This window comes from Cenococcum geophilum (genome assembly GCF_001692895.1).
Source record: "Cenococcum geophilum 1.58 unplaced genomic scaffold K441scaffold_4, whole genome shotgun sequence".
NCBI lineage: Eukaryota > Fungi > Ascomycota > Dothideomycetes > Gloniales > Gloniaceae > Cenococcum > Cenococcum geophilum.
This window is the reverse complement of record NW_027137562.1, coordinates 2,202,574-2,272,873: the sequence shown is the minus strand read 5'-3', so window position 1 is coordinate 2,272,873 and position 70,300 is coordinate 2,202,574. Positions and strand designations below refer to the sequence as shown.

Below are 70,300 nucleotides of genomic sequence, written 5' to 3'. Positions count from 1 at the left end.
GAATATAGGCAAGTTACCGTCACGTGTTGCCGCGGCACTAGCGTGGCGAGGAGCCTTAAGCTCCTCGCCCTTCCTTAAGGAAGAGAGAGATAGAATAATAATCATCATACTACCTATAACTTGTAGATACGTGATATTACCTTATAAAACCAACAAAATTAAAACTAAATTGAAACTAAATTAGAACTAAATTAGAACTAAATTAAAATATATTTAGAACTAGATTAAAATATATTAGAAACTTAATTTACTTTTATAGCTATATTTAACTCTAATATACTATTTTATAGCTTAAAAATTTTTATTTTAATTATTACTAAAAAGAAGTATTTTAAATTAGAATATATATTAAATATATTCTAAATATATTCTAAATATATTATAACTAATTATTTATAATAGTTAATTTTAATTAAGAGGTAAGTTATGTGGTAGGATAAGCGATTTAGGCTCGGTTGACCACATGACTTTGTGTTTTAAGTTGAGACTGCCCCGTGCAGGGATTGTGCATTAGCGCTTATGGTAGGCCGACCTTTTAGCGTGGCCTAGCCGACCTGTAACCACACTTTCCCCCCTCCATCACAACTTATGTGGCTGCTCGTGGCTTGCGCATTCCGATATTTGCGGGCCGTTGCCCCGACCGGACCAACGGGTCGGGCTCTCGGCTGCAAATGCACGCATGCCCAAACGTGTGTATCGCCAGATCCCGTCCCTTGATCCCGTTATCTAGTTCAGGCGACTTTTCGAACCTGGGCTTCTTCGCACTCCTGGCCATCTAACTTGGCTTCGCGTTGTGTCCACGTCATACGGTTGAGCTGGAATATCGGCAACGAACACCCGTCGGCCGCTGACCATGTCGTTCGGAGTTGGCGAAGGCCTGGCCGTCTTGTCACTGATCACGTCCTTAAAAGGGGCTTGGGATACATATTTATGGATCGAGTATCTTGTGAAGGAGGACAAGGACGCGCAATGGCTTCTCCTGAAGTATGAATACGAGACATCCAAACTCGATCGTTGGAAGGCGAGGCTGGAAGAGGTGCAGAAGAAGGGAAGAGAACCCTTCGATGCGATGCCCCAAAAAGAACAAAAATTGGTATGGGGATACCTGGCTCAAGTGAACATGCTAAAGTTGGACATGGTGAAAAAATTCAACGAGCACGGGCTTTTGAGTCTTCCAGATTACTCGGTTCCAGCTGGGGAAGACCAGTTCGACAAAACTCCATTGCCGCGAGACTTTCAACCTGAGAAGAAAACGAAGTTCAAGGCCAAGACCAAGCAAGTCCTCGAGGAAAGTGTTGCCAAGTACAAAGAGGCCATCAATGACCTCAACGAGTTGTTGCAGAAATATATCCCAGTCGAGACAATGGCCGTCGCACTGCCCCAGGTTCTTCTCTCGCGCTCTAGGCCCAACTCCGATCTTAGTTTGCTTGCCAGACAGGCGATGACAATCGGACCGCTTCTTGCGAACTGCGCCGCCATTAAAGCGCTGGACACAGGAGTGTCGAGCCTGGCCGTTCCGGAAATACCCAGAAACGGCTTGGGCATGGATCAACATGGTCCACAAACTGTTCGAACAATGGGGTGGTACCAAAGCGAACGAATTTTTGTCGAATGGAAGTTCATTAGGCCCAACTTGACGGCCACGGACCGTGACAAGGTGTTATCGCGGGTTCAAAAGCTCGGCACCCTGCTCTACCAGCCCAAGCAGCCCGAATTCCACATTCCTTCTTGCCTCGGGATTACGACAGGTCCAAACTCTGCGCGTGGATATGTCTACAAGCTTCCGTCGGAGACCTCGAAACAGCTCGGTTGGTATACCCTGGAAGATTGGCTGACGCCAAAGTTCGATAACCAAGGGAATAAACTGCCCAAGACAACTCCGTTATTGGGCGATCGCTTCCGCCTGGCTCAGGCCCTGGTTGGCGTGTTCAGCCTTCTTCACGCCTGCAATTGGCTGCACAAGGACTTCCAAAGCAGCGACGTGCTGTTCTTCGACAGGGATAGCCTCGAAGCTGAGAGTGAGCGCATCTCGATCAAGGATATGTACGTGACTGGTTTCCAATACTCGCGCCCCGACGGAGACTTGTCCATCGAGTCCCCCGGAATCAGCCCCTACCGCCATCCCGATGCGTTCAAAGGCTTCCGTAAGCAGTTCGATTGGTACAGCCTGGGAGTAGTGCTCATCGAGATAGCTCTCTGGGAATCTCTTCCTGCACAAATACCCAAGGGCCTGAAACCTGAGGAGATAAGGGACGGCATGCTTCAAAGCTTGAAAAGCTTAGGTGGAAAAGTCGGAGAAGCGTACAGGGATGTGGTGAAAGTCTGCTTGGAGGGAAATACAGGCAACGCGATCAACAAAGTTGATGAAGAGCTTGCAATGGATTTCTTGGTCAAGGTGGTTGACCCTTTAGCAGCCTGCGCTGCTTAAAGTTAAGTTCTAGAACATAAGTCCTTCTAGTCGGAACAACGTGATCCGTATAGGGCCTAAGTTCTTAAATCCCTTAGGGGATTGATTTAGCCTTAGCGTAGAATTAATAACACTCGGTCCCTTGTTTTATTAGCAGGCATTTAGATTTCGGTTTGTGTTAGTGGCTTAAAGTTATTTAGACTAGGATTAAGTAAGTTACAACTTAGGGCATGTTCGGTTGCAGCTCCATATTCAATATAGAGGCTCCATATTGAAACGGAAATGGAGCTCAGATCAGAATATGAGGGTGTTGTTCGGTAAATCTGACGACTTTTAAATATGGAGCTCCTCCATATCGGTAAGCGCGTCAAATTTGCAAGCTATACTATATACAGTAGTTGTAATGAGGTTCTTGGTACCGTTTCAATATGTAGCTTCGAGCTCCTGTTCTATATTCCATATCAATCTGGAGCCCTCGCATACGCGCCAAAGTAACGATATGGCGACTCCACACACACCAATCGCGATGCTGCTGTCGCATTTGCAAGCCTTATATAATAATAATAATATCTTAACCTTCGTAATCGCAATAAGCTTATTTTCGGGGTGTCACGGGCGTTGTGGACGTCACCGTAGCTCTACTGCGGCTCCTACAGGAGGTGGGCAAAGGTATAGAAAGCGTCGATCGCAGAGAGGGCGTTAAGTGAGGGGGCTCTATTGCTACACCAAAGTAGGGAGTCGCGATAGAGGCCTGGTGACAGAGAGGGGCTTATTTGAATTGCTCACCGACGTTAATCACGAAGTTAAATATAGAGCCTTATTGTCGACCTGAATCAGGTTATCTTGTCACCGACTCAGCTACCTCTATTGACTCAGTCATTGACTCGGTCACCTACCCCTTGTTTCCATTGCCACCCCCCTCCCCCCTTCTCGTTCTCATTTCCTACACCTTCCTTATGTATATATAGAGGCTCTTAGAGCCATATTCAATAGACAGAGTCTTTATTCTTTTCTTATAATTGGTGCACGGATATTAGATTGACAGTTATGAGCCCGGGTTGCTTGCCGTATTGCCCCTATTTAACTAATTGATTTAATTGATTATACCCCTTATTAAATTACTACTTATTACTAAATCCTTTAACCTTTCTGCAAGCACCTTTTAAAATGACTACTTAACCACCTACCTAAGCTATTACCATAACGGTGATATTATTGAGCTAAGCTGATTGGGACGAATGGATTAACCTTATTAGGCTTTGAGCCTGAATAGGAGACGTATGGGAATATGTTGACCCCTTAACTAAATAGAATGAGTTGCCCTAACTGATTAGACCGGTTTTTCCTAGGCCTTAAGATGTAAAGCTAGGAATAACCTTATATGCGGCCCTTTTTAAGGACGAGAAGGACAAGCTTCGAGTTCTCCGTAAGAGGTATAAGACGATAGAGAAGGAATATAAGAAGTAGAAGGCAGCTTTAACCTCTCTACGAAGCTATATTATAGGTGTAGTGGCTAGAAATATTAATACCTATATACAGGTCCTAGAAAGGTCTTCTTAGCTAACGCAGTATATATACTAGCCTTTTATACAAATTTAGCCTATCTGAGAAAGTTTAATAAGAAGAATATATAGTGGGATAATAAAAGAAACCTACTGTATAAAAACGATTACGAGACGTTCGCCTATTGCGAGCGCTATTGTAAGTAATTAACACTTAAGTATAATAAGCCGCGACCGAGGTGTCACGGGACATCCCTGTGACACCTTATACACGTCCACCTGTTTCCACCGACTCAGCAACTAGAGACTGACCACGAGACGGCAATTTGCGGCAATCTGACGGCAATCTGCCATATTCTGCCATATTCCGCCAAGTTCCACCAAATCCTACTAAGTTCTGCCAGGACCACCACCTAAATCCTATTCTACTCCGTGCACATATTAACTAAGCAACTAAACTAACGATATATACCCTTTCTCCCTATTTTCCTACTTTCTCTCCTTATATAACGTCTTAACCTCTTTATACAGTTTATATATATAGCTTAATAATATCTACCTTACTATATATTATCGCCGCTTATACTTACTCCGTAATACTACGTTGTGTTAACTACCTATACTACTATTAACATGTAGAACGAACCTAAAACTCCTATAATAGCCACTAGCATTATATCCGCACTCTAAGAATAATTAGTAGAGATATAAAAGTCTTTTATAGACGCCCTTATATAAAACTAAGCTATTTTAAATTAATAGTAAGCTAAATAAGAAGTACGATACTAGTAATTAATTAAGGACCTTTAAGAAGAAATCCGTACCCTTAAGATGCCTACACTAAAACCTTAAGACTAAATACTATCTCTAGAGATAAATACGCGGAACGTAAGCCCTAAACCTATAGTAGTCTTTTACCCTAAGCTAACTACTATACCGTAATAATCTAAATAACTATTAGATTCCTTAGTATTTACTAGTAAATAATAAGAGCTTTAATTATTTTTAAGCTAGCTTAAAAATAAGCTAACTATTAATACTAATCGCTACTTAACTAAAGCTAACCGACTTTATTACGCCCTAAGTTAACTAGGAGAAGAGGCAGCTAACCTTATTAAATCCTTTTAGCTAAACTTAGTATAAAGCCTAGTTATACTTCTTAAAGCTATATACGGTAACCTAAACCGCTAAGCCACTACTTAAAGGAAAAAAAATTATATGGCCTAAGGAATAAAAAGTTTCCTAGTATACTTCTCTAAATTTAACTGTTACGTAAAAGAAACTAGCTAGAATAACTCTACACTAGTTAATAGCCTTATTAAATCCATAAGCCCTAAACTAAAAACTTCTCTAATAGACATAGACCTACTAGGAGCTCTTAATGCCTATATAAACGTTATTAATAAACGGTATAATAATATACTACGCCTAATACTAAAGCCAGCCCCCTAATATAATACGGCAACCCTATAAACGTCTACTAAGTTATTATCTTAGCCTAAGCACCCTAATACTATAGATATTAATATTAGAACCCTAGAGTACGCCCTACTAGGGTCCTCTAAATAAAAAAGATATATTAAGCTAGGCCTCTACTTTAAGTACGGAAGTAAGGACTATATCTTAAAATACTATCTTATCCCCTTACCTATATTCTAAAACAACTTACAAATAGCTAATACTAGCAGCCGTTTACTGTATTAATTTACTAGTTACCGTCTCCGATCTTTATTTAGTACTAGCCCTCTATTTAGTAAGCATTACTTATAAGGACAAAGCTATAACTAACGTCCTATAGGAACCCCTTTCTACTTACTACTAAAAAGTGCGTCCTAGAGTTAAGTTGCTCTCCAGAATAGCTTTACTATAGGATTTTATTAAATACTTTAGATGTCGTAAACCTTAACTCTTTAAATTATAGTATAATGGTTAACTATTATCTTTAGCAGAATAATTAATAGGCTAATACTTAAGTCCTAATTAATATAGGAGCTAGTAGTATAGGATTTATTAATAAGATCTTTATATAAGATAATAGTTTTACCCTAACCCCCCTTAACTGGCATATTAACGTATTTAGATTTAATAGTAAACGCACGGTCTTAGGCCGAATTACCTATATAGTATACTTAAGACTCTAATACCTAAACTATAAAGAACTGATTAGGCTTTTTATTACTACCCTAGGTTACCTAGTAATTCTTAGATAACCCTAGATAAAGCTATATAAGGTAACTATTAATTAGAACAACCTTAAGCTTCTATTTACCGCCCCCTATTGTAAGTAAAAGTGCCTTATAACTTACTACTCTAACCCTAAACTAAAATCTAGAAAATCTATTAAGATTTACTAGCCTAAGATTTTTACCAGATTCCATTAGCATAGGAGTTTTACTAAATTTTACTAATATAAGAATTCCACTAATATCTACTAAGGGTCTAAAAATTCTACTAAATTCTATAAGTTATTACTAAGCACCACACCGCCCTAAACTAAGTAGAAGCTTAAGCTTAGTATATAAAACTACTAGAAGAACTGGCACCCTATAATAAAAAGAATACTTAAAGAACCTAAACCTAAATCTAATACTAACTCTATACTTAATACTAAACCTAAACCTAAATAAGAAACTATAGACAATCTAAGCGAGCTTAGAACCTTAAATATCCATATAATTAGAGCTACTCTATTAGTATAACTTACTAAAAAACCTAAATATACAATCTTTGCTATTACTATAGCTAATATTAAGAAGGCCTTAGCACTAAAGAAGTACACTAACCCTGCTATAAAGGTACTAGTAGAGTACCATAACCGCCTAAAGGTATTTTTATAAAAGGAAGCTAATAAGCTACTAGAATACTAACCGTATAATTATAAGATTATACTTAAAGAAGGGAAGTAGCCCGGATTTGGGCCCCTATACGGGATATCCTAAAATAAACTCTAAGTATTATAGAAGTACCTAGATAAGAACCTAAGTAAAAGATTTATTAGAGCAAGCTCTTTACCTATAGCCGTATTAGTAATCTTCATTAAGAAACTAAGCGGTAGACTATGCTTCTATATAGACTACTAAGCCCTTAATACCGTTACTATTAAGAACTAATACCCAATCCCACTAATATAAGAGACGCTAAACCAACTAAATAAGGCTCGCTTCTACATAAAGCTTAATATTATCTCTATATTTAACCGCCTCCGTATTATAAAAGGAGACAAATAGCTTACTACATTTTATACCCAATATAGATTATTTAAGTACTTAGTAATACCCTTTGGCCTTATAAACGTCCAAGCTCGTTCTAATATTATATAAATAATACCCTACGTTCTTACCTAGATATCTTCTATACTGCTTATATTAATAACATCCTAATATATAGTAATAACCTAACTAAATACCGGAAGCACGTTAATCTTATTCTATAAGCCCTATAAGGAGCTAGTCTATAATTAAATATAGATAAATACAAATTCTATAAAATAAAAGTTCTATACCTTAGGCTTCTTATTTTTATAAATAGCATATAAATAGACCTAAAGAAAGTCGAAGCAATTACAAACTGGTAAAAACTTAAGAATGTTAAGGATATAAGAGCCTTTATAGGATTTGCTAATTTCTACTAACGGTTTATTAATAACTTCTTCGCCCTAGTTTTACCCCTTATAGCTCTAACCTAAAATAATAAAGCCTTTATCTTTAATAAGAAATATAAGAAGGCCTTTACTTATTTAAAGGTTATGTTTACTACTACGCTTATACTTTAATACTTTAACCTAAACCGAATAAGTATTATAGAAGCTAACTTACCCGACTATATTACTAGAGGCATTCTGTCTTAATATAACAAAAATAGAGTATTACACCCCATAGTATACTATTAAAAATAATTAAGCCTAGCTAAATATAACTATAAGATCTACGATAAGGAGTTACTAGCTATTATTAGATATTTTAAACAATAGTAACCTAAATTAGAAGGCGTTAGATTTCTAATTAAGGTCCTTAGCGACTATAAGAATCTATAGTGCTTTATAACTATAAAACAGCTAAGCCATTATTAGGCCCGCTGGTTAAAATATTTATCCTATTTCCAATTCTTAATTATATACTACCTAGGCGTTTAAGGTTAGAAGCCTAATACTTTAACCTAATATTTATAAGACGCGCTAATACTAGAAAAAGCGCGCTCTTACTAAAACCAGACCCTACTTTATTCTAAACTATTTAACCCTTCTACTAAAGGCCTTATAGTATACGTCCTTAAAATAACTAATTAATCGATTAAATAGATTATAATTAATAAATACCTAAATAACAAGTTTATCTAAGAGATGCTTAAGCTAATCTATAATAGCGTTAGACGCTCTAAGAAGATCTCTTTAAGTAAATATAAAGCTCGCGGAAACCGTCTAATTATCCCTAATTATAATAAACCTAAGCTTAAGCTCCTTAAATACATATATAACTTACTAGTAGCCAGCCACCTAGGCTAAAAAACTCTAGAGCTACTTTAATAGGAGTACTACTAGCTAAATATATAAAATATAATATAAAGGTACGTCTCTAGCTGCTATATCTGCTAACGAGCTAAAGCTTTATATAAGACGTATAATAGCCTTCTAAAGCCACTACCTATTCCAGACTAAAGATAAAAGGACATCTTAATTAACTTTATTGTTAATCTCCCCGTAAGTAAAGGCTGTATAAATATTATAGTAGTTATAGATTAACTATCTAAAATAAGATACTTAATCGCCTACCCTAATATATTAACGCCTACTATCGCTTAACTATTTCTAGACTATATATAAAAACTCTATATACTGCCTAAAACGATTATCTCTAATAAAGGTAGCTAGTTTATCTCTATATTTTAGAAAGAACTAACTACCTAACTCTATATTAAAGCACTATTATTTACCGCATACTACCTAGAAATAGACGGTTAAATAGAATAGTATATTCGGATATATACGTTATATTTATAAGATAACTAAATTAACTAGCTTATATTCGCTAAGTTTATTATAAATAATTCCGTCTTAGAAACTGTAAAGGTCTCCCTATTCCTAGCTAACTATAGCTAATATCCGCAAATAGGTTTTAAACCTTTTAGTAATATTCCTCGCCCCGCTTATTATGCCTTATAAATTATAAAAGTAAATAAATTTATAAAGAAGATAGAGGAACTATAATAGTTCCTTATTAATAAAATAATATAGGCCTAATCTATTTATAAAGCCGCAGTAAATAAGAAATAAACCCTAGCACTAGCCTATTAAATTAGTAACTTTATCTAGTTAGATATAAGAAACCTAAATATAAAATAACCTACTAAAAAACTTAATTAAAAGAACGCTGGCCCTTATAAGGTTAAGAAGGTCATTTCCTCTTACGCCTACTAGTTAAAATCCACCTCATATTTTATACGTTAGTCCTTTACCCTACTACCCCTATATTAGACGCCCTGGCTAGGCAGATATAAGACCCTCCCCTACTAGTTAAAGTAGATAGTAAGAACGAGTACTTTATTAAAAGAATTAATAATATTAAGTATAATAAATAGAAACGCTAGTATATATACCTTATAAAATAGAAAGGCTTTATTAAGCCCTTATAGAAACCCGTTAACTCTATAGAACTTATATAAGCCGTAAAAGACTTTTATAAACTCTACCTAGAACTACCATAGCCCCATCTTATAGAAGCTCGAGTTTAAAGGGGGGGGGTACTATTATAGGATATACCCGTAACACCTTATATACATCTACCTATTTCTACTAACTTAGCAACTAAAGACTAACTATAAAATAGCAATTTGCGGCAATCTAACGGCAATCTGCTATATTCTACTATATTCCGCTAAGTTTTACTAAATTCTGCCAAGTTCTGCTAGGACTACTATTTAAATTCTATTTTGCTCTATGTATATATTAACTAAGTAACTAAGCTAACAATATATACCCTTTTTCCCTATTTTCCTACTTTCTCTCCTTATATAACGTCTTAGCCTCCTTATATAGTTTATATATATAGCTTAATAATATCTACCTTGCTATATATTATCGCTGCTTATACTTACTCTGTAACATAAGGACCTTAAGCAAAGCCTTATTAGACTCTATTTCTAATTAAAAAGGACTTTAGAAGAGCTTAGATATGCTTAATAAGACTTTAGATAAAATTTAAGAGGATATTAGTAGAAGTTAATAGGTAGAATTTAATAAAAATTAAGATTAAGCGACTAATTAAGAAGAGCTCGGTTTTTAAAATGATAATATAATTAGCCTATAAACCTTAAAGAATAATTTCTTATTAGATTTACGTACCTAAGAACCTACCCTATATAAGCCTCCTATAGTTACTTTTACTTAAATAAGACCTTAGATAAGACCTTAAATAAGACCCTAGACAAGACTATAGAACCGGCCCTAGTAGGGCCTTTTAGACTTTTAATATAAAGAATAACGCGCTTAAAAGCTGTTCCTAAGGAATAGATGTGTAAGAACTACTCCGTCTATATTAATAATATTATAGCGATCTGCTATAGAGAGAACGTACTAAAGCTTTAACCCTTTAAGGAAGAACTAACAAAGAAGTATAAGACTACTAAATCTAATAGAGCTTCGAGTAAGCTTTTAGAATCCCTTTACGATTTATTATCCTTATATAAAGACCGCAGTTAGTTAAGCATTTACCTACCTATATTAGATAGGAATTTTAGCAATTAAATACTTCTATAGGAATATTAGGAGTTAAGTAATACCGTGCTTGGCGATGATCTTATTATTTAACACTATAGATATTTCCTATTTAGGTATATCTAGCTAATTACCAGACAGTTGATTAGCTAGGGGGGGGGTATATTAACCTAAATTAGGTTATCTTATTACCAACTTAGCTACCTCTATTAACTTAGTTACTTTAGCAATAAAATAAGTTTATACTCTTTTACTAAATTTTACTATATAAGATTAATTTTGGCGCCGCTATTATATAGTACTTAAAACTAATATACCTCGCTTATAGGGAGTACCATTTTTAGCTTAATAGTAATATAAAGGGTCTCTCCTTTTATATCTTACCCTAATTATAGCTAAAAGAGATCTATAACTAAGGCTTTTCTTATTTTAGATTATTAGTGCGGTTATTAACCTATTAATTTTTTTTAAAAATAGGATTTACCTCTAGAGAAGTTTTCTTTTAACTTTTTAAAGTATTTTTATAACGGTACTAAATAGGTATTAGATTAGCCCTAGGAGTCTTTCCTATTACTTAAAGCCCTTAACTTTAATCTTTTTAAAGGTTTTTTTTTTAAAAAAAAAACAGCTTCTTTAAAGGTTAGATCTACCCTATATTACTACTAAAGTGCCTATACTTTTAGTAGCCCCCTAGCTTTCTACTAAAAAAGGGTTAGTTCCCTACTATATTTCTAGCGTTTAGAACCACTCGTTTAAAATTAGTATATATAGTAATATATAGTAGGGCTCCTACGCACTTAATTTTATTATAAATTACTGGCTTAATTTTGGCCTAGATAAATCCAATTTTCTCCTTTTTATAGATATTACCGTCTTTATTTTTAAAGGGCTTTAGATTTATCTATTAAGCACTAGTTTCTATAAAGTTTATATACTAGCGGAAGTTTTAATAGTCTAGCTATATACTATTCTAGAATTATTCTATATTATTATATAATATACTAGCGTCTATATATTGCTTGGCAGTATCTATTTTAACGACGTATAATACTAAGACCTCCTACAATATTCGCGAATATTAAACGTAGTCACTACGTAGCTAATTCGCTTTTAATATCACTAAACTTATTAATATTCATTATTTATTCGTTTAAGAATTATTTTATAACGCTATTACCGCTTATAACTAACTAGAATATTTATACGCGTATATAATCCAAATAAGTAAACCCATCTAGATGATCTACCTTAACTATCCTATCGTCTACAACCGCTACACCGTCCTTTATTAGCCCTATAATGCCATCCGAAGCTAATATACGCGCCACTGCCGTAAAAGAGCGTAAAATTACTAGAGAGTAAAGGGAATAAGCCTAAGATAAAAGGGAGATTTAAAAGTATAAGGAAGAGCGTAAAACCCGCCTAGCGGAGAATGCTTACTAGCATAAATACTACCTAGCTTAAATGGCTTAATTATAGTTAGGTTTAGGCGCTTCGGCCTTATAAACTACCGCAATAGTTGCTATAGCTAATGTCCTTAATAAGCCTCTCCCTCCTAGCGTAAAGTCGCTTAAACTCCGCCTTCCTAGCGTTATAAAAAGGGATTACTTAGATATTTTTAAGGGCACCTTTAATCTAGTAAACCTCGCCCGCCTTTAAGTCTATACCGCTTAAATTAAGATTGCTAATAAGATATAGATTAAGAATAGTACTCTAGTTATAAGGAAGTTAAAGATAAATAGGAAGCTATTTATAGATAAAGGCGTCTGGTTTAAAGGTTTTACTAACTATATAGTTATTACGATTTATAGGTAGTTTATAATTAATAATTCATTGCTTAACGTCCGATTCGGATCTCTATTAGGCCCACGCGGATTACTCCTTATTTATATATAGGGAGAAAACTCAACTTAAAAAAGACTTAACTTAAGAAAACCCCGTAATCCATATCCCCGCCTTTTAGAACTCGCCTATAAAGCGCCTGCAAGGCGCCTATAAATCACCTATAGTGCTCCTACTACCTTACTTTTTAACCTTTTTAGGAACCACTACTGCCGTAATAAGCTTACGGACGCGCTAGTATTGTATACTTTACTCTACTACTATAGAGTTATTAGGGGGCGCCCGTTGCTCGCCCCCCCGCCCTCTATTATTATTTCCTTTATAACCCGGAACTGGTTTAATACATTTTAGCTAATAAGCTACTAGGTAACCGCCTTAAGGCCTTTTTATATTAAGAGCAGTGTTTTATAGTTCTCTATGCCAGCTACTAAAAGCATTACTTCTTAGTTAGTGCGTAAGGGGCATAACAGTATTACATATTTTGGTGTCTGTCTTAGCCAGCTATATTCGCATTTTAGGCTACCTATAAGGACACCCACCCAGTAAAGCCAGTCTTTTAGTCCTATTATTCCTATTCTTAAGAGTGTTACTATTATATTTTCTACCTTTATTAGGCCTTCTTAGAGCCCTAGGATATTTACCCCCTATAGTATTAACCATGCTACAGCTTAGGTTCCTTTTGCCTTAGTTAGCCTCTGTACCTTTAACTCCTATATACCTCTCTAGCGTTAATCTAGCCAGTATTATATTACGGTAGATGGTTTTCTAGCGTTCTTTTATACTCTACTTTAGCTCCTTTNTCTCTNTTACTNTTNTNCTTACTNGCCTTTTANNNGTCTNTCTTTCTCCTTTATATAGGCCTGGGCCCTAAAGCAGCACTATTTTTCTTTTGCTTTCTTTACCTGTTTCTCTAATATATCTTCCCTACTTTAGGGTTATTAGTTTATTCTCCTATAAGGCGCCCTAGGGTCCCTCTATAGTTTATTTAGGCGTGTCTTAATATACTTTATAACATTAGAGTTATATTCCTTTTACGCCCTTTATATTACAGCGGCTTTAATATATAGTTATAGGGGGGGAATATTAGCTTCCTTCTTAAGCAGAGCTGTGGCCGTTCGCTTATATCCACCTATTATACTTTAAAGGCAAGCTGTTTAAACCTTTTGGAGTGGTTTAAGGAGCGATTTAGGGGGGCCTCTCTTAGATTCTTTAATGGCCCAGATACTAGACCTATACGTTATAGTTAGCCGGACAACTACTATATATAGTAGGCGTGACCTCTAGAAGCATGGACCCTATATAAAATTAACGATCCTAGATAATATGGTGTACTATACTTAGCCCTTATAGGCCGCTTATACTGTATATGCGCTTTACCGGAGCTTACTATCTACCTATACTCCTAATACTCTTAGGCCCTAAACTGGTTAACCCCTAAAGCCTTAGATGCGAATTATATGCTAAAAATCTATAGACTAGTTGCGTTTTCTTATAAAATAGATTAGCTGGTATTTCTCTAGTAAAAATTGGACTCTATATCATCTTGCCTATTCTATATAGGTATTATATACTTTCTCTAGTGTTTTATAATTCTCTGCGGCTGTTGGCCTATATATAATTAGGTTTATATGATTAATAAAGCCTATTCCCTAGGTTGCCCCTTCCTTAAAGGAGTTAAGCAGGTTGCTTATAAAGAAAAGGAAAAGTATAGGCGAGAGGGGTAATCCTTATAGTATTCCTGTTGCAACTATAATAGGGGGGCTTTAGTATCCGCTGAAGACCAGTAATATTTCTTTTTAATCCGTAAACCCTTAAATAAATTATATAATCCATTCTAGGAAGCCTTTTACCCTAAGGATGTATAAAAGACGCTTATAGGGTATATTGTCGTAGGCGCCACTAATATCTAGGCTGAGCATTAATACTATAAAGTCCCTTCGCATCGCCTATGCAGATTTAATAGTGGCAGCGAGTAGCGTAAGTGCTAATAGTATTAAGCGGTTCTTTCTTGCCCCTATTTAGCTTTATAGTAGTAGGGTATATTCCTTAGCCGTATCTGCTATATAGTCCGCTATTACCCTTTTTAAGATCTTGCTAAGGGTATTCTCTAAGGCAATAGGGCAGTAGTTCCCTAGAAGTAAGTAGTCTGCTTTGCCTTCTTTATATAGGATAAACGTTATTATAGCTCTTCTAAGTCTTAGGTAGTAGCCTATTATAAAGTATACTCTAGCTATATCCGCAAGCTAAAGTGCTATTAGTAGTCCGCAGGTCTTTAGAGCTTTATTTAGAATCTTATCTAGTCCTGGTACTATATTATTTAAAAGGCGGCTAATAATTCTAGCTATTTCTTCGGTTGTTATATTGCTGTTAACCCTTAGGCGAGTTACTAGTACTTTGCCTATAATATTACTAAGGTCTACTAAAGCTGGTTAAGGGAAAAATCTTTTTATAAAGATCTTTGCCTTCTTATTATTATCGCTTATAGCTAGTAATTTACCTAGTCTTTATAGGGGCGGAAGGTATGGGTCTTCTACTAAATGTCCCACCTTTTTCTTTACCCATATCGCCATTCTCTAAAGACCTTTATTATAGGGGAGGCTTAAGTTAATAGTATACTTATTTATAAACCGTCTCCAGCTATTTCTTACTTCTTTTTTTAGGGTATTCTTTAGCTAGTTTCTTATGTCTTTGTATTATCTCTCGTCTTTAGGATTATAGCTGCTTATATATTTTCTTCTTGCTTATTATTAGCTAGTAACAAAAATTGCGTATTATACGGACCATATATATCGCGTGTAGGGGCCTAGTTTTAAGACCGGGCAGTACTCTTTTAGCCCGTTTTTAATTGCTACCTAAATCCTTTCTAGTTTTTAGTTAATTTCCTTAGGGATAGCTAATAAGCCTCGCTTATTTAGTATTAGGTGGATTTCTTCTAAGTCTTAAAGTTATTATTTAACTGTATTAAAAAAGCTATCTATTTTAAGCTTTCTTATTGCGTATCTTTTACTATTTAATTACGCCTTAATATTTAGATCTAGCTATATCTAAATAGGGATATGGTCTAAGGCGAGTGCCTATTCTTCTTTAGAGTTATACCTTTTAAGTCTCTAGTATAGGCCTTCGTCCATAAATATAAGGTTAATTATGCTTTTAGTGGTGCCTCATTACCATATAATTACTCCTAGGGGGGTAGCTAGCTTAAGGCCCTAGGTGTCTATAGCTCTTAATAGGCACTCTACCTATTATTTAGCAGCAATATGGATGCCCCCCTATTATAGGTAGTAGAGGTTTATATCTTCTAATAGGATAGACTCTATACCTTCGGTTTCCAGTAAGCTTATTACCGATATAATATTTACTGTTTATAGGACCCCTTTGACCCTAGGGTTATATATATTAATAATCTATACCGGTCCCTTATATATCTGGATTATTATTACTATAATATCTAAATTAACTGCCTGCTATAACTATAAGGATAGGCTAATAGCCTTACTAATTATAAAGTATACGCGTATAGCTGCTTTTAGTTTGTATAGGAGCTAAAATCCTTAGGGGCAGTATATTAATTATATATAGGCATTATAATACGGCTCTTGTATAGTAAGAATATAGTATTTCTCTAAGTCTAGGCTGTCTAGTAAGGGCCTTATAAGACGGTGGTTTATATTACCGTAGTTATACTATATAATAGATAGGTGGCGGACCCCCAGTAAGGATCCTTCGCCTCTCCTTTATTCCTTACTTCTTCTATTTTTACTTTCTCTAGAATATTTAGAACTTCTATCTCTTATATCTACACCCTAGTTACTACTTATTTTATATAGAGCTTTCTATTCCCGTATCTTATATTCCTACTATCACTTCTATATCTAAATCTGTTATTATCTCCGGTTCTTCCCCTATTCTTACTAGTTAGCTATATACCCTTTAAGAGTCGGCTATAAATATTATATTTACCGCGTTAAGTCTAATTCTTAATCATCCTAGTCTTAAGCTTGCTATAGCTATCTATAAGGGTCTTCCTATAGGGCGTCCTCTCCCTTATATCCCCTATAACCCTTATATCCCTATATAGTCTAGTAATATCGCGTAGCATTACTTCTGGCCCGTTAAGGCTTAGGATGGCTAGCCTAGCCCCCTAGTATTAAAGGTAGGAAACGCTAAAAAGGCACCTGCGCCCCCCTAGCTTATTACCTATTATTTCCATTTATATAACCTAACGTGCAGTTATTCCTGTAGCTGTTAAGCCCTTACCTTCCATCTCCTATATTTAATGCAGTCTTCTCTCTTCTACGCCTTATATATACTTCGGTGGCAGTTTACACATTTTATTTAGTCTTAATTTAAATAATATCTTATATCGTGGGGGCCTATATAGTGGCCGCAGCATACCTATACTGCGCATATAGATTAGGTGTGTCCCCATTATACGCAGCGATAGTATTATTTTAGGCGGAGTCTGTGGTTATAGAGCCTTATATTATATATAAGGCCATTTATAATAATACCTTTTTGGATAAGGAGTTTTTACATTCCTAGTATATATATGCTAATAATAAGGGAGCTATACGTTTAACCAGCGTCTCCCTAGCGAGTCTCTAGCAACCCTTATATTCTTTTATTATTCTCGTTATATACTTAGTTTGCATTTTCCTATTATAGCTATTAAATTTAGGTAATCTCGAGTCCTAGTATAAGGCGTTCCGTTTGTTTTACTATCTTATATATAGTTGCTATATTATCCGCCTAGCGTCCCTTTTCTACCCTAAGGCTTAGGGGAACCGCTAAGACTTTAACTAGGTAATCTTCGTGGAGCACTTTTATGCTAATACGTTCTCCTAGCCTATCCCCTACCCTTACGGCTTATTCCTTTGCCTATTAGTCCCTTAGAGTAACTTTAATATCTCCACTCCTAAGGTATTAGACTATAACAGCATTATAAACCTCTTTATAAATCTCTATAAGGACTTCTATTTCTAATTATCCCCTAAACCCCTCTACTTTTTCTATATTTAGTTATATTATAATTATATACCCAGATATTGTCTTTAGGGGGGTAGGTTCCCTATACTATAGAAGCACAGCTACAGCGGCCCAGGTGCAGTTCGCTGGTAAAAAAGGGTTTTATTTATTTTTAATTTTACTTAGCTATTAGAGGATTTAATTAAGGGTTTACTAAAGGGGCGCCTAAGGTTCGCTAGACTGGCGGAGCCATTCTACTAGCTGTATTAATTTGTTATAGCTAATAGTTACTCCCCTATAACTACGGATACTAGACACGTCTAATAGGCTTTATATTTTATTAGATACCTTCTTAATAGAGGTCTTTCCGCTTTATGGTGTAGTATTTACCCGTTCTTATTATAGAGGGCCATTACTAGGCGTGGTTCTGGTAGACGCGCGCGAGTATAAACCACCGTTGTTTGACGTATGCCTCCCCTGCGATGTATACATCTTAGGGGGATTCTCTAAGTGTTTTTTCAGGGTTCTTTTGGTTAGTTTTGGTCTTTTTAGGCCGGGTGCAGCAAGAGCTCCAGTTTGGTCTTTTTTTATAGGTAGTTTATAAAAGTTTATAAAGATATACTACTAGGGGCGTTCTAATATTAGGAGTGGCTTTAATAATCCTAGGGTCTTATCTTGTAGAATTATAGATCTATAGCAGTTATTATAGTTCCGTATATAGCGGTTAATATTTATAACTATTTTAGGCCAGTAGTAGCGGTTATTAATAATCTTATAGGTCTTATTTTTTTAGGGTAGGCCGTAAAGACCTAGGTATAAGCTTTAGTAATAAGCTAAGTCCGTAAGTTCTATTCCTTAGCTACTACTAGCTATTTCTAGTACTTAAGTAGTCTGTTTTTAAGGGACTATAGGCTAGTAACGTTCTTTACCTTTTTACAGTACTCCTATAAAGAGAGGGTTATTTGGTTAGCCTATAGTAGTTTATTAATAAGGTTAAGTTTAAAGGAGTTAATAGGGTATATTTTAGCGCTTAAGGAGTCCGTACTTAGTTCTGCCCGTATTTAGGGGTTAAGGTATTTTAGTTATAGTAGCTTTTAGGTCCGTAATAAGATCTTTATAGCTATCTAGTTATCTAAGTCTTATTTACGTCTTATAAGAGCGTCCGTACGGTTTATAGCGCCTAGTCTATATATAATTAAGAAGTTAAACTAAGATAGAATATCCGCCTAGCGTGCCTACTAAGCTATAAGGGCTTTAGTTATTATAAAGTATTCTAGGGCCTTATAATCTAAAACTACCTTAATAGGCTTAGGGGTCCCCTCTAGCTATATATACTAGTGCTAAAAGCTAGAGATAATAGCTAGTATTTCTTTATTATAGATATAGTAGTTTAGCTTAGTATCTATTATAGTCTTTAAATAGTATATAATAGGGTGCTATTTTCTATCTAGTTGCTTCTAGGAAAAAATACTAGCTATTACGCCGTTTAAGGTATTAGTTTTTAGTATTAAGGGCCATTTTAGGTTAAAATTAATAAGTAGGTGCTACGGAACCCCATTATAGGGGCCTCCATAGGAGAGCCCCGTGCCCTTACATACACCTTACGTATAGCTTATATTAGTTACGCGTAGGTATATTACCTCCTTACGCCCTTAACCCTTACGATTAATTACATAACGTCTTATAGACTCCTCGAATATATACGCTCTATAGCTACTACCTCTGTCCTATAATAGTAGGGAAGCTAATACTAGCCGTTTTTTAAGCTTATTAAAGACCTGCCTATATATAGCGTTAAAGTAGAAGGGCTGGTCTTTTTTAGTAAGATAGTTAAGAGGCTAGGTAATTCTGCTATAGTTCTTAATAAAGCGTTAGTAGAAGTTATAAAAACCTAAAATAAATATACCCCCTTTATGGTCCGTGGGGGTACCTACTAGTTAATTATAGCCATTTTCTTCAGGTTAGCTTTAATTCCGTTTATATTAATAATAAAACCTAGATACTTTATATACTTAATACTAAACTTTAACTTCTTAATATTAACCTAGAGGCTAGCCTTATAGAGCCGTTATAGGGCTTTATAGACGTGCTTCTTATATTCTAGCTTATTCTTAAAATAGATTATAATATTATTTAAATAGGCCGTATAAAAGTCGTTAAGGTAGTTAAAGAGTATATTATTTATATACCGCTAGTATGTAGCTAGTCTATTAGTTAGTCTAAAAGGGAGTACTTTATATTTATACGTTTTATAATAGGTCTAAAATATAGTAAAATCCTTAGACCTAGGGTTTATTTTAATTTAGTAAAAGGCCTAGTAGATATTAAGCTTTATAAAAACTTTAGCTCTACTTATTTAGGCTAGAGTTTTATTAAGTAGGGGCAGTAAATAGCAGTCCTTATAGGTTATATTATTTAGCTTATAGCAGTTAATATAGAAGTGGAGTCCTCTATTTAACTTTTTAATAAAGAGAATAGGTAAGATAAAAGGGGCTTAGCTAAGCTTAATAAAGCCCTTATTTAGGTTATTAATAAGATACTACTTTATAGCCTATAATTTAGCAATAAACTACTTATAGAGGGGGCTAAAGCTAAGGGTATTTTCTTTACCCTACTTAATCTCAATCTTATAATTATACGGTTAGTAAGGTAGAAGTATATTAAACGCTGCTTTAGAGAAGATATTTTTAAATTTCTAGTATTAATAGGGCAGCTTTTATTCTACTAGTTCCTTATCTATAAGCTTACTTTTTTATCCATTAAACTTACTTTTTTTTTCCTTAATTATTTAGTTAATTTTATATAAGCTAGTTATAAAGGTAATAGTATTAAGCTAGACTAAGTTCTAGTAGAATCTTATAGTACTATTATGGCACTGACCTAACGCGTTATTATGGCTCGTATACGCGTATATATAAGCACGGACCTAACCCCTAAGCGATACGTATATATACCGCCTTACCTCCTATATAGATCCTCACACGATATCGTTTGTTAATAATATACAGTTACCTCGTACCTCGTACCTTAACAGTCGGCACGTACTATGACAGGTACTAGTATAGTAGATATTAACTAGTAAAAGGTTTGCTGGTTTCTTTACGGATATCTATTAGGTCGTATTTTACAGTATAGGGTTTATAGTCTTTTTTAGCTTACGTTCTATTTTTTATAAGTTATCTTTTCTATTTATTAGTTTAGTATAGCGTCTAATATTTTTAGCTTTCCTTTATAGCTAGGTTACTACTAGCTTTCTAGGTCTTTAGTACGGGTGGCGTAATATAGTTAGTCTAGGGGCAGCGTAGTATACGGATCCGTTATGGGTTAAGCTATATATCTTTCTTAAAGGCCTTATCTCTATATATAGTATTTATCTAGTAAATAGTATTAATTTAGGGCCGTATAAGGTTTTCTATTATAATGCTAATTTCATTTATAAAAGAAGGGGTTAAGGGTAGGGTTTTAGGCTAGATAAGCCGCCTACTCTATACGTTAAGCTCTAAGCCTAAATAGGCTAGCTATTTTCTTTTTAAGATTATATTATAACTTCCTAGGTCTATAATAAGGAAGGAAATATAATACTACCTTTGTTTATTAACGCGGAGGTAAATTCGCAAGATAGTTATAATAGGTAGCCCTATTTATCTATTATACCTATAAATAGGATTTAGTTTAGGCAGTTTTTTAATAGGTATATTTAAAAGGTTAGCTAGCTTTACGGTATATTAGATATCTATTAAGGTAAAGGCATTTACTCTAGAGTTAGCTAAAGTAAAGGTTAAAACTTAATATCTATTATAAAATAAAGTATAAGGGATAGTGCAGCTTTTTTTACTAACTAGCTAACCTAAATTAATATATAATATATTAATCCCTTTTAACCCTAGAGAGGAGTCTTCCTCTATACTATTCTCCTAGATTAATAAGACCTTATTAGTTTTTGCGTTTATTAGGCAATTCTTTATATAGTGGCCTTTTTAACTATATAAGAAGTAAGCTCCTTAATTGCTAAGAGCCTATTTTTAGGGGTCGCTATATATAGGCTAAGTATACACTAGACCCGGAGCAGGACTAACTATACGGCTAGCTACTAAATTAATAGTAAGCTGTATAGCTAGTGCTATAGGAGTTGCTAATTATGCTAGGGCACTATAGGCCGTTCTTATAATGGCCTGGTTTAAAGAGTTTTAGGCTTTATACTATTTAGCTTATACCTTAATTTAATAGAGGCCTTAGTTAATAGCTAAGCACTAGTCTATAAGTTCCTTTAGCGTCTATATAGTAGTAAAAACTAGTAGTATAGCTCGCTATAGGTCTAGGGTAAGCTTATTAAATAGGTCTAGTATTAAATCTTTCTAGGGAATTTAGGCCTAGCTAGCTAGGTATAGAAAGCGGGTCTAAAAAGTTAAGAAGGTCTTTATCGTTTTTATATTTAGGCTTTTATAATTAAGTTAGGCGTTTTATACTTTAAAGGGGTCCTTATAAATAGAAGACAGGTAAATAATTATCTCTTCTTTAGAAAGGAAGGGATCTATTAAGTCCTATATATATCGCGGACGTAGGTACGTTTATATATCCCTATTAGTACGGCTAAAGATATAGGCCATTTTAGCCTAAGTAGTAGGAAAGTAGTCCGCATTAACTTTAAGCTTATTCTATAATTAAAGCTTCTAATTATTAAATATAGAGTTAGTTCTATCTATAAGCAATAGGGGGTTTATAACCTTCGCGGACTATAATAATGCTAATACTATATATTTGGCTAGGGTTTTAAAGACTATAGTAAGTCTCTAGGTGTTTAATAACTCTTTACTAGATATAGGGGGTTTTCTAGCTTTAAGCAGCTCTTAAAGTTATTTAATTTTAGTATTAGCTGCTATAAGCTCCTCCTAGGAGTTTAAGTTAGTTACTATTTTACTATTAGAGGTATTTAAGGGTCCTATAGCTGCTTTACCGGCTACTATATTTCTTAGCATAGTAGTACAGTTATTAGGGTAACTTTTAGTAGAATTATATAGGGGTTTTAGTCTATATATATTCTATAAATCTTATTATTATTTTCTATTTATATAATTACAGCACCTGGTATACTAAACGCGTATTTACGCGTTCGGTGCACTAACCACCTACTTATAACTAATTAGGGGGGAGGGCGCGTTAGTATATAGACTACGTAGTCCACTTTAATAAAATTAACAGTCACCACCATCCAAAAGAGCATACGATACTATACGTATTTCGTGCCCCTGGATATAACTTACTTATATTATTAAGTTGATATAAATACTAATTAGTAAGCGCGTATAGATTAGCAATTACTTAATACCTTCCCCTAAGCGATATACGACAGCGACTACCTGTTTATATTTTAGTACGACCTGCTAGAAGGTTAGAAGTTGGGAATTACGGACTATATCACTATCTCTATATACTTATTTAATTCTTAGTACGGTTTACCGGAAGTTTATAAACGCGAATACAGACCTTTACAGAACCCCCTATTCTTCTACGAACTATTATAGACCTATTAATCGCCTTTACGGACTATTATAAGACCTCTCAAACTATTACGGACCCGTTAATCGATTTTACGGACCGTTATAAGACCTCCTCCACCCGCTATAAGCTACTACTACCCGTTATAGCTTATATAGACATACTACGCTATATAGTATAGTAGATATAAGCAAGCAGATTAATAAAGGCTAAGAGAAATGGAGCTAAGGAGTCGACCTCACATCTATAACTAACGTTAACAACTATATTAAATTTAAAATCCTTAAATATGGATATTTTAAGCTTATAAATAACGACCTGTAAGAGTAATATAAGGAAGACTTTGCGGACTTTATAGAAGCTATTTTTAAGGCTTGCAACCCTATTGCTATCTATAACCTATAAACCCTTTTACGTTACTAAGGTGTATAGGTTAAAAAGGATAAACGAGTTACTATTGTACGGTCTTTATATAATATACTATATAAGGAGGACTAAATAGAATGGACTAAAGAGTAGATCTTAGATTATATTAAAACTAGCAAACTCTTTGCCTTCTTTAAACTTAATAAAATCTCTAGTCTTATACTTAACTTATTTAACTAAATTCGCCCTATAGACCTAAGTGGTTTTAAAATTAATCTTATGGGCTAGAGTATACCTAGTACCCAAATTATAGACTATAATACCCCTGTAAACCGAAATACGGACTAAAACCCCCCTACCGCTTAAGTTATAGATCCGCAAACCACTTAAGTTATAAATCCGCAAACTACTTAAGTAAAGACCTACGGCAAGGAGCTAGCTAACCTAACTAAGCTATATACCGACGAATCTAAGTATAGTAGTGAAAATAATAACTTTAACTTTAAACTGACTATTTTTACGGACCTCTATTAAAAGGCCGACATTCCTAAATAGGAGTTTAGCTAAGCCTATTCTACCATATTACGCGGCCTAGCCCTTAACTATTACTATACTAACCTCAAAAGCAACCCCCTTAGTATTCCCTTTAATAAGCTATATAAAGCTATACGTAACTACTTTAAAGGGCTAGAATATAAGCGTGACATCCTTATACAATGGAATGCGATTAAGTTACGGACTGTAATTAATAATAATACCGAAAAATCGACTATAAAGTGCCTGTAAATTCTTATTAAAGACTTTTAGCACCTATAGCACGGCCTTAATGTTAAGCTTTAAACAGACGACTTCCTATATAACAAACTTATTACGGCTTACTAGGAAGTAGAGCCCTGTAAATATACCTATTACAAGCCTATAGACACCTTAACTGGCCTTATTAACAATTTATGGTCCTCTATTATAACGTACGAAGTTTTAAACCCACTAGGTAGTACTTAAGCCTTTGTTATAAACCTATAAAACCCGCAAACTAATTTAGATACCTACTTTACGGACCGCCGCTACTGCTAGCAGTACCCGTACCGACTAAGTCCTACCTATAACCCCCGCAGTAACTCCTATATAAAAGCATACCCCTATAGACAAACTAGTTAGAAGTGCTTTATATATAGTAAGGAAGGATATTAGTTTATAAGGTATACCTAGGAAGAACGTAATAAGTTTAAGAAGAGATTTGATAATTGGATTAACTAGTTTATCTTAAACTACAAAGGAAAGGAAGTAGAGGAGTCTCTTAATAAGTTAATGGAAGCCCTTATAATTAACTTTAACTTAGACACTTAGGAACAGAAGACCTTAGAGACGTTCTTAACTACCTTTAGACCTTTTACGGACAGCTAAGCCTTTAATATTACGACCGTATTAGCCGACCGCTCCTTTATACACTTAATCGCACCTAAAAACTAGCCTATAAGCACACCCGTTAGACCCGTTATAGACGTTATAGACCGCGAATAGGACCTATTTGCATATATTACTATAGAACGCTATACCCCTAAAGAATTCTATGGCGTTATAATTGATATAGGTGCCTTTAAGAAGTCTACTATAGGTTATGGATAATACCTTATATATAAGACCACTATAAATAATAATACGAACATTAATACTATGTAAACTGGGGCTATAAACGTCCAATTCGGCATCAGCTTAACCGCATTAATTAGATTAGTTGTAGTTAAGACTCTAATTAGCCTAGTTAACTTCCATATAGTAAAAGCGGATACCCCTTTTCTACTTTACCTTACGGATATAAATAGGCTACAGGTTTACTATAACAATATTATAGATACCTTAATTGGCCCCGCAATTACCCTAGGAAGCAAGCATATTACCCTACTAATTATACGACGATTTAGACACCCGTTCCTTATATAGGGAGAGACTTTATAGACTTATATTTAGGAATCTTTTAACTATAACCTATATTACCTTACTAGTACTAAAATCTATTACCTATACCGCCGTTTTAGCCACCTGTTAGCCGAAAAGCTATATAGAGTCCTTAAACGCTCTGGACATAACAACGTTAATAGGAAGGTAATTAACCACCTAACTAAATACGGACGTTCCCTAGGCCGATTTAAGTTCACTCTTTATAAAGACCTTAATGTTAACCACTTAGTGTATATAGACATTATGTATATTAACGGCAGCCTAGTATTACACATAATTAACGAGGCAACCCACTATTAAGCCGCCCGTTGGTTATAAAATATATCTATAAAATACACTTAGGATATTTTATAGACCTGCTAAATTAATACATACGTTAGACCCCCTAAGTATATTACCTATAACGCCGGTAGAAACTTTATTAGTAAGGAATTCCAATAGTATATTACGGCTATAGCTATTTTAATAAAAGCCGTTCTAGTTAAGGCGCATTAGTCCGTTAGGCTTATTAAGTAAGCTTATTTAGCTCTATAGAGAGCTTACTAGATTATTATGGACGAGTATAAGGATATTTAAAAGGAACTAGCTTTATAGATGGCTGTAAAAGCCATTAATAATACCACTGGCCCTAATAGACTAGTACCTACCCTTTTAGTTTATGGAGCCTACCTAAGGATAGGCAAACTGGACCCTTCTGCCCCGTTTATTATAGATTAAGCAGCTATAATACGGAAGGTAATAGCCGAAATAGTTAAGTTACGGGCTAAATAAACTGTTAATAGCGCTTTGCACTACTGTAACGGACCTAATACAACCTTAGTATATAACCTCCCGCTTAACTCTAAAGTCCTTATATAGCGTAAGAGCGGCAATTAAACTGGACCTTATTGTTTACTAGCTATAGAAGACAAAACGTACTACGTATAACTCTCTAGCAGACTAACTAGCTTTAGAAGCACGTCCGTAAAACCCTATTTTCGGTCTAAAAATACTTATAATGTTAAACTAGACGAACTAAAAGCACCCTTACCTACTCTAGAAGTCCCCTATAAACTTACTAAACCCGCTAAACCTGCCGTAAAGCGTAGCTAAGGACGCCCCTAAAAGCACCCTATAACTAAGAACCCCATAATAAAGAATTACCTAACCTTTATAGGCATATCCGTAAGGTAACTCCTACCTATAGATATATTAGTCTGAGTATAGGAAACCCCTTTTACAGATTTATAACGTAAAGAGATTAACAAACTACTTAAAAAGGGCGTCTTTGCGGTTATAATGGAGAGAGACGTTCCATAAGGTGTCTATATATTTAACTTATACTTTATTAACAAGATTAAGCACCCTAGTACTAATAAAGCCTTTAAGAAATTAAGGCTTATTATATAAGCTTACAACGACCAAAGAAAGGACTTAGTCCTTACGCAATCGCCTACAATTTAACGAGTTAGTTAACGGATTATACTTATACTTACGCCTAGACTACAGTAAACTAAGGGCATGTTCGGTTGCAGCTCCATATTCAATATGGAGGCTCCATATTGTAACGGAAATGGAGCTCAAATATGAATATGAGGGTGTTGTTCGGTAAATCTGACGACTTTTGAATATGGAGCTCCTCCATATCGGTAAGCGCGTCAAATTTGCAAGCTATACTATATACAGTAGTTGTAATAAGGTTCTTGGCACCGTTTCAATATGGAGCTTCGAGCTCCAGTTCCATATTCCATATCAATCTAGAGCCCTCGCATACGCGCCAAAGTAACGACTTCTAATCGCGATGCTGCTGTCGCATTTATATACCTTATATAATATTATTATTCTAACCTTCGTGATTACGATAAGCTTATTTTTAAGGCGTCGCGGGTATTATTGTAGCTCTACAGCTCCTACGGGAGGCGGGCAAAGACGTAGGAAACGTCGATTGCAGAGAGGGCGTTGGCCGAGGAGGAGGCTCTATTGCTACACTAAAGTAGGGAGTCGCGATAGAGGCCTGGTGGCAGAGAGGGGCTCATTCGAATTTCTCACCGACGTTAATTACGAAGTTAAATATGGAGCCTCATTCCGGAGCTGCAACCGAACAATCGACTTAATTACAGATTCAAATGAGCCAAGGTGGTAGCCGCCACTAATTACAAAACGGGCGACACTAAAAGGCGCACGGATTGAACAGATTATGATATGGAGGCGATTTGCAACCGAACGTGCCCTAAACCCGTAGCCCTATACTTACGGGATATCTTATAAGCCTATATACAGTCTAATACCTACCTAAGTAGAGATATCTATATACGACTACCCCTTAAGCTTAATTTGCAACTAGAAACAATTTTATAGGTTATAAAACCCTTTTACAAAGTGCCGGAAGCTAGAAACCACTAGTATTATATCCATAACCTTAAAATGGAATAGTTAACCTACGACCCCTACCTCCTATATACCCTATTAAACGGCCTTAGTATTATTAGACTTTAAACGGATAATACCCTCTTCTTAACGGACCGGACTTTTGCGGACGCTAAAGAGACTAAACTATAAGAGGTAAAGTTCTTAGCAAAGCCGTAAGAGTAGTTAACTAAGTAGACTCCAATTAAGTTTAATAGAGGCTTAATTATATAAAAGGGCAACCTAATCTAGCTAACTTAGAAACGCCAAGCTTAAAACCTAAGGCTTATTATAGCAAAGCCTACGTCAGGAAAACGGGAAGTGGCGCAGGAAATTTGGTTTCGCTAAAAGTGTTTTTAGGGCCCGGGGCTAGCTTTCCGCNATATTAGCCAACCCCCCCTAGCCCGGGGCCAGCTTTTAGCCATATTAGCTGACCCCCCCTAGCCTAGGGCTAGCTTTTAGCCATATTAGCTAAGCCTTAGAGCTATACGCTAGCACTATGCTAGCTTATAGCTATAAAATAAATATTATTACTATTATTGTATTTATTGCTATTAGGGTATTAAAATCCTAAAGGCCTCCGGGNAGGCTCCTAGCAGGCTTCCTAGCAGGCTCCTAGCAGGCTTCCTAGCAGGCTCCTAGCAGGACTTTGATTTTCCTTATCATCTAAATCGTCCGAAGTACCATCGGGTCCCCGCTATATTCCCGANAGCCTCTACACGTGCCTTTGCATACCCCTTGTACACCTAAATGCCACCTTTACCCTTCCTTCCTTCCTTCCTTACATCCTCCCTACTTAGGGAGGCACCAGAACGGTAGCTAGAGGACTGTGACCAGAACCAGACGACCGTCGCCAGAACCAGACGACCGTCGCCAGAACCAGACGACCGTCGCCAGAACCAGACGACCGTCGCCAGAACCAGACGACCGTCGCCAGAGCCAGACGATAATCGTTTAAACGACCAGCCAGCAAACACCACGATCAATTCAATCGATCGATCGAATCGAACTAGAGCCTCNANATCATCCCATTACCAAATCAAATCGAATCAAGGCCTCTTAGGGAGGCACCCCAGACGACCACCGTTCAAACGTACAGCCAGCGAACGCCCAGAGAGAACGATTCGAATTAATATAATTAATCGCAATCAAATCAAGCAGAGCCTTTGATCTGGCCGATCTCTCCCCCGAATTANAGATACAGNCAGGTAGGCATAGANAAGTAGGCACGACCGGCAGGCACAGACAGGTAGGCACGAACAAGTAGGACGGTCAGACGGTAGGACAGGTAGGATAGGTAGGACAGGGAGGACAGGCAGGACAGGCAGGACAGGTAGGACAGGCACTAGGCCTAGTTAGGAAATCAGTACATGGCCGGCGGATCATCGGGAACGCCGCCAATTGACGATTTGGAGACTCTGCGAGAGATATCCCTTATAGCTACTATTAATTTTAAATTTTAAATTTTTGAATTTTAAATTTTGAATTTTAAATTTTGAATTTTGAATTTTGAATTTTATTATAATTATACATATTGCAGCTATAGGAAATATTATATAAAATATATAAAACGTATAAAATGTATAAAACGTATAAAACGTATAAAATGTGCTAATGTTACTAATATGGCCCCGGGCTAGCCCCGGGCTAGCGTAAATAAGTGTACATGAGCAGATCAGCGGATCCAGCTGAAATGACCCCGGGCCAGCCCCGGGCTAGCCCCTGGCTAGCCCCTACCACCCTCCCGTTTTCCTGACGTACGGACCTTACTAGTTCCTATAAAGAGACCCGTAAGACCGTAAATATAAAGGACTAATACGTTGCATAGCGTGCAAGAGGCGCCTATATTACTATAGTTTGTCAACCCAAATCTGCCTATAATTTATCCTTTGCGGCCTAGGTAATAGATCCGCAAAAGGAAAATATTAAGCAGCTTAATAAGCGTATTTAGTGGCAAATTAACAATGTAATAAGAGGACTTACTTTTGTACCACTAGACCTAAATTCCCTTAGCGTACTAGTACTTATAGATGCCTCCTTCGCTAATAATAAAGACCTATTATTACAAATTGGCTTTATAATTGTACTTACGGACTATAATTAGGACGTAAATATACTGTATTAGTCTTTAATTAAATGTAAATAAGTAACCCGCAGTATACTAGCTTCTAAGCTATACGTACTAGCTTATAGCTTTAATATAGGAGCCGCAATTAAGTTAACAATCCAGAAAATCCTATAATTAGAGTAATTACCCCTAGTTCTATGCACCGATTTAAAGTCCCTTTACGACTATATAGTTAAACTAGGTACGATATAAGAGAAGAGGCTTATAGTCGACCTAATATGCTTATATTAGGCCTATAAACGACGTGAGATTATAGAGATTAAATAGATTAGTAGCGGAGATAACCTAGCGGACACTATAACTAAGGTAAAGCCGTGCTAAGCTCTTAAAACCCTAATTAATACAAATAAGCTTAATCTAAAGGTTATAAAATAGGTGGAACAAAACTAACAGAGCACTTGCAGTTTATTTACGGCCTATCGGAAGGCCGTATAGTTTATTTATAGTCTGTCGAAAGGCCGTACGGTTTATTTTACGGGCTATAAGTAGGACTTACGGCCAGCTTAAAGCACCGTTTAGAAGGTAGCCTAGAAGGCACCTTAGGAGGGATTTCTTATATATTTCTTTTGCGTTTTATAGTTCTATTAAAGCAATTATAGAGGCTATATATAAGTGGCTCTATTTTTAAGTGCCGCTAGTATATAATTACAGCACCTAGTATATTAAACGCGTATTTACGCGTTCGGTGCACTAACTACCTACTTATAACTAATTAGGGAGGAGGGCGCGTCAGTATATAGACTACGTAGTCCACTTTAATAGAATTGACAGTTACCACTATCTAAAAGAGCATACAATACTATACGTATTTCGTGCCCCTAGATATAACTTACTTATATTATTAAGTTAATACAAACACTATTCTTTTAGTTTTATTTTATTCTTTAAGTTTTAGTAATAGTTTTTAGGTCTACTTCTGTGTTCCATTCTTATTTATAATTTATAAATATTTTTTAATTCCTTTTTAGGAAGAAGAATAGATAAGCTTTAGATAATATTAGTAACTTAGTTAATTAAGGTATAAGTACGGTAAAAGGGTCGCGCAAGCCTATATAATTGGATTATTTATAAATAAGGATCTAAAGCTAGAGAAAGGAAAGGAGATAGAGGGTAGCGCCGCTTAACGTTATATATAATCCTCTAGTTACGTAACAGCAATTATCTAAAACTATATAAAACTATCTGCGACTATCTGCGACTATCCGCTATAATCTACTAATATTTATTAGCCACAATCCACTAGTTTCTTATTATAGGACGGGGGTAGTGGCTATAAAGCGTATGTATTTAAGGAGTCTATAAGACGTTACGCAATCGATCGTAAGGGTTAAGGGCGTAAGGAGGTAATATACCTACGCGTAGCTAATATAAGCTATACGCGAGGTATACGTAAGAGCATAGGGCTCTCCTATAGAAGCCCCTGCAGTAGGGTTCCGTAACACTACCCCCCCTTTTATAAAGGCGGAGCTCCGGCAATGCTGTGGTTACTATATATATATAAAAGGGACACTTAAGGTATAGAAAAGAAGAAAAAAGGGGGGTATTGCTAAAGGCTTAAAACAACGTTATATAATAGGGCTTGGCATTTAAAAATCTAACTAATTAAATAACTTTAACCACTAGTTAAAGTTTCTAGACATCTTAACAATATTCCGGTTACGTAATCGCACTTTACCGCAATTTAACGGCAACTTGCCCTTATATAGTAATGTATAACGGTTTAACTCTATAAGGGCTCCTATAGAGGATTAGGTATAAAGTCTCTACTTAGGCCTAGTTTCTATAGGTTTGCGTAATAAAAGTCGCTAATTAGATCCTCTGCATTTTTAAAGTCTTCCTATAGTTACTATTCTGGCTAGTTTATATTAAATCCTATATATATAGCTCTATAGTAGAGCTGTTATTTTTTACCTTTGCCAAAGTATTTAGAGTTAATAATTTGTTTAACGGTTTACTTCTTATAGTTCTTATCTTCGTTCTTATCTCGGATTAGTACTAGTAGGGGTTTAGGCTATATTTGCCCTAATAAGGGGTTAGGCTAATAAAGGTGTAGTAGCTATAGGTAAAATATAGGCCATATCCCGCGGGTAGCTAGGGTAGGCGGAAGTTCTAGCTTATATACGGCTCCCCTATTAATAACTTATTTAATTAGATAGAGGCTAAGGTTCTTATAATTAAGTAACTTTATAGGCCTTTACGTAGAGATATTATGTATATCTAGCTATACCTAGTCGCCAATACGCATCTCTGGTAGTGGCGTTCTATAATAGTCAGCAAAGTAGGCCTACTTTGCTTAAGCCTAGGCTATTTCTCCCTTGCAGTAGTTAAGTAGATTTTTTATATAGTCTGTATACTAGTTAGCAAGTAGTATTTTAAGGCGTTTTTTATATAGCAGTTTCTTATTAATAGGTTTTAGTAGCTCTATGCTAGATTAGGGGTAATAACCCTTATTTGCGAAGAACGGGGTAAGTCCTATAGTAGTTAAGACGTAGTTATTCGCTGCGAATTTACCTAGTAGGAGGTAATCTACTTAGTTATCTTAACTATAGGCAACTACCTATTATAGGTATACTTTTATACTAGTATTATCGTTTTCTAGTTACCTAGCAGTTTTATAATAAAAGGATATAGATATCTTAACGGAGATGCTAAGGCGTTAGCAGATTCGTCTCTATATATCGGAGTTAAATTATATCCCTTAGTTAGACGTAATTAAGTTAGGTAACCTATATAGTCGGTAAACTTTGCAAAAAAAGGCATTAGTAACGTCGCCAATAGCTACGCCTTTAGTTAGGACGTAGTGGCGCTCTTTTATAAGTCGGTATATTATTATAAGAATATTCTTATAGGTACGGCCGTGTTATTTATAGGGTAGTAGGTTAATAATAAAATCTATAGCGATATCTGCCTATTATTGTATAGGTACTAGTAAAGGGTATAGTAGTCCTTAGTACTTTATATTAAAGGCCTTAGCGCGCTTATAACTATAGTAGGCGCCTATAAAGTGTTTAACTAAGTCTATTATTTTTGGCTAGAAGTAGTATCGGCTAAGAAGCTTATAGGTTCCTTTTCTGCCTAGGTAGCCGCTTAATCAGAGGTCGTAGGCCATTTAGATTAGTTGCCGTTNTAGATTTTCTAAGTTAGGGATAAATAGGCGGCCTCTATAATAGAGCCTATTTTTTTTTACTTTTAAGGCTGCTATATTAATCTAGCCTAAGCTTTAGAGGTTAATAGGCAGTATATAGGCGCTAGCGGTCTTTATAGCAATAAGTTAATATAGTAATAGGTTAACAGAGGCGTTATATACCATAGTAATAAGCTTATTAATTTTGGGAGGTAACTCTAGTTCTATAGTATAAAGCTAGGGTATAATTAGCTTTATTATAGGTAGTATACCTAAGGCCAAATTTCGTACTTTTAGGATTATTTATTATTAGAACTAATTATAGGGGTTATCTTTAAACTAAGAAAGGTCTTATAAGTGGCGTATTAGGCTATTAGGTTTAGTACCTTATACTCTTAGTTTATATATAATTTTAAAGCTAAAATTAGAGAGGAACTTATTTTAACGTACTTAGCGTTAGTTTAGCTACTTTATAGTTATAAAATACTTAAGGTTGTAATAGTCTATAAGGACTTTAGTTAGTTAGTTAGGCTTTACTAAGGAGAGTTTTAGTTAGAATTCTTTAAACGCTTATATAATTATAAGGAGTTCTTTATTATAAATCTTATAGTTATACTCTTATAGTATAAGCTTAGACGAGTAGAATATAACTAGGTAAAGGAGACCGTTATTACCTATCTAAAAGAGGACGCCTACGTTAACGTAGTCTAAGGAGTTAGTTTTAAGGTAGAGTTATTATCCTAGTATAAAGTAAGCTAGGATAGGTGCTTTATTAAAGGCATTTTTAAGGTCTTAGAACGCCTTCTCGCATTTAAGCGTCTAGGTAAAGCGTAGGTACGTTTTTCTTCCTTTTATAGAAAGGCCCTTTGTTTACATTATTGTTATAAATAGTGCTACTACGCCTAAGAAGTTGTATATAAATTTCTAATAGAAGTTAGCGAAACTAAGGAAGGCTTATACGTCCTTAATACAGTTAGGGGCTTACTATTTAGTAATTATATATACCTTCTTGGAGTTTATACGGACACCCTTAATAGTAATAATTAGTTTAAGGTATTTTACTTCTATAACTAAGAATTTGCATTTCTTTAAATTAATATAAAGTTCTATATCCCTAAGGTACTATAGGACCTTTTAAACGTGTTCGGTATATTTAAAGGGGTTATTACTATAAATAAGTATATTATCTAGGTACGCAGAGTAGAAGTTATTAAGGTAGTTTTATAAGGTGTTATTAATATAGCTTTAGAAGGTGCTTAGGCCGTTATATACGCTAAAGGGTATAATAGTATATTTAAATTGGCCGAAGCGTAATGTAAACGCGGTTTTCTATTTGTTACCTTCCCGTATTTAAAAATAGTTAAAGGCGGTAATAATATTAAGCTTAGTATAGATTTTAGCTTAACTAAGCCGCTTAAGGGTTTTACGTATAAGTGGTACTAGGTATTGGTTTTTAATTATAATAGTGTTAAGTCCTTTATAGTTAATATAGAATCGGATATCTCCTTTTAGCTTCTTAGTAAGAAGGATAAGGGCGGCTGCTAGTAATATGCTAGGACGAATAAATCCTTTATTAAGGTGCTTGTTAATATACTTTTTTATAACTAAAAGTTTGTCTTTTAATATTAGGTAGGGTCTCTTATAAGGTAGTATTTTTCCTTATTTAATATTAATAGTATAGTTATTAGGTTAATATAGGGGGAGTATATCTACGCTCTTTTATAAGCATATATTAGTAAAGTTATAATACCTCTTAGGGAGGAGCTTGCGGAGTTCTTTATTAGTAAGTCCTTTTTTAAGCTTTATAAACTTCTTAAAGTTTAAAGGTAAAAATCCGAAGAGTTCTATAGGGGCGTCGTCTTCTAAAAAGTTAATTATATCTATTCTATTACTATAGAGGACGTAGTTTTATTCTTTATTAAGCTTATATAGTTATAATTAGGAAGCTATAGTAACGGTTTAGCCTTTCTTATATACTATATAGTAGAAGGCNNNGGCACTTATATAGTAGTAGTTAGTTATAGGTAGGGTAATAAGGGGTTCCTTAGGTTAATATTCTAGGGAGTAAATAGAGGCGGCTAAGCCATGCCCTAGGTAAGTCTCTCTGCAGTATTTAAAGTTAAAGGTTGCTTCTCTTTTCTTCTAGTTAATAGCGGGGTTATATTATTTAAGCTAGTTTATTCTAAGGATAATAGGGTAGTTAGTAAGTAGTATAATATAGGCTTAGAGTTTTTCCTAGTACCTATTTATATTTAGGTGGAGTTATACTATATAGGTAATCTTCTATGCGGTATAATTACTATTAGCAAGGTATAGGGCGCGGGCTTTAGTAAGAGGTAAAATAGGTAGGTTGTAAGTATATATAAATTAGGTATTTATAAATTTATTAATAGCTCTGCAATTAATTATAGAACGGCTTTTATATTATTTTTTAGTAGTAGTTCCTATTATAGGTAAAACTATCTATTTTCGTTTATTTATTTTTATAGAGTTATCTATTAAATAAGCTAATATATAAATCCCTCTATTATTAGGGCGTCCTAACCTATAACTTAGGGCTAGGACTTGGCGTTTTCCGTTTCTATATCTAACTCTACCGCTATTACTACGTCTTCGTCTTATATAGTAGTGGCGCATAGTAACATATTTAGTGTTTAGGGTTTTAAGTTAGGTATTAGGCGGCAGCTACTAAACCTAGCTATTAGGTAGTTTAGGTTATTATAATAATAGCTTTTTTAATAGCATTTATAGTAGCGTCCTAGTTTTAAGAGTAGCTTACGCTTTCTATCTAGGAGTTTTTATAGGAAGGTTAGTATAGAGAAATCAATATTAGTTCCGGTAGTACTTAAGGTAGTAGGTGTTAGTGGCTTAGTATATATGGGTTTAGTAGGCCTAGAGGGCTTCTATAAAGAGGTCTTTAGGTAAAAGTTAGTAGTAGCAATCTAATTTAGTCGTTGTTTAATCTTCTATAGAGCTACTACCATATTATAAATATTGTTATAGTTATAGCTAGCGGCTGCGTAACTAAGGCGATAAGTAACTTTTTTAAGGAGGTCCTTTTAATCTTTAGTATTATCTTAGGTAAGGGCTCTAGTGTATTCCTAGAATTTAATATAGAATTTATTAAATAATTTAGTAGGGCTTATCTTTAAGGTATATAGTTTAGCTTAGTTAGTAGCTAGTAGGTTATAGTCGCGGTATATTAGGTTAAGATTATTAAGGACTTTTTAGTAGGACTACTACTTCTAGGGGCTACTAGTCTCCTATTGAGCAAAGAGTCTATTAAACGGTATACCCTTTATTTGCCTAATAATATAGCCAATCTTAGTATCTTCTATAGGAAAAAGGTAGGCGCTTTAAGTTAGTTTTTTTTACAGATTTATATCTTCTAGTAGCTATATTCCTTATCGTCTCCCTAAAAAACTAGGGGATTAAGGTAGCGTATATTAGACCCTATAGTAGTAGTTTAGGTCCAATTATTATAGCTTTTATTATTACTGCTTTAGTAGGGGTTCTTATTAGGTAAAGTTGCTTAGCGCTAGCCCTCTATTAAGCGTTAAATAGGTAAAGTTACTAGGGGCGTAAAGACTTAGGTGGCGTTATATATAATAAAGAGGTATTTAACGTTATTATAAATATACTCGTTAAGCTAAGATTATAGGTATTTAATTATGCCTTCTCTTTTAGTAACTGTAGCAATTAGTACAATCTTAGCCTTCTTTAACTATTAGACGTCGCATTTAGACATATAGAGGTCGTCTTCGGTTTCTTAATATATATTATTAGTAAGTGCCTTATAAGCTTATAGGTCTTAGATAATATCGCAATCTTAAGTAATACGCATCTCGGCTTATATAAGCTTTAGGTAGTAGTTCTATAGAAGGCGGTAATATTTATTAGGGTCTTATGCTACTATTTTTATAAACGTCTTAGCGTCTTATATTTCGATTTTAATAGGTAGTAGCCCTTCTATTTACTTATCTATAGTTATATAGTTAATAAAAGATAAGATATTATTAGTGTCTGTCTCTTTAGGGGTTAAGGCTAAAGCTAATAAATTAAATTCTCCTAGGATTAATTGGCGTCGTAGGTTAAGTATAGGTATTAGATTATTCTTTAGGTTTAATATAGTAGCTAGTAAGGGATATTATCTTACTATTATAGGTTCCTTAGAAGTATAAAGTGAGGTAATTTATAAATACGCTACTTTTAGCAGCGCCTACAGTATTATAAAGACGTAGAATTAGTTGTAAGCTAAGCGTTAGTAGTAAAAAAGGCGCAACGTAATGTTAGAGGACGGGGGCAGTGGCTATAAAGCGTATGTATTCGAGGAGTCTATAAAACGTTACGCGATCAATCGTAAAGGTTGAGGGCGTAAGGAGGTGATATGCCTACGCGTAGCTGATATAAGCTGTACGCGAGGTATACGCGAGAGCACGGGGCTCTCCTATAGAGGCCCCTGCGGTGGGGTTCCGTGACATTTCTACTAATATCTATTAGCTACAATCTACCAGTTTCTACTAGCGCCGTAATACTAATACGGTTAAAATCTACCCTCTATTTTATACGTTAGTCCTTTACCTTACTACCTCCGTATTAAACGCCCTACTTAGGTAAATATAGGACCCTCCCCTATTAGTTAAAGTGGATAGTAAAAATAAGTACTTTATTAAAAGAATTAATAATATTAAGTATAATAAGCGGAAACGCTAATATATATACCTTATAAAATAAAGGGGCTTTATTAAACCCTTATAGGAACTTATTAACTTTATAGGACTTATATAAACTATAAAAGACTTTTATAAACTTTATCTAGAACTACTATAACCCTATCTTATAGAAGCTTAAGTTTAAAGGGGGGGTACTATTATAGAATACTCCCGTAATACCTTATACACGTCTACTTATTCTACTAACTTAATAACTAGAGATGGCAATCAAATAGCAATCTATAATAACCCGACGGCAATCTGCTATATTTTGCTATATTCCGCTAAGTTTTACTAAATCCTGCTAAGTTCTACTAGGATTACTTCCCAAATCCTATTCTACTCCGTATATATATTAACTAAGTAACTAAGCTAATAATATATACCCTTTTTTCCCGTTTTCCTACCTTCTTTCCTTATATAATATCTTAACTTTATTATATAGTCTGTATATATAGCTTAGTAATATCTACTTTACTATATATTATCGCCGCTTATACTTATTCTGTAATACTTTTTAAGTTTTATAAATAAAGCTCCTAAATAATATAAGGGACGATATCCCTATATAGTAAGAGAAGATTAGTAGTATTTAAAAAGGAAAGGGGTAATATATTAGGAGACGTATATAGGAAGTATATGGTTCCTGTAATATACGTATATAAGAAGGAGGTTAAATAATATATAGGTAGAGGAAATGTTATTCTTATAGAGGATGGAGCGCCTTTCTATATTGCTAAAGCTATAAAAGCTCTATATAATCGCAACGACCTATAGAGGATAAAATGGCCTGCTAATTCGGCTAATTTAAATCTAATTAAGAACGTCTAGCGGCTGTTAGAGTGTTAGGTAGGTAAACGATTTCCTAAGACGGATAAGAAAGTACCGTAGTATATTAAAGAGGGATGGGAAAGGCTACAGGTAGACGACTTTAAAAGTATATAGATTAGATGTATAAGTGCTGTAAGGCTGTAATTCTTGCGAACGGAGGTCATATAAAGTGGTAATTGTACATAGAAATCTGTTGGTAGGGGGGGTTAGGGCATCCACATGAGCTTTCTGAGATCGCTTGTATATATTCTCATCCTTCGTGACTACTCCACCTTATGGAGTCCTCACACACCATACACTTGCGTCCCCGCGTGACAAAATCGTATAGAGCTGCATATACCCCTATTGCGCACGGTTTTTGGCAGGGGGGGCCGTCTGACCCGTTCATGTTACCTTGTATAAAGGGGTGCCAAGGACTAGCCGAAGGCTAGCGTTGGAAGCCCCTGAGAGCTCCCGGGCGTGCACCCGAGTAAGGGCCAAAAGATCCCTTACAATTAGGTGGTCTATGGTCACAACTAAAAAGAAGATTCATCACAACACGAGATCCTGTGATCAGTTATTCTTAACCACCAATCAATTCGAGGCAATTTTAACACGGTTTTCGAATCATTTGTATATGCTTTGTAAAAAGCGATGCCACCATGGAACGTAGGCACCAACATCGAGCGTCCCTGTAGTACCAAACCAAACACCATCACATGATATAAGCAAAGGAATCTCTAAATGAACGTGCAGCTCGCCAATATCAGTCCTAATAAACTCCGTTCCCTTTATCTCACCACTCTATATATTCTGTCACGCGCCCAGCTCCTTATTCGGCTCTAGCTTGAACTGGTTCATATGTAGGCCTTTCAGGACGTCCTCCCCATCCTTTGTTAGATCTGGCTTTCCAATTGGTGTTGTTGCGCCTGTGAAGAACCTAGGCTGCCATTCGACATTCCTAGCCTTGCGATCCGCCGCCTTCTCGCGCTGTCGCTCTTCCAGCTCCTGCTTGAGTTGCGTGGCGAGGCTGTATTGTTTACTTAGAATCGCCTCAGTAACGCCCGACCAGAATTTGCGCGACTCGTTGGGAAGTTGATCATCGACCGGTGGTACAAATTTGGTAGCGGGAAATAGTGGGCTGAGATCTATAAGGAGGATTTTCTCCTGGAAAGGAATTGGAAATTAGATTTATCGGGCAGAACAATACACGGGATAGGAGGTCTTACAGTGGATTTGGCGAATGGTTGGCTTCCAAGCGTGTAGTAAACTTTGTCTGTCCAGCAACCTTCGATTCTCCCTAGGACATCCTTCTCTGGCACGTCTTTTATCTTTGTCTTAATGTCGCTTTCCGGATCGTATGTGAATATGACGCCCTCCACCTTGTTTTGCGTTTTTCCAAGCCATCCTTCTTCGAGGTATTGTAGTATTACTTTTATTCTCGTCTTGGCGCATGTAATGAAGCAACTGTCTGCGACGGTGACACTGAGGGAGCCTGTTCAGTTTGAATTAGCTTGGGTGTTTTGAGCCTTGCAACCACTCGCGCACCTCTCAATAGCCCGCCGAGGTGTGCTGCTGGATGCGTAAGTTGATATTGCTCGCCTCCCCGGTTCTTCAATTCAATGAAAATGCCAAGGTTGTGAGCTCCAGGAATAACTCGTATGCTCGTGCCTGTGAACTTTGCGCTTAACTGATCGAAACCTCGTGCAATGATTCCCTTCTCAGGGCAGTCGACGAAGAAGGCGGAAACCGGTGGATGGTGCGACGTCTGTTCGGTCAGAAAAGATATTTTTACAGCCTTGTTTGATGCTGTGCTGGCGGTGCTGCTGCAAGGTTTACTATCAGGCCCATGTTTGATGAGCGGTGCCGTGTCTTCGACTTCCCAGATACACTGCACGGGAAATTAGGCCTAATCGAAGCAGCGGTGTGTCTCTTGAACCAACCCTGAAAAACTCTCCCAGTGTTGAGTTATACGGCTTGCACGGCTTGCCCTTGACGTATTTCTACCACGAAAGATTAATCTCTCCCTCTCGTGAACATGCACGGCTTCCATACCAGGTCCTTTGTAAACCAAAACCGTAATGTACCAAGCATACGCCCGAGAGGTTCATCAGAATCCCCAATGCTACATCCGTCAGCGTCGGCTGCATTTCCTTGCAGACAACCACTATATAGCAGACCTTATGAATGCCTCTGGCCTGTCCAAGTAGTTCCAGTATTCTATAAACAATCAGAAGGCGTTGTATTATTTCGGAAGCGTCGAAGAAAGGAAGGACTCGGAGGGGTCCGGCAGTTGCGTACCCAAATTCGGTGTTGGTTCAAGCAGCTGCGCGGGTAAGGAGAATCGAACTGCAGCAATATCCGCTACTCCCATAAATCTAATTGTAGTAGGGGCAAGAAATCAGTGAGCTATATCAACACGGAGCGAGCTGTTTCTGAAACTTGCCGCAGAGCTGCATTCGGGGTAGCACAGAAATTTACCTTCGGAGAATTCCCAGGAGTGTCCGCAACTTCGAGGTATCATCCGGAGCCTTTTCAACAGGCGCATTCGCTGGTGTCGGAGCCCGTGAAGGACCTGTGGAGCTCGAGACCGAAGGGGCTGGAGAAGGCTTGATGGCCGCCTCTGAGGGCATAGCGGTAGAGTCCGCCATCTGAGTTGAAGAGACGGGGGGAAGCTATACGTTGCAGAAAAAGATGTTGGAAGAAAAGAGATAATATTGAAAATGCGGATGAATAGGTGGTGCGGAATGTAGAGGCAACGAGGATTGGCTGAAGGTGGTCTAAGGATTTCCTAGGGAATAATCCACTGACGTCGATAGTTCGCGATAGAGGCCTTATCGGCTGCAGGACGGCGTCTTGGCGCCTTATTTTATGGAAGGGCACGGGCAGGCAGGAGAATGCCGGAGAGTGTATGGGTTAAGATGCAATTCAGCTTGAATAATATATAACCACCGTCGTAGGTCTGTGGAATGCCTAGGCGCGATTGACTTGCGCCGTCAAACTCCAGCCAATCAATCCAACACGAAGCCCTATTGCGGCAAACCATTGCATGCATGTCCCTTCCATCTACGAAAACGGTAAATTGAGGCGGGTATTCATGTGATTCAATCTGCTTGCTATCTATCCTGGAGCACACCCGGCACGAAAGGCGAAGCAGTACTCCAAGCAAGAAGCGTCGCCTGCATAGCGAATAGGACGTGATGGCCGCACGAAACCACATCATCACAAATTCAATCCTATGTCTTCTAGCGGCAAACACAGCCACATTCCGTCAATGTCAGCTGAAACAATCGAGCTCATCCACTTCTATCTATGGGCTCTGTGCTGGGGTTTTATTGCAGTGAAAATTCAAGAAGATCCTCCAGGGCCAGTTTCTCATTTAGCGTCTCCAATTAATTCCGGGCTATCATAATTAGCCGCTGTGAATTCTAGAGTTGAGCAGCATACCTCATGCTTACAGGAGCCAGTAAAGAACAAATTGATTTAGTCACGGCCCCAGTCATCTGAAGGCGTTGTCATCACACTCTTAGTCATCCCAGGCCCTCCAAACTCCCGCAGAGAAGGCGTTCGGAGCATCAGCGAATAGCTCCACCTCGTATAATTCTTCAACTGCATAACCGGGACCAGAAAGCCTGTCTAGTACGAGCCAAAGATTGCCCGAGTAAAGTATATTTGGTGACAAATCGACCTTCTCGGTCCTCACACTCGCCGTGTCGCTGTACTCGCCGTTGGAACTACACGCTAAGAAGATCCTTTCCGGGCCTCTTCCTAGCTCGATCGTTACACGCAAGGGACTTCGACTTCTAATTTCATTCTCAGGCGAATTTAAAAAACGAGGAGACCGGATCCGAAGAAACTTTGCGATAACCGTGACACCCGCAAGCCTACGGGGTACAAGAGGAGCGGCTATTTTATTAACCGTGGAATCGAAGCAGGCATTGGCTAATTTTGTTGAAACAGAACCTGCGCCATCTCTAGGAATGGACTTTAACTCGCAGGCCACAGTACTGTCCACTCTTAAAGAGAAATCCATAACCTTGCCGGCTTCAAACATGGAGCAGATAATCGTATATGTGCCCGGAGAGATATCTACGACTTCGGCGAAAGCACATCCGCTGCTGTGTTCTCCAGAATCAACAATAATATCCCTACTCTGGAGGCTCAACATTCTCTTTCCTTGCCCATGGGTTAGCTTAACATGGATCGGATATTTTAGCTCCCGCGTTTGGATCAAAATTACGAGAGGGGTACGCTTGGAAACTTTGAGACTAAATTGCGGATTAACGAAATATTTTGGGGAATGAGTATTTCCTCCGGCTGTTTCAGTGGTCCAGCTACTGAATACCTTGGTCTGAATTGGATACTTCTGTATGGCTCGTTCAAGATTGATCGCTGAATTGGAGAATGCAGATAGCGTGAAAGTATAAGAGGAAGCCGGAAGATCGTCCTGGTTGATTGCAAGAGTGTATGGAGATCTCGGTTTGCATTCCCACCGCAGGAGGCTTTGTGGAGTGTTCACCTCCGGCCCTCTCTCAAGATGATTGTCTTTAACATAGACCTGTTCTCCTTTACGATCATAGATATAGATGCTCATATAGCCCCTGGGAGGGTTTCTAGTAGCGTAGAGTTCCATATCAGGGCGGACAGTTCCATCATTGAACGCATCGGATTTTTCGTGCACTTCAGGAGGCGCATCACGGAAATGGCGACATAGAAGAAACCAGACAATCCCTCCATTCTCGCAACTGAAAGCAAACTGTGGATGGTCTATGATGCAGCCACCCTGGTCATGTCGAGCGCCGACGTCCCAGGAAAAATGTATGTCCTGGCGGTAGCCGAATAGTCCGGGGTTCCAGTTTAAGTATAGGCTCTCAAAATGTTGGACAACATTGTCCAAACCAATCCAGTAAGTCCCTGGGCTAAATTTTTCAGGCTGGCCGGAGTTACTCAGACTAACGCTGTCTCCGCCGGTTGACCTGGAGGCACTGCCGGTTGACGTAGCGTCCATAGTGGGTAAAGTTGCAGGCTGGCTGCCCCTCCAATCCTTTCCTTCAACCCAAGGATTCTTTACGAGGAATAGCTTCTCATCATCTGTCTCTTTCATGTCGAGAATAACATAGTTATGTTGTCCTTCGAGTCCGAGTTCTCGCTCAGCCCGGTGTGTCATCTTACCAGTACCAACGGTAACAAGAACGTCGCCGTAAAGAAATGCGTTATAGAGTCTTGTCCAGAGCTGGCTTGGAACGAGCTCTCCTCTGAATCCGTTAGCCTCTAGCGTTATGTAATGCGTGGTTACGCACTCTTGTAAGTATATCTGTTCTGGGATCCATCCAGTCAAAGCCCACAAATCGCTACACGAATTGCTTCCCGGGAAGTCATATCCGCCTCTTACTTTTAAGTAAGCCTTTTCAAGAAGAGCAGGCCAAAGGAGTGCGGGATTTTTTCGATCAACAACATGTAGCATACGGTTTGTCTTCGATCGTGGAAGACGATCATCGATGACAACTTTTCTCCAACAGCCATTGAAATTGAGTCGAACAATGTATTTTCCATTTAGGGAAATGAGTGGTCTGTCGTTCAACTTATCATACGGCCAAATCTTGTTCGAGAGCATCTAGAAAGTATTAGATGTTGACTATCAAATATTGAAGAAGGCGTACCTTTGCATGGCCTCGCTCAGCCCTAGCAATACCAGCACATAGACTAGCAACAACAGAGCAGTCTGTTGCTGCGTCCTGGACGAGATCGATGGATCGACTGGTGCGCATGGCAGGTCCGAGGTCTTCTCTGCTTCCAGGGAACCATTCTGGTGGTGGAAGTGCGTCCTTAGCACGAGCCCAGCCATCAAAAAACTGGAGTTGATGTGAAGAGAGACCCAATTCTGGAGTATCTCTGTATAAATTAGAAAAGCATCAACTGTTGCGCTGTAACTTGTCATACATGAAAGCCTCTGCTCCATCAACTAGAGCGAATTCCGCAGAATCCGGTGGAGCTCTCCATGGTGGGAAGGCAAAGCCATTGAGCTTTGAGGCTCTTAGCAAAAGTATTTCTTCCTTCTGGGATAAGACTCGAACAGAAACTGGTTCTGTGAGTTTCCTGATGCGTGCGGCGAGTTCATTGGAAGAAGTCGTAGGAGTGCTGGGACTGCCTTTAATTTCGCGTAGTTGCGCGAGGGCAGAAGGCTGTGGTTTTGGGAGGGTAGCATTAGTAGGCTCGAAATCCTCTTTAACATGACTGAGTTGAGCCGAATCTGACTTTGAATGAACTAAAACAGGCCACTGAGCTGCACTGGCAGCCTGCTTCGATTTGCTTTTGCTGGTGTGCACTTCGAGAAGCGAATCAAATGCGGACGTGTTCGACGTCGATGTCAAAGGATTCTGTAGCTTGAAAGAATTATTTGCTATGTCCTGAGAAGGTAGACGGGCGGGAGGGGTAATATTTGATATATTCTCTCCGTTGCGAGGTTGGAAGGAAAGAGCTTGGCTGTTGGTGATTGACAGGTCAAGAAGTGAGAACTCAGGGGTAGTTACATGATCTGCAGAGTTGGTGTTCCTGCTCACAGAGGGATTTGGGTCTAGCGTAGATGCAGTGACACCATTTGCCCACAGATCTATATTAGGAAAAGTGGACGGAGGTAGAGTGGCTTCTAGCTGATGGTTGGCTATATTCGAACTAGAAGACCATTGTTGGGATGCTTTTATTCTTTCAGCTTCATCTAGAAGATATTTGCAACTTGATCTTAATTCAGATTTCTCATTGTCGGTAGCGGTTTTGAGGGCTTTCATGCAAAGCTCTGCTGCAGTGATAGCAAGTTGGAGAGCTTCATCTTTGTTTGAGGCTTTAGCGATGCGTGATCGTAGTTCCTATGCAAAACAAAATCAGATCTCTAAACGAGAAATAGACAGTTAAATCCCGCGGATTGCGAGTCCCGATTCCATTAACACGTACGGTTGCCTCAGCTTTGAATGCTGCAAGCTGTCTTCCACCTGTAGCCATGTTGACCTTTACAATCCACCTCTTAAATTCAAAATGAAGCTTGAAGAAAAGACGTACGTCAAGAGCGCGAATGATTTAATCATCCATCAGATATCATGGTGGGCCGTGAGGCTGTGAAACAAGTGGTTTAGCGTTTGCGTGATGTGATAGTTGGTGTTGAGGCTGAGGCTAACTTCGGGCAAGTGGCGGTACAGATAATCTTATCAATCTCCTGGCAAGCGGTCTTCTGAACTAATGTCGTTTGTTTGCTAGCTTTCTATTTACGCTTTTATAAAGGCTTGTGGCTTTCTTAACAGATCTTATAGAGGTTGTATAGTAGAGGTTTAGGAAATGCTTTAATTTAGAGAGGCTTTTCTGCATATTCCTTGAAGCCGTTTCCCAGGAGCTTGTCGAAAATATGAATATCACGGCTGTTGGACCTCGGCTGGCGGATAGGACATGGCAATTCCACAATGATCCCCGGCCCTCTTCCTCTCCTTCATCCTGCTCTCCTTGAAGTTAAATGTTTAGGCTCGAGTTTACATTTCTCCTCCTAAATTCCTAGCCATGAGTATTCCGGCTGTGTAGCTCAATTCTTCCACAACGCCTTCGGTAGCCGCTTCCGTCATCCGCCACCCTAGCTACCTGTCCTCGCTTCCGCCTCTCACCTTCCATATTCTCTTTATAATATCTCCCAATGGCAGGGCAGTCTAAGATAGAGCGTCTACCGCCATGGGGTAATGCTGTCGCTGGCGCAACCGGTGCCGTTCTGGCAAATGCGCTTGTCTACCCGCTAGACATGTGAGTGGAACGAATTCCCCAAATTCCTGGGCTTGCTATACTCGGAAACAATAAACGCATGCTATATTCCATATAGTATCACGATAACTTCTAACCTGGACCACAGAGTCAAGACGCGCCTTCAAGTCCAAGTAAAACGCAACCCTTCCTTCAAAGACCCCAATCCCGCCGATGACCAACACTACACCTCTACCCTCGACGCAATAAATAAGATAGTGAAGGATGATGGCGTTGCAGGTCTATATGCCGGCATGGCTGGGTCGCTTATTGGCGTTGCGTCGACGAATTTTGCCTACTTCTACTGGTATACCATCGTCCGAACGCTCTATATCTCGTCGCAGAAAGTCTCCACCCCACCAAGCACTGCGATCGAACTATCCCTAGGCGCTGTAGCAGGTGCCATTGCTCAGCTCTTCACAATTCCAGTAGCCGTGGTAACAACACGACAACAGACAGTGTCGAAGGCGGAGCGGAAAGGGTTGATCGCTACTGGGCGGGAAGTGGTAAATAGCGAGGATGGGTGGACTGGGCTTTGGAGAGGCTTAAAGGCGAGTCTAGTGCTGGTGGTAAACCCAGCAATCACGTACGGTACTTATCAACGTCTGCGTGAAGTCATTTTCCCTGGCAAAACGAACTTGAGGCCTTGGGAAGCTTTCAGTAAGCGTTCTATCGTCATCAAATATGCTCTTACTAATATTTCCTTGAATAGTTCTCGGCTCGATGTCGAAGGCCCTTGCAACAATTGCAACTCAGCCCCTCATCGTCGCAAAAGTTGGCCTGCAATCGAAGCCCCCGCCAGCACGGAACGGAAAGCCTTTCAAGAGCTTTGGTGAGGTCATGGCTTACATTGTCGAGCACGAGGGCCTGCTAGGTCTCTTTAAGGGTATTGGACCACAAATTATGAAAGGCCTACTGGTGCAAGGGTCTTTGATGATGACGAAAGAGAGGTATGTAACATTTTCCCTGTCCCATTATCTGAGAATATTGCTAATTCATCATGCAGAATGGAGCTCCTCTTCATCCTACTTTTCCGATACGTGCGGAAGGTTCGTGCCGAGAAGTTACAGAAGCTTGCAGATATAGCGGCCGAAAAGGTCAAAAGTGCTGCACCTATACTCACAAAGTAAAATAATTCATTATATCTTTTTCTTTCATTGGGCCTTAGATCATCAACCATCATGTACTTTTGGCATCTTTGGGTGGCTTTTTGTCATCTGTTATGAGCAGACGGATGCATTTAAGGTTTGGAGAGGCATTGTTGGTGCCTCAATACTACTATGATCAGTTCTCTTTGACGGACTTCAATACGTACAAAGGATTATATCTGCCTAGGGTTTAAAGGTAGCTTTGCATGTCTTGGTGTCATCATTTCGCAGTAGGTACATGTACTAGGTAATTTTGCTAAGAGCATGAGCGCTTTCAGCCCGCCAGGACAACTTCGCCGTGAATTAGTTATAAAAGAAATCATGGTCTTACTAGCGCTCAAGTTATTATATACTATACCTATAAAACCATGGGGTTTCTGACGCGTATCATCTATCATCCTAAACTCCGCTAGGTCCGAGCACAACGCGTTTGCACCTTTCACCATGGGCATCCCCCTCGGCACCACAACTCTTCCCAACTTCATCACGAGAACCCACACGTCCCTCGCCCGCCATGCCTTTAGGTTTCGAGCGCCTAAATGAGCGTACTCAGCGCCCTAATGCTCTCATAAACTTTATCAAGCCGCTCCCAGGCTCAACCTCCAGCACCGCACACGCCTTCCTCTCCCGCGTCGCCGCAATCTGCTATCCATTCATGAAAGCTAATCACATCGCCGTCATGTCTCTTGAAGAATTTCCGCCCAACAACGAATTCGTGGGTCGGAATTTCAATGCTGGCGAGGTGATACAGCTGGTACTGAAAGCAAGGAACGGGAACTGGTTGCCGATGAGGCATGTGCAGATGGTCATGGTACATGAACTGGCGCATTGTAAAGAGATGAATCATTCAAAGGCTTTCTGGAAGGTGCGGGACGCATATGCGGAGAACTTGAGGGAGTTGTGGCAGCGGGGCTATATGGGGGATGGAGTGTGGGGGCGGGGGAGAAATTTGCTCGGAGAAGAGATCGAGCATGGGACCGCTGATGACGATTTGCTGCCAGAGAATCTCTGTGGCGGGACGTATGGGAGTCGGAAGGGTAAGAGAAGGAGGAGAAATGTGAAGCAGAAGGAGACAATTAGCTATGCGGAGAGGAAACAGAGGAGGATATTGAGGAAGTTTGGGGCGGGTGGAAAGGCGCTGGGAGATGATGAGGGGAAGAGAGTGGAGTTGGAGGGAGGCATGGTAAAAAAAGGAAAGCCTAGGGTGGCAGGAAGTGCGAGAGGGAGGGAGTTGAGAGCTGCGGCGGCTCTGGCAAGATTTGACCAAGTGAAGAAAGAGGAGATCAAAGTGGAAGAGCGAGATAGTGGCAGTGAGACGGAAGATGACTATGAAGAGGTGGGTGATGCTGATGCTGCCGTCGATGTGGATGGAACGAAGATGGTGGATAGCAAAGGGCATGATTTGGTCAAGATTTGCGAGGGAGAGGATGACCAGGATGGCAATGCGAGGAGAGAACTGGCAGAAATTTACGCAGCAGATGAAAATCCTCAGAAGAAGAATCTTTCTAAACCCGCTACACCCTCAATCGCTTCTGACCATGGTGAGAGGCTGAAGGCTAAAACGGATATCAACCGTGACCAGAATCCGGGAAATTCCTCCAAAAGTCGACACTCAAATCTAACCTCCCTGCAGCCGCGTGCTTCTAATGTCATTCGTCTTGACGAGATGTATAAACGTCGGCCGAGACAAGATGAAACTGTCTCATTCACACCACGAGAACCACAGACCACACCAAAGCCAACTCTGGAGTGTCCTATCTGCTCACTTGACAATCAATCCGGCGCACTGACCTGTGCAGCATGCTCCAACGTCCTAGATATTAACTCCGTTCCGAACCATTGGCGGTGCCAGAGCTCATCCTGCCGAGACAGCGCCTACGTTAATGCAGATGATGCAGGTATATGCGGAGTTTGTGGATCCACTAAGCCGGACTGATTTGGGCCAGGATTGTGCTACTTACACTCGGTCCTAGGATATGCGTCGAGTTTGTTATAGGAGATGGAGATTACAACGACGGCTTGTTCAATCGCTACCACGTAATACTCCCTTCGGACAAGTATCTAAGACTCGTCAAAAGGCACTCATCAGACCAGACACATAACTTTGAAATAAACATAATGGAGCTACAGGCTACGGCTGTAGTACATACGGAATCTTGCTAGACGGGCCTGTCCAATGTCTCTACTTACAGAGGGAGTGGCGCTCTTTGCCATGATTTTTTTTTTCAGACTTTACATGATACCCTGTGCTTTGAAGGAACCTAGTATAGCACAAAGTGTAATAGAATTAAATTATCGGCACGAGTTAACGACTATTCTATACTTTGAGGTCCTAGATTTCAAACTTTGCGAAGCCAACTTCTAAAATTAAAAAGAAATGCGCGCGGCGAAAGGTATAGCCAAATACACGTGACAAATATTAAATCCTAACGTAGCCTTACTTTACCTCATAAGTTAGACTCTTCGTAGATCGTTGGTATATACGGGCATACTACTTCTTATTAACTAATAAAATCTTCTATAAAGGGTTTAAGAGCTTAGAGTTTTAGCTTTTAGTTATAACTAAATATTCTAAAAGCCAACCTTTATATCCTTCTATATATTATAATTTAAATATACTAATTTTAACATATTTATGTGAGGTACATCGGGAAAATATTCGCAGGCTGGGGTTCAAACTACCCATTAAATGAAAATCAAATGCTGCCAATTAGGTCAATTGGGCGCCAAATGGCTGCAGTCGACGCCGCTGACGTCGTTGACACATTTGACGTTTTTGACGCGCAGCCTGCGTGTAGCTTGACAGATTTTTTGATTTTCCAATTTTCGCTTATTTTCGCTTAGGCTCTAGTAAGCCCCCTAGCAAAACTAAAAAAAAAATTACGTAATAATTTTTTATAAAAAGTTTACCTAGGGAGGTTGTATTATACGTATATATTATGCGTATTGTAATATGCTATAGTAGGACTTACAAGACTTTAATATTTTATAAATTAACGAAATCGTCAATTGCGCAGATTGCGCGCAGGCTGCGCGCAAGCTGCGTGTCAAAAAACACGACAGGCTAGTCGGTCGAGTTGCCAAATGCCCTCAACTGCGCGCCAATTGCGCCAACGACCGACCATTGAGGCCATTGATAGGGGACAATATTTTGCCGATGTAGTATTTATATTTTAAGCTACATATATTAAGAAAAAGAAATTTATATTGTTAAAATAGAGTTAAAATTATATATTAAAAAGAATATTTTTAAATATAATTATAATTATAATAATGTAACTTTTTATATAATATAGCTAGGAGAACTTTTGGAGCTCTTGCTGCACCCGGCCCAAAAAGACCAAAACCAACCAAAAGAACCCTAAAAAACACCTAGAGAATCCCCCTGAGATGCATGCATCGCAGGGGAGGCACACGTCGAGCGACGGTGGTTTGCATTCGCGCGCGTCCACCAGAACCACGCCCAGCAATAGACCCCCACAACAAGAACGGGCGAATACCACACCACAAAGCGGGAAGACCTCCATTAAGAAGGCATCTAACAAAATACAAAGCCTATTAGACGCGTCTAGTATCCGCAGCTATGGGGGAGCAACCGTCAGCTATAACGAACTAATACAGCTGCTCCGCCAGTCCAGCGAACCTTAGGCGCCCCTTTAGCAAACCCTTAATTAAATCCTCTAATGGCTAAGCAAAATTAAAAATAAATAAAACCCCTCCTTACCGGCGAACCGCACCTAGGCTGCCGTAGCTATACTTCTACAGTATAGGGTACCTACCCCCCTAAAGATAATAACAACCGGGCATATAATTATAATATAACTAAATACGGAAAAAGCAGAGGGGCTTAGGGGATAATTAGAAATAGAAGTCCTTACGGAGATTTATAAAGAGGTCTATAATGCTGTTATAGTCCAATACCTTAGGAGCGGAGATATTAGAGTTACCCTAAGGGACTAATAGGTAAAGGAATAAGCCGTAAAGGTAGGAGATAGGCTAGGAGAACGTATTAGCATAAAAGTACTCCGCGAAAATTACCCAGTTAAAGTCCCAGTAGTCCCCCTAAGCCTTAGGGTAAAAAAAGGACGCTAGGCGGATAATATAGCAACTATATATAAGATAGTAAAATAAACGGAACGCTTTATACTAGGACTTAAGATTACCTAAATCTAATAGCTTTAATAGGAAAATATAAACTAAGTATATAATAAGAATAATAAGAGGACATAAGGGTCGCTAGAGACTTGCTAGGGAGACGCTAGTCGAATATATAGCTCCCTTATTATTAGTATATATACACTAGAAATATAAAAACTCCTTATCTAAAAAGGTATTATTATAAATAGCCTTATATATGACGTAAGGCTCTATAACTATAAACTCCGCCTAGAATAATGCTATTACTATATATAATAAGGATACACCTAAACCACATACGCAGTATAGGTGTGCTGCGGCCACTATGCAGGCCCCTATAATATAAGATACTGCTTAAATTAAGACTAAATAAAATGCGTAAACTGCCACTAAAGTATATATAAGGCGTAGAAGAGAGGAGACTGCATTAAATATAGGAGACGGAAGGTAAGGGCTTAACAGCTGCGAGAATAACTGCACGCTAGGTTATATAAATAGAAATAATAGGCGATAAGCTAGGGGGGTGTAGGTGCCTTTCTAACGTTTCCTACCTTTAATACTAGGGGGCTAGGCTAGCCATCCCAAGCCTTAACGGGCCAGAAGCGACGCCGCGCGATATTACCAGACTATATAGGGATATAAGGGTTATAGGGGATATAAGGGAGAGGACGCCCTATAGGAAGACCCTTATAGATAGCTATAGTAAGCTTAAGACTAGGATAATTAAGAATTAGACTTAACGCGGTAAATATAATATTTATAGCCAACTCTTAAAGGGTATATAGCTAACTAGTAAGAATAGGGGAAGAACCGGAGATAATAACAGATTTAGATATAGAAGCGCTAGTAGGAATATAAAATATAGGAATAGAAAGCTCTATATAAAATAAGTAGTAACTAGGGTATAGATATAAGAGATAGAAGTTCTAAATATTCTAGAGAAAGTAGAAATAGAAAAAGCGAGGAATAAAGGAGAGGCGAAGAACCCTTACTAGGGGTCCGCTACCTATCCATTATATAGTATAACTACGGCAACACAAACCACTATCTCGTAAGGCCCTTACTAAATAGCCTAGACCTAGAGAAATACTATATTCTTACTATACAAGAGCCGTATTATAATGCCTACATATAATTAATATACTGCCCCTAAGGATTCTAGCTCCTATATAAACCAAAAGCAGCTATACGCGTATGCTTTATAATTAGTAAGGCTATTAGCCTATTCTTATAGTTATAGTAGGCAGTTAACCTAAATATTATAGTTATAATAATATAGACATATAGGGGACCGGTATAGATTATTAATATATATAACCTTAGGGTTAAAGGGGTCCTATAAATAGAGAATATTATATTAGTAATAAGCTTACTTAGAACCAAAGGTATAGAGTCTATTTTATTAGGAGATATAAACCTCTACCACCCGTAGTAGGGGGGTATCTATATTACTACTAAACGATAGGTAGAGTGCCTACTAAGAGCTATAGACACCTGGGGCCTTAAGCTAGCCACCCCCCTAGGAGCAATTATATAGCAATAAGGCACCGCTAGAAGTATAATTGACCTTATATTTATAGACGAAGGCCTATACTAAAGACTTAAAAGGTGCAACCCTAAAGAAGAATAGGTATTTACTCTAGACTATATCCCTATCTAGATATAGCTAGATCTGGATATTAAGGCGTAACTAAATAGTAAAAAATACGCAATAAGAAAGCTTAAGATAGATAGCTTCCTTAATATAGTTAAATAATAACTTTAAGACCTAGAAGAAATCCACCTGATATTAAACAAGCGAGGCTTATTAGCTACCTCTAAGGAAATTAACTAAAGACTAGAAAGGATCTAGGCAGCAATTAAAAACGGGCTAAAAGAGCACTGCCTAGTCTTAAAACTAGGCCCCTACGCGTAATATATATGGTCCGTATAATGCGCGGTTCTTATTACCAGCTAATAATAAGTAAGAAGAAAATACACAAGTAGCTATAATCCTAAAGATAAGAGACAATATAAAGATATAAGAAACCAGCTAAAGAATACCCTAAAAAAAGAAGTAAGAAATAGCTGGAGACGGTTTATAAATAAGCATACTACTAACCTAAGCCTCCCCTATAATAAAGGTCTTTAAAAGATAGTAAAATAGGTAAAGAGAAAGGCGGGATGTTTAGTAGAAGACCTACACCTTCCGCCCCTGCGAAAACTAGGTAAATTATTAGCTATAAACGACAATAATAAGAAGGCAAAGATCCTTATAGAAAGATTTTCCCCTTAACCAGCTTTAGTAGACCTTAGCGATATTATAGGCGAAGCACTGGTGACTTGCCTAAGGGTTAACAGCGATATAATAACCGAAGAAATGGCCAGAACTATTAGCCGCCTCTTAAATAATATAGCACTAGGACTAGATAGAATCCTAAATAAAGCCCTAAAGACCTACGGACTACTAATAGCACCTTAGCTTGCGGATGTAGCTAGAGTATACTTTATAATAGGCTACTACCTAAGACTTAGAAGAGCTATAATAACGTTTATCCTATGTAAAGAAGGTAAAGTAAACTACTTATTCCTAGGGAGCTACCGCCCTATTACCTTAGAGAATACCCTAAGCAAGATTTTAGAAAGGGTAATAGCGGACTATATAGCAGACATAGCTAAGGAATACGCCCTACTACCACAAAGCTAAATAGGGGCAAGAAAGAACCGCTTAATACTATTAGCACTTATGCTACTCGCTGCTACCATCAAATCTGCATAGGCGATGCGAAGGGACTTTGTAGTATTAATGCTTAGCCTAGATATTAGTGGCGCCTATAATAATATACCCTATAAGCGTCTTCTATATATCCTTAGGGTAAAAGGCTTCTTAGAATAGATTATATAATTTATTTAAGGGTTTATAGGTTAAAAAGAAATATTACTAGTCTTTAGCGGATACTAAAGCCCCCCTATTATAGTTGCAACAGGAATACTATAAGGATTACCCCTCTCGCCTATACTCTTCCTTTTCTTTATAAGCAACTTACTTAACTCCTTTAAGGAAGGGGCGACCTAGGAAATAGGCTTTGTTAATAATACAAACCTAATTATATACGGGCTAACAGCCGTAGAGAATTGCAGAACACTAAAGAAAGTATATAATACCTATATAGAATAAGCAAGATAATATAGAGTCCAATTCTTACTAGAGAAATACTAGCTAATCTATTTTATAAGAAAACGCAACTAATCTATAGATCTCTAGCATATAATTTATATCTAAGGCTTTGGGGGTTAACTAGTTTAGGGCCTAAAAGTACTAGAAGTATGGGTAGATAGTAAGCTTTAGTAAAGCGTATATGCGGCGTAAGCGGCCTATAAGGGCTAAGTATAGTATATTATATTATCTAGGATTGTTAATTCTATATAGGGACTATACTTTTAGAGGTTACGCCTACTATACACAGCAGTTGTCCGGCTAACTATAACGTATAGGTCTAGTATCTAGGCCATTAGAGAATCTAAGAAAGGCCCCCCTAAATCGCTCCTTAAACTACTCTAAAAGGTCTAAATAGCCTACCTTTAGAGTATAATAGGCGGATATAAGCAAACGGCCACAGTACTGCTTAAGAAGGAAGCTAATATTCCCCCCCTATAACTATATATTAAAGCTACTGCAATATAAAGGGCGCAAAAGGAACGCAACTCTAATATTATAAAGTATATTAAGACACGCCTAAATAAACTATGGAGGGACCCTAGGGCGCCTTATAGGAGAATAAACTAATAACCCTAAAGTAGGGAAGATATATTAGAGAAATAGGTAAAGAAAGTAGAAGAAAAATAGTGCTGCTTTAGGGCCCAGGCCTATATAGAGGAGGAAGGGAAACGCGTAAGAGGTCAGTAAGGATAATAGTAAGAGAAAAAAAGGAGTTAAAGTAGAGCATAAAAGAATGCTAGGAAACCATCTACTATAATATAATACTGGCTGGACTAACGCTAGAAAGGTGTATAGGAGTTAAAGGTATAGAGGCTAACTAAGGCAAGAGAAACCTAAGCCGTAGTATAGTTAACGCTATAGAGGGTAAATACTTTAGGGCTCTGAGAAGGCCTAATAAAGGCAGAAAATATAATAGTAATACTCTTAAGAATAGGAATAATAGGACTAAAAGACTGGCTCTACTGGGTGGGTATCCTAGTAGGTAGCCCNAGATGTAAATNTAGCTGGCTAAGACAGACACTAAAACACGTAATACTGTTATGCCCCTTACGCACTAACTAAGAAGTAATGCTCTTAGTAGCTAGTATAGAGAACTATAAGACACTGCTCTTAATATAAAAAGGCCTTAAGGCGGTGACCTAGTAGCTTATTAGCCAAAATGTACTAAACCAGTTCTAGGTTACAAAGGAAATGACAATAGGGGGGGGGGGGGGGGGGGGGCGAGCAACGGGCGCCCCCTAATAACTCTATAGTAGTAGAGTAAAGTGTGCGATACTAGCGCGTCCGTAGGCTTGTTACGGCAGTAGTGGTTCCTAAGGAGGTCAAAAAGTAAGGTAGTAGGAGCACCACAGGTGACTCGCAGGCGCCTCGCAGGCGCCTCGCAGGCGAGTCCCAAAAGGCGGGGAGATGGATCACGGGGTTTTCTTAAGTTGAGTCTTTCTTAATTTGAGTTTTCTCCCCACATGTAAATAAGGAGTAGTCCGCGTGGGCCCAATAGGGATCCGAATTGGACGTTAAGCAATGAATTATTATTATATAATATAGCTGTAATAATATTATTAAATAAAATAAATAAAGAAACTAAAGCATAAACACGTTAGTCTCTTTAACATGTCTAGATCTAAGCGTGGCCAAACTATCTTTAAATCAATCTTTGATGCTCTCGGAAAGGTTCTCACTAGACTGCAGTCGCGTGCCGGAACGCCGAAACACTAAAGCTCCAATCGCCAACCCAAGCATTAACGTCACATCCCCCCAAAGGTCCGCACCAGTTCGCGACACCACTCTCTCAAACCTCCCCAAGAACAAGCTTAAGTTCTCGATACACCTGATCTGTAATTACGTTCTAGGCCAATTGTCCGCAATGGCCTCGCGCATCCTCTTCCCTTCCGCCAACGTCTTCTCCCGCAATGCCGTAGTAACACCCTTCCTTCGCGCATCACAAAGGAACTTCCAGACGAGTAGGACACTGTTACAAGAAGCAGCAGCGCTGCCAGCTAAGAAGCCGGTTGGGGCTTTTAGAGGCGGGTAAGCTTGTTTCTACCCTTCCACATTAAAAGCTTTCATACACGAATTTGCCAGCAGCTCTTTGTGTTGTCGCTGCGGCTTTTAGAGCGCTTAGGAATACTATAGTAGGATTTTGTGTATATGGGGAGCAGTAGCTAATACTATTTGCCGCAGAATTTTTGGTTTTCTACTGGGCGCCACAACAGCTGGTGCTGGCATGTACTACTACGTTATCGAGGAGTATAAAGTCTCGAATGAACTATTGACGGAAGATATTTATGTATGACTCCCTTAACCTCTACAAATATTATTACCCAGCTCATGCAGAGCAGGCGCTACAAGCTGCAGTGCAGAGGATAGATGGCTATGTCCGGACACTGGAGGAGAAGGTGGAGACTGCGACGAAGAAGAAGTAAATGGTGGAATAAAACCGAGCTGGAACAATAAGATGGGACATAGGTTGGCGGACATCGACGCCCACAGAAGACTCTAGGAATAGTTACTTCTAGGGATGGATTTATTGGCCGGCTGGAGTGGTAATTCTTGAAGTGCAATTAGTTGGGCCGGGATGCTTCGGAAAGTGACACTTCTTGCGATGATTTGAGCAGCATACAAGCGGATATGTATTCGTATTTTCTCTCTCACCGTCCCACTCTGCATGCTTGTTTATCAGACATACTACCCACTACGAGCTTGAAATAAAAAGGTCTTGCCAAAATCACCAAGCAAGCTCAGAATAAATTTTCAAGACTCTCCTCGCATCAACTTGGCAAGTGTATTGAATGCAAACTTCCGCTTATCAATGATTTCATTGAAAGTCTCCGCCGGTCCAACGCTGCCAATGACGATTTGATCATTGCCAGCAGCCAACTCTTTGTATACTTCTTCAGTGAAGGCATTAAGTGGCATACCGAGCCTGCGACCAGCTTCTTCGCCCATTTCCACGTCGTGAAGTTCCGCTACGTTCGATTAGCCATCTTCTTTGACCGTTTGCTATGACACTTACTCTGCACTGGTGGAGGCAAGAGCTCGACCACCTGTACATTGGTAGCTCTTAGCTGATCGCGTAGGCAGAGGACAAAAGCGTTCAGCGCTGCTTTGGAAGCAGAGTAAGCAGGGAGGATAGCTGCGGGAATGATAGCAAGATTGGACCCAGTGCTGCTTTGATCAGAGATAATCCACATGTTCTGAGGTTAGTGTACTCACTAAATTATACTTGTTTCCGACTTCTTGCTTAACAAGAACGGTAGGAAAGCATGCGCGAGATCTACAAAGCTCGAGAAGTTGACGCTCATCTCCGAGTGAAACTCTGCCAGGTCAACTTTTTCTGGCTGCGAGAAGTCGTAGCGGCGTTGGACTCCCGCATTGAGGAAGACACAGTCTATATCGGGAGACGCGTTTATGACACTATCATTTGATATCAGTACGGAGTATCGAAGGAGATGAAACTGATTTTTGAAAGTGGTATCAACTTACTCAGCCGCGAACTGAGAGATTTGCTCCCTCTTACCGATGTCAAAAGGGATAGCTCTGGCCTTACTTTCGCCATGCCTACTCGTAAACTCCTCCAACCTCTCCTTCCTCCGTCCAACCGCTGTGACCTTGGCACCTGCCTCAATCAGGCGATCAGCCATCGCTTTTCCAATACCAGAAGTGGCTCCGATTAGAAGGACATGACGGTATGGGAAAGCCATGATTGCTGTGTGCAATGAAGAACGAACAGATGAAATGGGATGAAGCAGTGGTATTCAAAGGGAGAATATAATATCAAATGGGATATACTATTCAAGAGGTGCCTTGGAGAATATTGAGAGACTGAGTGAACTTTGAGATTAGGGCAGCTACAAGGACCATTTATATGCATAGCAACATGGGTGGAATATTTCTTGGCCGCCATCTAGATATTGCACTAAGCGGTTCGCGGCATGCATTTCGACGCTAATGAGGTATACAATGGACTCTTTTGCATGGCTTTTATAAACCCTATTTTTAACAAAGAGAGAGTTCTTGATTGGCTACGTATTTGACTGTAGGTAGGTTGACGAAACACGGAATTAAGGAAAAGTCCATGGAACCGATTTAGCGTCGAAATGCATGCCACGAGCGGCTTAGCGCCGGATCTCCAGAACCTATAGTTGCTTGCATTAGTCAGTATCCCATGCAACAGTAGCGTCCTACCATGAAGTGATCCGTGCACTGGCAAAATAACAATTGGGCATCTCAACCTAATCCAATTGGTTCTATTGGGCTAGATCTTATCGATAACCATAGGACGAATTGTACTGTTACAAGGGATATGTCTTGTAGCACGCCCGCGTCCTTCTCGACTTTCTCCTTGAGCTTATCGCCCTGTCAGCCTACAGTCCGAAGCGTTGCACGTCGCTACAGATGAAATGTGCATGAGTACGAGTATGAGTGCTGCAAGAGTGGCCTAGTTAAAGAAAGGCATTTACGCCGACTCCATCCATTCCCTTCAACGATACCTCATTGAGTTACTATGGTGTTCTGTGGAAAGCCCTCAAAGGCTTGCCAAAGATGCAGAGATCGGAGGTTAAAAGTAAGCCTCGGGTACGCCTACGAGCGACATCAATAACCCTCTGTAGTGTGATCTTCGCAGCGGTTCTTGTGGCCAATGCATCAGAGCCAGCGTGGTTTGCACAGGATACCGGGATACGCAGCAACTCCGCGTCAGGAATGAAAGCCAGGACGTTCGGGAAAAAGTACTCCTGAGAAAAGCAACTTATTCCGGGCCAAGTTCCCTTGCACTTTCGCTCGAGTTACAAGCACGACATGTATTCTTTACTTATTATGTCACTGGCTTTTCGAAGACCTGGGATTTCCTGAAGCCATTCTACAACCCAACACACTCACCAGAGCATCTGAAGTTGAGCATTGATGCTGTCAGCCTAGCATATCTCTCACATCAGGCATACTCAAATGCTGCACTTTCAACTGCTAAAGAGAAGTATGTCTCAGCCTTGCATATGACATACAAGGCCTTACAGTCTCCCGAAATCGCCGTAAAGGACAGCACATTACTCGCCTCACTTCTTCTGGATCTCTTCGAAAAGTTCACTAATGGCAAATCGCGACATAGCGAGCCATGGAAGAGCCACGTGAAAGGTGCGCTTGCTCTCGTTAGACTACGTGACCTGGAGCAATTTCAGGATCCTTCTGCACTTCGACTCCTAGTGCGTCTCAGCACCAACTTCCTCATTAGCAGTGTTGCCACTGATACAAGAGTACCTGACGGAGTGAGCACGCTTCGAGCTTATGCTGGGGAGCGTCTGAACGCAGGAGATCCTAAGTGGCGACTAACGAATCTGATGGTACATTACGCCAACCTACGTAGTGATATCCGGAACGGCCACTTACCTTCTGATGACTGTATTAGGATGTCAATAGATCCCCACGCAAAACTCCAAGCGCTCGCTCTCAACGCCCCAGCATCATGGCAGCACAAGACGACAACCGTAAACCACGATTCGGAAATGATTTATGATCATCGTTTTGAGTCCTACGCTGACCGGCATGTAACTCAGACATGGAATGTTTCCCGGCTTGTCAGAATCCTTCTCAATGAGTACGTTCTCGAATGCTACTTGGAGCCTGCTGCAGATGTTACAGCGAATGGCTGTTCGCTACTGATGAGTACGGCAAGTCATAATATCGAGACATTAGCATGCGAGATTTGCGCCTCTGTTCCACAATATGTTGACTGTCTTGGTGCAGCCCGAAGCAAGCTATCGATTTCTGAGTCAGCCACCACCACTTTTGGTGGAGCCGGCCATCTGCACTCTCCTTCCCAGAAATTGGACTGCTATACTCTCATCTTCCCTCTCTACGTGGCCGGGCGGTCGAGGGGCTCTCCGAGTACTCTTAAACCGTGGGTCATCAAACAGCTGCACCACATGGGTAGCCATTTTGGCATCCGAAACGCAGAACTTATTTGCCAAATACTCGAAAAAGGGGTAGGCGTCAATCCATGGGCGGTGTATGCCATGCTTGGAAGCTATGCTTCTGCCGCTTGAGGGAGAGTGATTACGACGCGACGTCCCAGCCTGAAAGCCAACATTTTATTCATGGCGCCCACCCAGAGCATCACCTCAAACTCGAGGAGCCCAGACCAAGTCCAGGGTTGAGGAGAACAGAAGGACTCAAGCTGGAAGTCTTGAAGGGCATTCAGGGGTGGGGACATGGGGAGGTAGCTACAAGATTCAATATCATTGGGCACCAACCCAATCCTCCTCCAGGGGCTTGGACCTTTGGGAGACTATTTGCTAGACCCCCTAGGTACCAAAGTAGAAGAGTATTCTAAGACAAGGAAGAACTTCAATGAACAATTTCGTTCGATCTAGAAACATGTTCTTCCGTAGACTGTAGTGTGCATATATAAGGAATTGTGGCCTACGGGGGATGGCTTAGGATCAAATGATCGTCTTGCATAAAATCCGTGTATGATAGGGCAAAAGTACAGAAATTCTATTAAAGGAAGATGAATATAAAGGAAGATGAATATCAAGGAACTGGAACTGCGCAGAAGATGTTGCATATTCCATCTTGGCACGACATGGGTCCCGTACACGGCAAAACATCGGCGGAATTTCTTCCACACTCAAAATCGCCATCACCACATCCACTGTCACTTTGGCACTCCACTCAGAACCTCCACCATGGGTTACCCCTTCGACTACGCGCCAGACCGGCCGGAGCATATCGATGTCATTCTAAATGGCCTCGACCGTTACAACCCGGAGACAACGGCTGTGTTCCAGGATTATGTGATGCAGCAATGTGAAAACCAGACATATGACTGCTACGCCAATCTTGCTCTCCTGAAACTGTACGTTCTCTATTTTTACGCCCTCTCCAAACCCCCAGGGTGAATCTGCTCTATGATGAACAACAAACCACAACGTTTCCTATTACCCGAGGGCACTAGGGAGCTTGAATCACTCCCGCCGCCTGTTGAAGCCGAACTATTAGCTCTATCTGAATGCATCTTTTTCTAATCCAGTCTCGTGTTCTTTCATACGAAAATCTAACTGACAAAGTTATATTTTACTGCTCTAGATACCAATTTAACCCCCACCTCACTCGTGACGAAACCATCACCAATATCCTGGTCAAATCCCTTACCGTCTTCCCCAACGCAGACTTTTCTCTCTGCCTCTCTCTCCTCCCAACACATACCCTCGCACCTCTCTCCACATCAGCTTCTGCGCCCGCAGCCGGTGACGCTCCCCTATCCGAAGCCGTCCAGAAGCTCAACATACTCAACAGCCTCCTAGGCGGAGCAGACTACACAGCATTCTGGAACACGCTCGACTCCGATGACTTATATGCAGATCTAGTCGCCGATGTTAGTGGGTTCGAAGAGCTTATGCGGGTGCGAATTGCGGTAACTGTCAGCCAGGCTGTAAGGGAGGTTGAGCGGTCGATCCTAGAATCGTGGCTGAATCTGCATGGAGGCGAATTTGAGCACTTTGTCGGGACTGTGTGTGGGTGGGAGATTGATGGCAGGAAAATAAGGGTGCCGTTGAACAAGGAGAATGAAGCTAAGGGGACGGTTGTGAGGGAGAATGTGAAGTTCGATCGTAAGCTTTCTTGTCTAATCCTAGCCCTCGAAAATACGGGCTTTACTTTGCATACTACTTCTAACGTCTACGCTTGCAGAGTTCTCGAGGTTGATTAAACGAGCTTATGAACAGCCGGCATAGCGCTGCGTGGGAGATTTGTGCTAATATTCCTTCAATGGTTGTACGCTTGGAACGACAGCATGAAGTAGGCATACCTTGGGGTCGGGAGGCAATGGCGTTACGAGAGGATACGAAAGTCGGGAGATATCCCGGCGCTGAAAATGCTTTCATGAAATGGCAATCTAATCATCAAGCCGTATTTCGTTCCAAATACTCCTGCCGCTCTAACCGATTTGAGGTCTTTTCCCCGAATAATGCTGTCCCTACTACACCGCAAAACACATATTTCTGATATACCAACCCACACGTCCATCATCCCCTCTTAGCAACTTCCTCCCACTGCACACCAACCCACTCTTCCAGATACCCAACTTCTCCTTCACCCACATCTCTCGCTGCACAATCCCTTCCACAAACCCCCAAAACCACAGTCCCCCACTCCATCCCCTCCAGCCCCATCTCCTCAGCCTCCAACTCCGCAATCGCATGCGGCGTAAGCTGCACCTCAAACACCCTCTCAGCGCCACAATTCGCGCACCGCGGCATCACCGACACGCTGCCCCCACTCGTCGTGACCTTCCCCGCGCCCGCCTCCACCGCCGGCGCCAGCAGCCTCCCCACGGCGTCTGTCCTGGAGTACAGCAGCGGGGCGCCGCGGAACTCGTAGCGCAGGACTTGCTCCGGGTTGTGGGCGAGGCGGTCGGCGAAGCGCTGGAACGTCTTGTCGAGCGTGCTCTCGAAGGCTTCTTTGTCTTCTTTGCTGCTGCTGGCTCCGGCGCTGCTGGCCTCGCCGTCTACGTCCATGCGGGCGGTCGGCGGGATCGCGGGTGTGGAGGGCGCCGAGAGTGCCTCGTAGTCTGCGTCTAGGTGGTAGGTTGGGTACGGTGGGGGGAAGGCGGATTGAGAGGGCCACGGGGCGTGCGGGCGGGGCGGGGTGGGTGTTGTGGTAGAGACGGATGGGGAGTTGAGGCGGGCTTTTTGGGCGAAGGTCTCGGGAAGGGTGGATGCTGTGGTAGCGGTGTCGGTTGGTGATGTTGGTTTGGTTGTCGCGAGAGGTGATGAGGGGACAGAGAAAGGGTTCACCCCTGTTGCTGACGGCACTGCGAATGGGTTTGCGGGCGCCTTTGCTGCCGAGGGGGTGGAGAAGGGATTCGCAAATGGGCTTGCTGCTGTGGAAGACGCGCTGGGTGCTGTGACGCCGAAGAGCGATTCGCCAATGTTAGCTTGTGGTTTCTTCTCTTCTTTTTGTGACGCCGTAGCTTCTTGCACTTTAGGCACATTCTTCCCTTCTTGTCCTTTAGCTACCCTCGTCGCCCTAATTCCCCTTATACTCCCCTCCTTCCTCCGACAGGTCTTCCGCCTACAGCTAAAAAAATAGAGTCGCCGTTCGTGACCAGGGAAATGCTCCGGTAGGTCGCCATTGAGCTCAAGAAGAAGAGTAAGGAGGTCGTTGCACACTTTACACTTGGATAGAGCGCCAGAGGGGGCGGTCGAGTCGCCTAGCCATATCTGCCATCTGTTAGTCTACGGAGTAATAAAACGGGATTTGGAGGCGAGGCAACGAACTGGATATCCTCCAAGATGACTTATGGAATCGCCGGTGGGCTCCTTGGATGCAAAGCCTAGGAGAACGTTCGTCTCGGTGTAGTCGTCCTCGCCCCCGGAGGAGTCGCTATCGTAGTCTGCCATCTGTGTTGTCCTAATGGCATTCCTGTGGTGGAGCAAAAATTATGACGGGCTTATCGATAAGACTTCCGATCCAAAACTGCGCCTCAACCTCAAAACTTGTGTTTTCGACATTCTCTACTGTAGTTATCTCCATGGAGAATTATTTCGTCTGTAGCAATCCATCATCTTCCTGGAATGGAAGGGCGGAAATTGCTGCTGTAGCCAGGACTACTCGAATTCTAAAGTTCATACATACTTAACACCAAGCCCGCTACCTTTAGTAGGGCGGTTAATAGGCTAACACCCCAGTTCTAATTAATACTAAAGCTAGCGGTATAGGATTTATTAATAGGGCCTTTATATAGGATAGCGGTTTTCTCCTAAACCCTCTCAATCGGTATATTAATATATTTAGATTTAATAGTAAACGTATTATCTTAGGCTATATTACTTACTGTCACGGCACTGACCCGACGCATACTGTTTCATACTGTCTCGTACTGTTTCCTACTGTTAGCTGGCCAACCACTAGCACCTTGGCGGCCGGCCCTACTATTTATATACAATACCCCCTCTCCACCTTCTTCTCCTCTTCATACCACAACGTAGTTATTCAGTCTACTTTATTGCAGCACTGTAACAGTTTATGGTATCTCTAATTACACCCTATCGCGATCTTTATTTTTCCCAGTCCACTATCTCCGTTTTCCCAGTATAATCGCGACCCGGCGCGACCGATAATACTATACTATAGTCCTAGACAATTTCAGCACAGTCTTAGCATAGCCTTAGTACAGTCTTAGCAATCTTAGCATTACAGTCAGCCTTATAGATTCCAATTGCTTTACCTAGATCTCCTAGAATAGGCGACTATAATATAGACGACGTCCCGCTAATAAACCCTCGCGAAGCGCTCGCCCGCCTCCTTAATACCTCCTATACTAATATCGCCTAGGCGATTAGGAACGGTCCCAAATACCCAAAGGACCTTAATATGGTAGGAACCTTTTAGTAACTCTCTATATGTGCAGCCTTCTTAACCAGTATTAAGAACGGCCTTTAAGCCATATATAGTAAAGGCCAAGCTATAAAGTTCTAACTTAAAAAAGCTTAATACAGAATTAACTTCCTTAAGACACTTAAACTATATATTAAACAATACGAATAGTAAGCCCTTGTATATACTAAGACTATATAAAACCTAAGCTCTTAGATTACTATACTTACTAAGACTATTACCAACAAGAACCCCACTACTTGTTACGGACGCTTTAGGTACAATGTTACGACTACTAGAAGAGGAGTCGGAAGAAGCTAGTTAGTTAATACAAGCACGGTTTAGGATGGAACCCGTGGAACCATGTGACGAGGAATAGTAACCGAGGTCACATGACATGCTATATATTAAACAAGAGGAATAAGAGGAACTTACGTACCTTATATATAAGACGTATATTACGTATAAGAAGGATTTTATAGGAGTATAGTTGTGTATTTAAGGACCCTTAGTCCCTACCTAGATAGTTCCTTTCTTATAGTGATTCTTAGAATACAATTAGAGTTAATCTATTAGGCAACTACTCCACTAGTTATTATTACGTTGTTAACTACTGTTTTTACATTTCCTATATACCTAGCCCATTAACAGAACCTATTATAGTTCCTACTATAAGGTTCCGTTACATAATTACTATTTAGTTATAGTATTAAACATAGAGTTAAATAACATGCCACTAAAAGCAGCTACTATAACGCCATTAACGGCGGCAACTACTTTAAGGTTAGGGGGTGATACTAGTATAGCGGACACTAACTCGCAATAACCTGTAACGGTAAAACAATTATAAGAAATAGTGGATTAATTAATAGAAAATAATACGGTACTTAAGAACAGACTTAATAGAATTAGAGTAGTAAGGGTTAAGTTACTATTAATTAAATAATTCTTAGGGGAGAGATTAAAGCTTAAAGGATTTCTAACGTAGATGCATTTTAAAGTCATATAAGAGGGGGCTAAGTTAGCCATAATAATAGATTAGGTAGCCTACGCGGGACTATTCCTAACGGGTTAGGCACTTAAATAGTTTAAACCCTATTTAATAGAGATATAGACTAATAGAATAATAACTATTAATTAAGAAATACGATTTGTGTTTTTTAGCTAGGTAGGATTCGCGGAACAATTAATATAGATATTTAGGGACCCGGAAGCAATAACTATAGCAGAGAGGAAGCTTTAGAACCTAATATAGCGAACTTTAATAATTAAGTATACGATATAGTTTCAAATACTTATAATATAAGTTAAGTGGAATAATAAGGCGCTTATGGCACAGTATAAATAAGGACTTAAGGCTAAAGTCTAAAATATAATTATTCTAATAGAAGATGCGGATACCCTAAGGGAATTAATAGATTAAGCGATTAAGATTAATAATAGGATCTTCTAAAGGGAACAGGTTAAGAAGGGCTAGGATAGAGTTCTATAGTTATATAAGACGTAGAATACGCAACGACTAAAGCTAAGTTAGAAACTATAGTATGGCGTAAAGCTAATAGACTTAAGTAGTACTAAAGAAGCCTATAAGAAAGAGAGTAAGAAACTATAAAAACCTAGAGGTTAAGGATCTAGTAATTATAGGACTAGGGAGCAGAGGCTAAACTAGGGATCTTAATAGCAGAAGACGTTTAGGCGGACTCTATAGTAAAGTTAATGGTTTAAAAACAGAGCTTATATAAATTGCGGAAAATAGGGTTACTTTATAAGGGATTATAAAAGTGGTTAGAGTTACTATATAATAAAGGGAACCGGACTAACAGTATGTAATATACACGTATAGAGGGATAATAGTGTACTATAAGGAACAAAAGAGTGTTTAATTAAAAGTTTTACGTTTTGTTATAATAACGTATACCAAATTTATAAAGACGCTAAGTATAGTGTAAGCTATTAGCTACAAAAGCTAGAGTTAAGAGGACTTAGAGGAACTATAGAGTTAGATAAAGAATAGGATTAACTCTACGAGCTAGATTAGGATGTTATAGCAATATGCGGATAACGATTAGCAACAATAACAATAGAGTTAAAGTACTTATTAATTAACAGCGACGAGGACAGTAAAGGAACTAACTAGGGGTATTTAAACCTTAATAATGTAATAGAAGTAGAGACTAAAACCGCTATAGAGTAAGATTTAGTAACGGGTATTATAATACTATTAGATACGGCATCTATTGCTTTATAAGACGGAAGGAGTAATATCTAGGGATGATTAAGCAAGCAGATAACTGCTAGTGCTAGCTTACCACTTAATAAAGGCAAAAGGCCAAAGGCTTAAGATTCTTATAATGAGATAAGAGACGACTAAGATTCTTAAAACGAGATAAGGTACACCTAAAGACCCACAATAGACGAAAACCGATAGAGTAGGGTAGTAGCTTAGTTTAAAGGTATATAAATAAGCTCGGGATAAGAATTCCTAACGGCACAAAATTCTTAAGACGAGATGAGTGAGATCTAGGACTCTTAAAACAAGACGAGGACACTAAGTAAGCCTAGTTAAACTAAGGCTAGAGCACAGCTTAGGATAAAAGCAAGCTTAGGATTAAGGAATCTAAGGGATTAAGAATTCGGGGTATAAATTAGGACACCCATAGATAAGAGGCAAGGAGCTTCTTTATAGATTAGAGAATCTATAGCACAAACAGTAATTAGACTAGGAGACAGATATATAGACCTAGAAGATTTACTAGGGGAATATAGTGTTTAGCCTAAAGATTAAAAAGTTAATACCGAGATTAAGAAGCAAGGAGACTTTAAGGATCCACTTATAAGACGCAACGTAAAAGAAACCATAGAGGAATTTAGAGTAAGAATTACCTTATAGCAAGAATAGAAACTAGATAAGAGATCTAGTATATTAGGACGTATAAGGGACAGAGCGCTAGTACGAAGAATTATTAATAGGCTGAAAGTAGGCACACTAAGAGCTAAGTGGCTTACCAAACTGGAATAAGAAGAGGATCTAGGGATTCCTACTAGGTTCAAAGAACGATACACTAAAGGCTGTTATAACGCAGTAATAAAGAGATATTTCTTCACGGATGAGCCGTATATACTTAAGCAGCTATATTAAAAGTGGTATAGGTAACGATATAACGACGAGTGGGAGGATTTCTATATATAGTTAGATAAGAAAGTTGTCTAAGACTACCTAATTATAGAGAAGGCTATAACTTATATTAAGGGAGCCTTAATTATAATGCTAAAAGATCTAGAGGAGTAATTAGAGGACTAGAGAAGTAAAAGATGTATTTTAGTACCTATAAATAAAGTCGCGACGCTTAGATTAATATGAGAAAGGTTTAAACTTAAGGATAAAGACAAGCTAAGGGTTAACCTAAGACATTAAGCATATTATATACTATCGTGGATAGTATATGTAGATGATGCGTACAATATGCATAGAGCACCAAAAGATAAAAATTGGAAGTATTTAATAAGGATATATTGGATAATAGATAAGGCGAAATATTGAAACGCTAAGTATATACATAGTTGGCACCTAGTAGAAGTTCAAGAACAAGGGGACTTAACACTTTAACTAGGAAGATTCCTTACGGAAGAATGCCTAGACAAATAATAATGGTGGGAATATCTAGAGAACACCTGTCTATGGTATATTAAAGATAAGAAACGAACTAAATATTAGCCTAAGTTAGACTAAGTATAAATAGGATCTAGTAGCTAATAGTTAAGAAAAGTAGAGGCCCACGGGACCAGAGGGAGCCAGTAGTAGAGCCTTAGACCCTCAAAGGAATTTAAGGACAACACCTAAATTTATAAGTTAAATAGCAAGATTAACAGTTTGAGGCATTAATAGATAGTGGAGCAATAAGGAACTATATCTCGCTAGCAGCAGTTAAAAGAATGGGATTACTACATAGATAGAAGAAATATCCTTATCTATTAGTGACGATTTTAGGAGATCTAATAGCCTATAGAGGAGGCATTATCAATCTCAAAACAGGACCTATTTAGTTAACTATTAAAGGGAGACAGATCGAGATGTCTTTTGATATATTACCATTAGGGAATAATAAGGCAGTATTAGGAATACCTTAGTTATAGAAATACAATCCAAAGATTAATTAGATTATAGGTTAGGTCGATATTAAGGATACTTAACGCCGCAAAATGCGATAACAAGCTAAGTTGGTATAGTACTAAGTAGAAGCGACCTATAAAGAAACGGAAAAAGGGCTAAGCTATGTACTAAAGAGATACTATAAGTATGGCAAGAAACTATAGTCACCTAAAAGTGAAAAGCTGTTAGAGTATATAGCATAGGACTATAAAATAGAATTAAAACCAGGAATAAGTCTAAGGTTTTTTCCAATCTATAAGCTTATTAAAGAAGAAGGTAGAGCATTAAAAGAGTTTGTCTAAGAAAACTTATAAAAGGGATACATTAGACTATCGTAGTCATTAGCGGGTTATTTAGTACTATTTATACCAAAGAAGAATGGTAAACTAAGGCTGTGTATTAACTATAGACAGTTAAACAGCATTACTAGAAAGGATAGGTATCCTTTACCTTTAATTAGCGAAATCTAAGATAGGATAGGCAACGCGCAAATCTTTACAAAAATAGATCTAAGATGGGCGTACTATTAGATTAGGATTAAGGAAGGCAACGAATAAAAGGCAGCCTTTAGATTAAAGGAAGGACTATATAAACTATTAGTTATGCAATTTAGGCTTACGAACGCACCAGTAATATTCTAAAAGCGTATTAATAATGTGTTAGAAAAACACTTAGATGAATTTGTTATAGTATACCTTAACGATATTATTATCTACTTAATAAGTAAGAAAGAATATAGGGAACACGTTAAATGGGTCTTAAGGAGATTATAGGAAGAACAGATGCTAGTAGTAATTAAGAAATACGAATTCTTTACTAGGAAGACTAATTTTATTAGATTTATTATTAAACTAGGCTAACTTAGCATAGATCTAAAGAAGATTGAGGCTATAGTGAATTGGCAAGAACTAGAGAACGTTACGCAGTTAAGATCGTTTTTAGGGTTTTATAACTACTGCAAAAGGTTTATAACATAATGGTTAAAGGATATTAAACTATTTACGCGATTAATAAAGAAAGAAGAACTATAAATATAGGGAGAGGAACAGCAAGAGCTCTTTAAGAAAGTTAAAGAGTTATTTACCTAGGGGCCAGTTCTTAAGATCTATTAACTAGG

General features: G+C 38.9%; 10 protein-coding genes across 10 annotated transcripts; 6 read left to right on the top strand and 4 right to left on the bottom strand.

Moving 5' to 3' along the window:
- Positions 1–715: 715 nt before the first annotated feature.
- Positions 716–2,827, top strand: K441DRAFT_652749 (uncharacterized protein). The gene has a single exon (XM_067647410.1). It carries the CDS (start codon positions 854–856, stop codon positions 2,426–2,428), a length of 1,575 nt encoding a protein of 524 aa, XP_067508797.1. The 5' UTR covers positions 716–853; the 3' UTR covers positions 2,429–2,827.
- A 36,165-nt stretch (positions 2,828–38,992) lies between these two features.
- On the bottom strand, positions 38,993–41,313 carry K441DRAFT_652745 (uncharacterized protein). Its single transcript, XM_067647409.1, has 8 exons — positions 40,887–41,313; positions 40,707–40,783; positions 40,586–40,625; positions 40,461–40,530; positions 40,349–40,408; positions 39,954–40,296; positions 39,635–39,900; positions 38,993–39,572 (listed from the first exon to the last, which is right to left on the bottom strand). Exons 1-8 carry the CDS (start codon positions 41,054–41,056, stop codon positions 39,222–39,224), a joined length of 1,377 nt encoding a protein of 458 aa, XP_067508796.1. The 5' UTR covers positions 41,057–41,313; the 3' UTR covers positions 38,993–39,221.
- A 618-nt stretch (positions 41,314–41,931) lies between these two features.
- Positions 41,932–45,401, bottom strand: K441DRAFT_729666 (cysteine proteinase; the record flags this gene model as incomplete). The annotated part of the gene is made up of 5 exons (XM_067654198.1): positions 41,932–43,660; positions 43,706–44,019; positions 44,066–44,297; positions 44,346–45,268; positions 45,354–45,401. The coding sequence occupies 5 exons, from the start codon at positions 45,399–45,401 to the stop codon at positions 41,932–41,934; spliced, it is 3,246 nt and encodes a 1,081-aa protein (XP_067508795.1).
- A 596-nt stretch (positions 45,402–45,997) lies between these two features.
- Positions 45,998–47,663, top strand: K441DRAFT_652742 (peroxisomal membrane protein-like protein Pmp47). The gene is made up of 4 exons (XM_067647408.1): positions 45,998–46,181; positions 46,288–46,838; positions 46,891–47,128; positions 47,185–47,663. The coding sequence occupies exons 1-4, from the start codon at positions 46,078–46,080 to the stop codon at positions 47,306–47,308; spliced, it is 1,017 nt and encodes a 338-aa protein (XP_067508794.1). The 5' UTR covers positions 45,998–46,077; the 3' UTR covers positions 47,309–47,663.
- Positions 47,664–47,840: 177 nt separating this feature from the next.
- K441DRAFT_539935 (WLM-domain-containing protein) lies at positions 47,841–49,262 on the top strand (the record flags this gene model as incomplete). The annotated part of the gene is made up of 2 exons (XM_067642579.1): positions 47,841–48,900; positions 49,018–49,262. 2 exons carry the CDS (start codon positions 47,841–47,843, stop codon positions 49,260–49,262), a joined length of 1,305 nt encoding a protein of 434 aa, XP_067508793.1.
- A 7,142-nt stretch (positions 49,263–56,404) lies between these two features.
- K441DRAFT_652740 (uncharacterized protein) lies at positions 56,405–57,429 on the top strand. Its single transcript, XM_067647407.1, has 3 exons — positions 56,405–56,690; positions 56,844–56,949; positions 57,002–57,429. Exons 1-3 carry the CDS (start codon positions 56,527–56,529, stop codon positions 57,083–57,085), a joined length of 354 nt encoding a protein of 117 aa, XP_067508792.1. The 5' UTR covers positions 56,405–56,526; the 3' UTR covers positions 57,086–57,429.
- On the bottom strand, positions 57,414–58,363 carry K441DRAFT_702810 (putative NADP(+)-dependent dehydrogenase; the record flags this gene model as incomplete). The annotated part of the gene is made up of 4 exons (XM_067653428.1): positions 57,414–57,628; positions 57,676–57,827; positions 57,876–58,076; positions 58,146–58,363. 4 exons carry the CDS (start codon positions 58,361–58,363, stop codon positions 57,414–57,416), a joined length of 786 nt encoding a protein of 261 aa, XP_067508791.1.
- Positions 58,364–59,028: 665 nt separating this feature from the next.
- On the top strand, positions 59,029–61,180 carry K441DRAFT_602412 (uncharacterized protein). The gene is made up of 2 exons (XM_067645269.1): positions 59,029–59,226; positions 59,273–61,180. The coding sequence occupies exons 1-2, from the start codon at positions 59,167–59,169 to the stop codon at positions 60,698–60,700; spliced, it is 1,488 nt and encodes a 495-aa protein (XP_067508790.1). The 5' UTR covers positions 59,029–59,166; the 3' UTR covers positions 60,701–61,180.
- A 282-nt stretch (positions 61,181–61,462) lies between these two features.
- On the top strand, positions 61,463–62,475 carry K441DRAFT_652739 (ARM repeat-containing protein). The gene is made up of 2 exons (XM_067647406.1): positions 61,463–62,266; positions 62,346–62,475. The coding sequence occupies exons 1-2, from the start codon at positions 61,666–61,668 to the stop codon at positions 62,387–62,389; spliced, it is 645 nt and encodes a 214-aa protein (XP_067508789.1). The 5' UTR covers positions 61,463–61,665; the 3' UTR covers positions 62,390–62,475.
- Positions 62,195–64,115, bottom strand: K441DRAFT_702807 (uncharacterized protein). Its single transcript, XM_067653427.1, has 2 exons — positions 63,935–64,115; positions 62,195–63,877 (listed from the first exon to the last, which is right to left on the bottom strand). Exons 1-2 carry the CDS (start codon positions 64,055–64,057, stop codon positions 62,681–62,683), a joined length of 1,320 nt encoding a protein of 439 aa, XP_067508788.1. The 5' UTR covers positions 64,058–64,115; the 3' UTR covers positions 62,195–62,680.
- Between the last annotated feature and the right edge of the window lie 6,185 nt (positions 64,116–70,300).

Bases quoted from the DNA above. Each gene is read 5' to 3' on its own strand.
- K441DRAFT_652749 (XM_067647410.1), top strand. From the start codon at position 854: ATGTCGTTCGGAGTTGGCGAAGGCCTGGCCGTCTTGTCACTGATCACG.
- K441DRAFT_652745 (XM_067647409.1), bottom strand. From the start codon at position 41,056: ATGGCGGACTCTACCGCTATGCCCTCAGAGGCGGCCATCAAGCCTTCT. The intron at 40,784-40,886 runs GTAAATTTCTGT...TACTACAATTAG, and splicing joins CTCCTGGGAATTCTCCGAAG to ATTTATGGGAGTAGCGGATA. The intron at 39,901-39,953 runs GTGCGCGAGTGG...CAAACTGAACAG, and splicing joins CCTCGGCGGGCTATTGAGAG to GCTCCCTCAGTGTCACCGTC.
- K441DRAFT_652742 (XM_067647408.1), top strand. From the start codon at position 46,078: ATGGCAGGGCAGTCTAAGATAGAGCGTCTACCGCCATGGGGTAATGCT. The intron at 46,182-46,287 runs GTGAGTGGAACG...CCTGGACCACAG, and splicing joins CTTGTCTACCCGCTAGACAT to AGTCAAGACGCGCCTTCAAG. The intron at 46,839-46,890 runs GTAAGCGTTCTA...TTCCTTGAATAG, and splicing joins GAGGCCTTGGGAAGCTTTCA to TTCTCGGCTCGATGTCGAAG.
- K441DRAFT_652740 (XM_067647407.1), top strand. From the start codon at position 56,527: ATGGCCTCGCGCATCCTCTTCCCTTCCGCCAACGTCTTCTCCCGCAAT. The intron at 56,691-56,843 runs GTAAGCTTGTTT...TATTTGCCGCAG, and splicing joins GTTGGGGCTTTTAGAGGCGG to AATTTTTGGTTTTCTACTGG. The intron at 56,950-57,001 runs GTATGACTCCCT...CATGCAGAGCAG, and splicing joins TATTGACGGAAGATATTTAT to GCGCTACAAGCTGCAGTGCA.
- K441DRAFT_602412 (XM_067645269.1), top strand. From the start codon at position 59,167: ATGGTGTTCTGTGGAAAGCCCTCAAAGGCTTGCCAAAGATGCAGAGAT. The intron at 59,227-59,272 runs GTAAGCCTCGGG...AACCCTCTGTAG, and splicing joins GCAGAGATCGGAGGTTAAAA to TGTGATCTTCGCAGCGGTTC.
- K441DRAFT_652739 (XM_067647406.1), top strand. From the start codon at position 61,666: ATGCATCTTTTTCTAATCCAGTCTCGTGTTCTTTCATACGAAAATCTA. The intron at 62,267-62,345 runs GTAAGCTTTCTT...CTACGCTTGCAG, and splicing joins GGAGAATGTGAAGTTCGATC to AGTTCTCGAGGTTGATTAAA.
- K441DRAFT_702807 (XM_067653427.1), bottom strand. From the start codon at position 64,057: ATGGCAGACTACGATAGCGACTCCTCCGGGGGCGAGGACGACTACACC. The intron at 63,878-63,934 runs GTTCGTTGCCTC...AACAGATGGCAG, and splicing joins GTCATCTTGGAGGATATCCA to ATATGGCTAGGCGACTCGAC.